The 69,823-nt window shown below is 40.6% G+C and overlaps 1 protein-coding gene across 1 annotated transcript; it reads left to right on the forward strand.

Moving 5' to 3' along the window:
* The first annotated feature begins 7,197 nt into the window (after window positions 1–7,197).
* Window positions 7,198–37,804, forward strand: LOC117450939 (adhesion G protein-coupled receptor F5-like). The gene is given in 25 exon segments (XM_071203915.1): window positions 7,198–7,298; window positions 13,620–13,794; window positions 13,985–14,073; window positions 15,160–15,263; window positions 15,364–15,415; window positions 15,863–16,015; window positions 18,587–18,751; window positions 20,131–20,274; window positions 20,363–20,533; window positions 22,076–22,348; window positions 24,499–24,538; window positions 24,873–25,061; window positions 26,787–26,929; window positions 27,013–27,102; window positions 27,196–27,222; window positions 27,714–27,863; window positions 27,965–28,140; window positions 30,251–30,418; window positions 33,868–33,988; window positions 33,991–34,260; window positions 34,263–35,272; window positions 35,400–35,441; window positions 36,945–37,004; window positions 37,114–37,177; window positions 37,262–37,804. Coding segments are annotated over 22 exon segments (3,681 nt in total). The 5' UTR covers window positions 7,198–7,298; window positions 13,620–13,794; window positions 13,985–14,073; window positions 15,160–15,161; the 3' UTR covers window positions 37,333–37,804.
* Window positions 37,805–69,823: the final 32,019 nt, after the last annotated feature.

Raw genomic sequence — 69,823 nt, forward strand, 5'->3', positions numbered from 1 at the left:
TTAGTATTATTTCTCTGTGAGTCTATATTGTCAAGTCCGTGTCTGCCATTTCCTGTTTTACTTTGTCATTTCTCATTTCAGGTAGTTCGATTCCTACCTTGCCTGTTTGTCCACGGACCTGATTACCTGCCCTGCCCTTATTGTTTGCACCTGTGGAGTCCCTTGCTTATGTATATATTCTGTGTGTTCCCTGTGCCAAGTGCCAGATCGTTTTGAACCTTGTGAATGGATTACCTTGTTTCATCATCACAGTAAAACCTTTTTTTGAATCATCTTTTGTCTAGAGTCGTGCATTTGGGTCCTATCAGTTTTTGTGTGCTCCAGTCGTAACAGAAGTGTATATTGTACTCTTATAATCTATGTCCAGTGGATGTGTAGGTTCTACAGTTTGATAGATATACGAAGATGATTTGAGGTCTCGCCAGGAGAACGTGTACTGTATATGGGGCAGTTTCCATGTAAAGTTAGCATGGGTGAAAACAGTATTTTCGGTCTCGAAGTTTTCATAATAAAACCGGAAGTATTCCCCACACTGTCAAATGATTACACAGTGATATCTGCATTACTCATCCACTAAAAAACATCAGTTTATCCTTGTTAATTACACAATATTGATTGGTTTAAATTGTGTGCAATGCTTTTGTGTTTTTAACCTTCGATTCGGAGAAACAAATAGTTTTTTCGGAGTTTAGACACTACAGAGTTTCCGAAGACACTACACAACCCAGAATCCCCAGCTATCGTTTGGGAATACATCATCTGCCTTGCTTTACAAACCCCGTGATTAGCCCTCAAGCTCTGTGATTGGATGTTGGAGTGGCAGTGCGACAAGGTTACGCCGAGTGTCAAACAGCTCTTTGAAATGGAATGGAACCACGCCAGACCATCCAAAACTGGACTTGGACAGGTCCAGCCCTGCCCCCCCCTCAGAATTACACATGCTGGCTATTGTGTGTTCGCAACATGTTCTATGGCACGTCTCTACTGGGAATTGTAGTTTTAAAAGACGTTTTCGTATTTCCCACAATTAGAAGTTGCCAGTATTAAACTGTATACATCCCTGGAGGTTTAGGGGATACGAAACACATTGCTTTATTTAACAGCTGGTCTTATGTCTGTGACCCATCCTGTTGTTCATTGATAAGCCTGAACCCACTTAGCAAACCGTTACTGTATTCAATACTACTCAACCGGGTCAGTCATGTCAACATGTCCATTGGAAACTGTGTGGAAAATAACATTGGACAAACACACATTATATAGAGGACGACCAACTTCAAAGGTTGATTTAAACGAATGCCTCCTTCCGCGCGCTGTTCTTGTTAGTACTTAGCTAGCCAACAATAGCCTTCTCTGCTAAGCATGCACGATGCTAACGTGAAACACAACTTGAATGTACCCATTCATACTAACAATGCTCACTTATATACCTTGAGTACAATTTAAATGATTTGCTCGGATAATATATACTTACCTCCAAAATCCTTTTTTACAGTGTACCATCCTATGTACCTACAGGATATTTTAATCCCCTATTGCCCCTCGAGGGCACTAAGATCCCAGAGTGCAGGTCTGTTGGTGGTTCCCAGAGTCCATAAAATAAGATCAGGTGCTAGAGCTTTCAACTTCCAGTGCTGATTAGGGAGGCAGACAGTGTCCACACATTTAAGAGCAGGCTGAAGACTTTCCTCTTTAGTACAGCGTACAGTTAGGACTGTTTTAAACTGCCTTTTAAACATCCTCATGGACCCTTCGTTTTATGGAACTGTAATTATTGTATTCTAACTGTATTTGTGTCATTGTGTTTTTTACCCATTCATTTGGTATGTAACACTCAGACAATAGACCAATACCTGTTCATTGAAGAATCACTTCCTTAGGTGAAACACATTTTGAGTTTGAAGGTACTGGTGTCTCTTAATGTTGTTCACACTTGTTATAAGCAAATCCATTTACCATAGAAGGCCAACCGGTAGATATTTGGCCGAATGAACAAACACTGAAATGACGTTATATACTTTTAAGTTTGATACTCTTCCCTACTCGCTTGGACCACACCCATGTTCTACATACTTGGTGCATACTTGGCCTTCAATTGGACTCAACTAAACCCATGTAAAGTCTTACGACTGCATCTTCCCATTGACGACCTAGCACTGATTTTATCTGACATGAGAAGAATATTTATTTCCCGTAAAGTCTCAGGTTCTAACCTGCAGAGCAGCTTTGATACTTTGTGTCCCTTTCTCACGTGTAATTACCACTGGCACCATCGTAGCTAAAGAGATTGTTGCTGAGATTGACCAAACACATCATTATATCAGGTAGGGATTGCGTGACTTGCCTATGGGTATGTTTACAGTCACCAGGCAGATGGAGGGATTTGCATAAACAACTACAGAACAGGAAACCATTTTCTATCTTGCTCAACTATTTCCTTCAAATTCTGTCAAATGCTGCTTGCGTCAAATAAACTGTCTTTAAAAAGAATCACAATTAGTAAGAAGGAAGTGTCAGATTTAGGAGTAACCCTAACCCTAAGAATAATAAAGAAATATTACTGCAAAGTTATACCTATAACTTGTATTGTTATTCTATTATCGTATGAACAGTTTCTTCTTAAACATCTGACATACCTTTTAAACTATATCGGCTAACAGTAAAACAAAAAAAAAGTCAGAATTCAATGAAAATGAAAAATTATTATTACAGTTGATGAAGGGGGAGGGGCTGGGGTCTCTAAAGTCAAAGATGAATCTTGATTGTGCCAAATTTGACCTCGAGTCACCCAAAACAATTCTGCTGGGTCTCCCCAGACCCGAACACCAAATGATATATATTTTTTTCAGAGACCTTCAGACTTGGCAAAATGTGTCAAAATCAGTTTAGTAGTGTTTATAGAGCTGTTGTGGTCCCTCTCATAAATGTCATGGAGTTTTTAATTTACAGTTTAACTTTAAACAATTCTAGACACTGTACATCTCACCCAGTATCCGGAAAGCCCTTTCTGTTCGTTGGATCTCTTGAAGTCAATCGGTTTCACCTCGGCGCTGGTCCTCTCGTCCCGTACGGTTTTCTGCCGAGGTAGAGGAGAATCCGAGGATCCTGGAGCGACCACCAGCGTCCGTAGGTGTCCCCAATCGAGCTTGAAGAGATCCTGCCGACAACGCCAACTTTTTATGGAAATCTTTGAACAAATACTGCGGAGATACACAAATCAGAAGTATCAAACAATAAATGGTGAAACAGACAGAGTCGTCTTGGATCTGGTTATTTATTTGAGGCCTCAAAGACACAGGTCTCAACAGAACACAAAGTATCCTGAGAGAGTGCGCAACGAGTGAAAGATGCATACAGGTTATATAGCAGTTTGTCAGTTCAACAACATGTCATCATACATGGGGAGGGGCCCTGGCAGGAGAGATAAGCCTTCCAAAGGAACTGAAACTGTCAATCACTAATGGATCGAACCGGGGCCTCACTCACCAAAAAGGGGAAGTGAGGAAACTTGTCCGCAACACATGGAGGTCAAGAATTGGGGAACTTGATTATAAAAGGAAGGAGGCTAAACAGGAACTTGTCCATTGCCCTGTACTTGGCACCTAGCCCCCCTTCCTCTCACGGCACTCAGCTTCCTTCTCCCAATACCTCAGACATTTCCTATGAGTGTCCAGCTCTACCAGATCTTTCATTGTAATTGTGTTTTTACTCTTCATTCCCTCCTCATGTATTTGTAATTTATCCCTTAGGTCCTTGATTTTTATTTTACTGAAAGAACCTCCCTTTGGAAATCCGAACATTTCCGTCCAGATACTCATTTTAGACAGACTGTCTTCACCATGTTTTGCTCGCATGACATCTATAATTGGACCCTCTGGAGGGTGTACCAGCCCCCCACTCTGCTTTGCCCTCATGTCAAAGTTGTTAAGTGTTTACTCTAAACACCCCGTGTTATAAAACACTATCTCTCACCCGTCGGTGATGTGATATTTGTTCCTCAGTACAAATCACACAAAAACTGGTCGTAAACCCAGGCTACGACTGATATTATCAAATATCCTATCTTCGAGTGGTCCCTCTCATAAATGTCATGGAGTTTTTAATTTACAGTTTAACTTTAAACAATTCTAGACACTGTACATCTCACCCAGTATCCGGAAAGCCCTTTCTGTTCGTTGGATCTCTTGAAGTCAATCGGTTTCACCTCGGCGCTGGTCCTCTCGTCGCGTACGGTTTTCTGCCGAGGTAGAGGAGAATCCGAGGATCCTGGAGCGACCACCAGCGTCCGTAGGTGTCCCCAATCGAGCTTGAAGAGATCCTGCCGACAACGCCAACTTTTATGGAAATCTTTGAACAAATACTGCGGAGATACAAAAAGCAGAAGTATCAAACAATAAATGGTGAAACAGACAGAGTCGTCGTGGATCTGTTATTTATTTGAGGCCTCAAAGACACAGGTCTCAACAGAACACAAAGTATCCTGAGAGAGTGCGCAACGAGTGAAAGATGCATACAGGTTATATAGCAGTTTGTCAGTTCAACAACATTTCATCATACATGGGGAGGGGCCCTGGCAGGAGAGATAAGCCTTCCAAAGGAACTGAAACTGTCAATCACTAATGGATCGAACCGGGGCCTCACTCAACAAAAAGGGGAAGTGGGGAAACTTGTCCGCAACACATGGAGGACAAGAATTGGGGAACTTGATTATAAAAGGAAGGAGGCTAAACAGGAACTTCATACAGCAGGCAGAGGACATGACCTGACCCATATCACCCAGACCTTACTTCAGAATTTTTAAGGTCATGGATGTTGAAACATCATTATGGAAACAATGGAAGATGCTGATAGACAAGTTTCTAAGCTAAAATACATTATTATAGGAACTACTGTAAGTGCACACAGAGGTTACAAGCAAAACACATCATTCTGGGAACTGTTGCAATTTATGTGCCCATATAAGGTCAAATATAAAGTTTGCACTAATAAGACAATGTTAAACTATCCTAATAGTAAGTTTACCATTACACTAATCTTTTACCTGTATTGCTGAGGACACCACAGACTGTGGAGGCTTTCAAAAAAGGTCTAAAAACGCATCTTTCTAGAATAGCCTTTAACTAGATTTTTAAATCCCCCACATTATGCCATGCCGGCATGAATGTCACAGCTTTTATTATGTTGTTTTAATTGTTTTTAAATTGTTTTTTATTGTTTTTATTGTTTTGTTTCACCCTTTTGAATTTTTGTCGCACTTTGAGTTTAGTTTACGCAAATGAAAAGTGCGCTTATAAATAAAATATATTATTATTATTATTATTATTGCTGATAAGGCCACCTCCAGAGAATGCCCGCCAAGGCACACATTACAAAGTACCTTTCTATTTGATTATGATAAATCTACCTATTGTTCTCTCTGTGAAAATATATGCTTTGTTCCCCATGATGAACATTAAACATTAAAGGCACAATGACTGCTAACATCAGACAAGGAAGCTGAGGGAATAAACCAGTTGAGCCACTCCCAGCAGTCCCTTACTATATTACAGGAAGTTTTTTGTGCAGCGTGTTTATCATCGCTCCACTTGCTGGTTGACAGTCTTCACACTCTGCAGGCTCCTGTGAACACCAGTGAGTCCAAAACATTAAAGTGGATAAACAGCAAGAAGAGAAAGAGCATGGTAAGAAGCTAACCATGCATATTTGTTGACTTTATTGAATACGTTTTTTTAGTGTTTCACAGGACTGATCTGAGCTAGCATTTCATAGCTTTGTAAATGTGTGTGTTAGTGTGAAAGGATTTCGGTTGCGGTGAAATCATGTCCCCTGAGTTCTGTTTGGTTTGGCTGATCTGCATCTGTGTTTGCTCAGGCTGATCTGCATCTGTGTTTTCTGTGACATGATGTTCTCTTAATAACTGAAAAGACAATACTAATCAGATACAATTATTCCTTCACATTAAGTCTGTCAACATATATCACATTTATCCATCTTTAGGGATCAAGATTTGTTTTATATGAACATATTAATATGTAATCTTTATCATTTGCATATACAAAAAAGGTGCCATTTTCGTAGTATTAACATCGGTATTTTAAAAACTTGATGGCTCTTTTCAAATCAAATCAAGTTTGATTTATAAAGCACATTTAAAAGCGATTTTTGGTGGAGCCAAAGTGCTGTACATGTAAAAAAAACACATTACTAAAATCACAATAACAATTACTTTATCTTCTGCAAAATTGTTATTCATGAATAAAACAATGTATACATTTATTTGAATAATCAACAGAAGTTGAAAATATTTTTTTAATTCCAAACCACCAACATTAACATTGACTAATGAAAAGAGCTGTAGGCACTAAAAAGGAAACATAGAGCCAAAGAGAAAGGCATACCTTCTGTATTCTTAGCAACTTGTCTTATTTAACTCTTTATTATGAAGATGTTTTATTGTGATATCGGAAAGCAATTGTGCTATGGGAATAAGTTATAGTTTTTACTTACCTATAAGTACCTGTTTCATACCATTAAGCTTCAAGATCTATTTCCTTCGAACAAAAATGGAACAAAAATGGAACAACAATTGAACAAAATGACACCTTTTCTCATTCCTGTCAGGCCGAGCTATTATCAGGCTGTTAAGCTTTGCGAGCGTACGTTTTCCCGCACTTCTTTTTTCTTTTGTATTTTTTCAAAGCAATATTTCATATTTTCCTCACCGAATATCCCGTTTTTCTAATGCTCATTATGATGGAGGTCTCCTTATATGGCTATGGCTTGGTGCAGTGTGTGTGTGCAATTTAGAGACTGTTGTTGTGTCTTAAATCCCACTTTATCAGTGCTCTACCCTTATTGTCCTTTGTTTATTAAAATGTTCCAACATAAGGCATGATACGGTGGCCCTGAAGTGCAAGACACCACAGCATTTCAGAAAACACCACAGCATTTCACAAAACACTACAGCATTTCACAAAACACCACAGCATTTCAGAAAACGCCACAGCATTTCACAAAACACCACAGCATTTCACAAAACACTACAGCATTACAGAAAACGCCACAGCATTTCACAAAACACCACAGCATTTCACAAAACACCACAGCATTTCAGAAAACACCACAGCATTTCACATTGGACGGAAAGGGTATTCCTTTAGGGAGAACACTTCTTGGGAGAAGCGTGTTTATCATCGCTCCACTTGCTGGTTGACAGTCTTCACACTCTGCAGGCTCCTGTGAACACCAGTGAGTCCAAAACATTAAAGTGGATAAACAGCAAGAAGAGAAAGAGCATGGTAAGAAGCTAACCATGCATATTTGTTGGGACTTTATTGAATACGTTTTTTTAGTGTTTGACAGGACTGATCTGAGCTAGCATTTCATAGCTTTGTAAATGTGTGTGTTAGTGTGAAAGGATTTCGGTTGCGGTGAAATCATGTCCCCTGAGTTCTGTTTGGTTTGGCTGATCTGCATCTGTGTTTGCTCAGGCTGATCTGCATCTGTGTTTTCTGTGACATGATGTTCTCTTAATAACTGAAAAGACAATACTAATCAGATACAATTATTCCTTCACATTAAGTCAACATATATCACATTTATCCATCTTTAGGGATCAAGATTTGTTTTATATGAACATATTAATATGTAATCTTTAGCATTTGCATATACAAAAAAGGTGCCATTTTCGTAGTATTAACATCTGTATTTTAAAAACTTGATGGCTCTTTTCAAATCAAATCAAGTTTGATTTATAAAGCACATTTAAAAGCGATTTTTGGTGGAGCCAAAGTGCTGTACATGTAAAAAAAACACATTACTAAAATAACAATTACTTTATCTTCTGCAAAATTGTTATTCATGAATAAAACAATGTATACATTTATTTGAATAATCAACAGAAGTTGAAAATATGTTTTTAATTCCAAACCACCAACATTAACATTGACTAATGAAAAGAGCTGTAGGCACTAAAAAGGAAACATAGAGCCAAAGAGAAAGGCATACCTTCTGTATTCTTAGCAACTTGTCTTATTTAACTATTTATTATGTTTTATTGTGATATTGGAAAGCAATTGTGCTATGGGAATAAGTTATAGTTTTTACTTACCTATAAGTACCTGTTTCATACCATTAAGCTTCAAGATCTATTTGACAAAAATGGAACAAAAATGGAACAACAATGGAACAAAAGGACACCTTTTCTCATTCCTGTCAGGCCGAGCTATTATCAGGCTGTTAAGCTTTGCGAGCATACGTTTTCCCGCACTTCTTTTTTCTTTTGTATTTTTTCAAAGCAATATTTCGTATTTTCCTCACCGAATATCCCGTTTTTCAAATGCTCATTATGATGGAGGTCTCCTTATATGGCTATGGCTTGGTGCAGTGCATGTGTGTGCAATTTAGAGACTGTTGTTGTGTCTTAAATCCCACTTTATCAGTGCTCTACCCTTATTGTCCTTTGTTTATTAAAATGTTCCAACATAAGGCATGATACGGTGGCCCTGAAGTGCAAGACACCACAGCATTTCAGAAAACACCACAGCATTTCACAAAACACTACAGCATTTCACAAAACACCACAGCATTTCAGAAAACGCCACAGCATTTCACAAAACACCACAGCATTTCACAAAACACTACAGCATTACAGAAAACGCCACAGCATTTCACAAAACACCACAGCATTTCACAAAACACCACAGCATTTCAGAAAACACCACAGCATTTCACATTGGACGGAAAGGGTATTCCTTTAGGGAGAACACTTCTTGTTTGTGATTGGACAGAGCCAGCCAGAGAAGCACTGCTGTGATTGGTTGTTTTTGCTGCCAGTCAAGAAATGACGCTTGTGATTAGCCCAACACATCAGCCGTTAGCTCAGCTGTTAGCACACACTCAGAGCTCACAGCTCCTCATATCTGTTCAGAAACTGGACAAAAGTTAAACATGTAGCTACAAACCACAGACTGTCTATGTCATGGTGAATACAGTCGCTGCTTTATTTATGTCTGTATGACGTTGTTGTGAGCGTGGATGGAGCAGCTACAGGTTAGTTTAGCCTGATGGATCCGATTCCGATAGGATTTACATGGAGATACGGCCCGCCCCCTCTCCAGCGTCTTGTTTGAATGACAGGAGTAAATACAGAATTAATGCTTTATTAACTCATGGTTTTTAAGGGGCTTATCTCCATGTAAATACTATGGTAGACCACCCAATATTCGCATCGCTCTAATCGCTCGAGTTTCACCGCGGCTGTCAGCTGTGTTTGCTCCTGTCAATGCTGTCATTCAAACAAGAGGCGCTGGAGAGAGGACGGGGCGTATCTCCATGTAAATCCTACAACAAAATGAACACATTTGACCGTGATTTAATTGTAATACACGTTTCAAAGTGATGCCGAAGTAACTACATACTGATAGCAGTTAGTAAAAACCATGAATTAACGCTTTGACAAGTCTGCAGACAAGACGGCAGGCGAAAAGCTTTTAAAATGCGTGTTTTCTGAATCGGATTCATCAGGCTAAACTAACCTGTAGCTGCTCCGTCCACACAACAACATCATACAGACATAAATAAAGCAGCGACTGTATTCGCCATGACATAGACAGTCTGTGGTTTGTACATGTTTAACTTTTGTCCAGTTTCTGAACAGATATGAGGAGCTGTGAGATCTGAGTGTGTGCTAACGGCTGATGTGTTGGGACCATACATTGTGGGATCATGGTTGGGACATATTTCGCTGTCGGGTGTTGACCAATCACGAAGCGTCATTTCTTGACTGGCAGCAAAAACAACCAATCACAGCAGTGCTTCTCTGGCTGGCTCTGTCCAATCACAAACAAGAAGTGTTCTCCCTAAAGGAATACCCTTTCCGTCCAATGTGAAATGCTGTGGTGTTTTCTGAAATGCTGCGGCGTTTTCTGAAATGCTGTGGTGTTTTGTGAAATGCTGTAGTGTTTTGTAAAATGCTGTGGTGTTTTCTGAAATGCTGTGGTGTCTTGCACTTCAGGGCCACCGTACATGAACATTAATTAGTTTCTGTTGTGGAGTGGTTTTTCCTGTTCGCCATTAAAGGCAAAGGTGCCACCCCTAAAACCAGTATTTATATCTGAAGAGGGTAAAAACCTGAAAACATAAGCAGAATGAAGATACAGACAGAATGTTAAGGAAGTTCAGATTACTTAAGTCGGGTACAAGCAGTGTCAGGATATCCGCCAATCACGCAAACAAATAGGGGTCCAAACCCCGGGGTCAGAAATGGGAAGATCAGATAACTGAGAAAATACAAACAGATCTCGGAGACCTTGGCCGTACACACCAGACTTTTTTACTTTTCTCTGTCAGGTGTTTTCCCAGAAAAGGATGACAGTCAGCAGGTGTAGCTGCCTTATATACTGTGTGCCTGCGCGCGCATTCAGGTAGGCTCGCCCTGATTGGCCGGCTATGTTTATACAACTTCAGTGTGTGAACACTCACGTATCATTGATGAGAGTAGTTCCCATAGAGTCCAGTAGAGGGCGGAGCCTGTGTGAGATAGAACAGTCAGTCTGTTCTTTAACACAAACCTGGTACTATTACATCACACAGTTTTGATGCAGCTTCACCTTTGTCTTTGCCATGTCCATAGGCATGTTTTGGACATTAAAGGGAAATGGAAACACTTTTCAAACTGCTTTCCATGCGACAATATTACCATTAGGAAATGTATTTATCTAGTCTATTTCCAATGTCAACGATCGAGATACGCGAATTTACTTTTTGAAATACGTGCCTAATGACCATGGGCGCTTCCATTGCTCCGGGACTTTTCCAGTGACGTCACTGACTGGGTACGGCTTCCTGGGCCAAAGCTCAATAACAAACAACATGGCGTGCAATGCACCAGTAGTTTACATTACAAGAAAACGGTCGTCGTCAGGAGTTTATTGTATTGCCCCAGGCTGCACAAATGGATTTTATACAAAGAAGGAAGAAGTACATTTCCATAGGCTGCCACTAAAGGATGAGAAGCTGCTCAAAGTCCAGTCTGGATGCCTGGTTCAATACAAAACATTGTATTTGAAGCCAGGATCTGTTCCCACAATATTCGATTTCTCAACGTATGCAGTCGGGAACACCGACCGTCCCAGCACGTCGGCCGCGCAAGACAATGACAGTGTCAACAAACGTGAAGTTTGAGCCACCAAACGAGTTGCTTCAGCTGCCGAGAGAGAGGTAAATATTGCAGCACTACCAGATTACTAGCTCACACATGTATTTACTGACACAGTGTGACCTTATTAATTAACGCAATCGCGTCCAAACTAAATGGTAGCTATTATTATGACGCACAATAGAGAATTGGGGGTGTTCTATAGCTCAACTAATTAAACTGGCATACACACGCTCATCTGTCGAAAACAGCCCTAAAAAGGCTAGTATTGCTATTGATGGATGGTATTGCAGGACCCAGAGCGCACGGAGCACAGAGCGGACAGCAGATAACGGAATTGCAGTTTTATTGCTTATAGATTATCAGAACATTTCAAAGGGGACACAGCCCCATTGGATATTAACCTATGGATTAACTACATCATCGTTTTTATCGTTGTAATGCCATTGAAGACCAGACAATGAGGAAGGTAAGCCGTTAGCCTGGCGTATGTTAGTACCTAGCGCCACTTGTTTTGATGTACGTTTTTGTGGATAACCTCGCGAGTTTGTATCTTTCAGTGTTGAGGTGGGCACCGTTAGATTCTGTGTCTCCTTGCGATCATAAACGATGTGTTGGATGTGCGGCTAGGATAAGTAATAAGGGAGCTAGGAGTGATTTTCGGTGCAGTAATAGGTTAGCGTTTTCGCTCGGGGCTAATTCAGAGGCTCACTGTTAGCATTGTGTTTTTTTAATTTTTTTATTCCGGATCGTATGCCACTCTATTCGACCGAATCGGTTCATAAGCATAGGCCATGGGATGCCTGGTAACTGTAGATGCTTCCACATCAATGTCATCTCCCGACGAATAGTCAAATTCATCGTTCAAAACGTCGATCTCATTGCAAAATTCCTCCATCGCTGCCATATCTGCTACGTTGTGTTGACTTCCGGTGGAGCGAAAACACAGCCAGTGACGTCACCATTTGGGACTCCCCTAATGGCGGCGGCCTGGTCCTGGAATTCCCCACCCGGCCGGCGGATAATTAATTATCTTTTGGCGAGTAATATCATATACAATAAATATTACGATCAATATCCATTGTAAAATTAATAAACTACCGGAATATTATAACTGTAATTGGTGTTTCCTTTCCCCTTTAACGTGAGAGAAATCCGCTGGAAAATCTCGGTACAAGTGAAACAAGAGTGGGCTGAGAATAGACCCTTGTGGGACACCAGAAGAAGATACAGGCGTATAGTTATAGTTGCTATCCCATATCCACCCTTGCCTTGAGACATCTTAAGTTAGTCGATGATTTGAATTACTTTGACTTATGAAATAGTTGGTTGTTGCAAGGTGGTTGTTGTAAAAGTTAAGTGATTAAACGCCAAATAGTCGATAAAGTAGTTATCCAAAGCTCTTTATTACTATTTACCATATAGGTTCAGTTAATACAAAAATAATCTCAAGGAGACCCTTGCACACTCCACCCACATCCTACCCCTCTAGCTGTTCCAAAAATATTAAAGATAAGGTTTGTTTGCTATCTTATGAATCTGACTTTTAACTGACATATAACTTGCCATTTTACTATTTACACATTTTGAACATCAAAGGTTGCCTTTGTATACTGTACAGGTTAAAAATGAGTCTACTCCTTATCATCTTGACACATTGCAAGGTGTGCATATATCTACAAATACATCTTACGAGATATAATCAGTTCAGTAACTCTTAAAAAAACTATTGTTTGTTTGTTTGCTTTTAGCAGATGTGATTGACAGTTCTGAGATGAATATTATATTAGAAATATTTCCATTGAATAATAAAGAAAGCATGAGGGGTTTCCTTCATGTGAAAGGATTTTTTGGCTGCAGTTTAATCATGTCAGGTCATGGCTGTTGGTTACATCAGAAAGTTAACGTACTACTCGTGTTTGCAACTGTGGGAATTGTATCGCTTTTTTCCCATTAGTATACACATGACATTTAATTTAACTGACTCTTTTATCCAAAGCAACTTACAATAAGTGTAGTAAACCATAAAGATACAAACTCAGAACGACAATACAAGTTGCTTCAAATAAGCCAGCCATACAGGTGCATTAGTTTCAAATTGGCTCTTCAATTGCTTTTTTTTATTATAATTGAATGGCCAGGTTAAAAGTGCAACAGGTAGCTTTTTCAGTTTGTGAGAGAAGATATGAAGACTCTCTGCTGTCCTGATATCAATTGGGAGTCGTTCCACTATGTTGGAGCCAGGATAGCAAACAGGCTGTTTTTGTTTAGGGGTTCCTGGTTCCAACTTGCAGTGAAGGGAGAGCAAGCCAATTGACTATATGTTTATTTCCCAATTAGGGTTACAGTAGGTCCAGTTCTAGGTTATTTTACCATGTGATTTTGAATATGTGTGAATATCAGTTTGGTACTGCTTTTTGCCTAACGAATAATAATGTTTTCCTTCCATCCTTGTCTGTAGTTCAGGAACCATTGTGAGAAGTCTTGCTCCCGCAGTTAAAAAAAGTTCAACGAAAAAGAAGAGGATTTGTTGAAATAAAAAGTTTAATTCACTTTTGGAAACAACAAGCAATCCAGCGATCTGAGGCTGCTGCGTGGCTTCTAGGAACCAGAAAACTGCAAGAGACCAGAACCAGGTTAACAGGCTTTATTATCTAACTGATAACCTGATCCTGATCAGATGTCCAGTGTCAAGGCCGCCGTAGCCACATCCTACTGTCAAGCTGACATGTCCAGTGCCTTCAATATATTTCACACTCTTCACATTCTGAACTAGTCTCTTAATCTTCTTACAATTGATAAATCTTCTGTTGTTGTGCCATCCAGCAACACTGGATCTTGTTGACTGCCAGCCAACACTATGTGGGAGTGTCTCTGTCCAATGCAGTTAACTTGAAGAGGACAAGTATTTAAAGGTATGTTTACTTGAAAACAACGTGAGGTTGTGTCAAATTGTCTGTAAATAAAAACTACACTATCTATTTAACTTTTGACATGACATAGTACGGCAGGTAGATACAAAAATTAACTCCCCCAGACAAATACATTTTGGAAATTCATTGCATAGAAATTAATCAAATATAATTTATATAATTGATCAAAGAACAAGTATATAAATGTGTTGGTTACCCAGCTAAACTTTATTTGGATAAGTAAATATAGTTCTTCTAAAATATAGCTTGTACACATTTCTTAAAATGGTGGCCAAACCAAAAGTCATGATTGGAAATGCATCTTTATAGGCCTATTATTCTGCCCTTGCGTATGCATCGCACTGCATAGCTTAACAGATAGCTAACAAAGACTCAGAAGACAGTTGTTGAGGTGACCATTTACTGAGGCTTGAAATTGTAAAACTGCAAGAATAAACAGAAGAATACAACACAAGTTACACAATTGAAATAATACATGTGCAACATAATGCAAATAGAGTGCAGTATAATCAACAGCCTATGCTAAGAATGAGCTATGTCCGTTAGCTTAGCAGCTAGTTAGCTTAACAGCTAGTTAGCTTAGCTTAACTTAAACATTGAAACCACACAATCAATTAAACCACATTTTTGAAACACATAACTTGGCACACAGGTCAGTTTGTACTTACAGACAGATCTGCTCCAAGGATTAAAACTAAATGATCTGTGGTATAGAACTGAGCTACGATGTGCTCTGCATGGCATTGCTGTGTAAACTAAAACACAAGAAGGATAGTCGCGCTATTTGGTGCCTTAAAGCTACAGTACCGACTTTTGCCACTAGGGGGTGCCAATACCCTATGGTGTCAGAACACCTATACAGATGAATCCAATGACGTAATAAGATAATTTTTAGGTTAAGAAACCCTCAACAATTTGCTTGACCTTTATTTGTTCTGTGGTATAAGAACAAGGTATAATTATGACAGTGTTCAATATCTATGTAATTATCTAACAATACAAACAATGTAAAGCTGGGTGGTATGATTAAATAATGTTTTTTTCTTTTCTGTCCCACTTTCTTAAAAGGAATGGCAATATTTAAGACATGCTTGTCCATCTGTGCCCTTCTCCTGACACTAACCATTTTGAAAACAGGGAACTTAATTGAATCTTCAAGTCAGGTTTTACCGGTAGGTCAACGGTGTTTACAATACTCTACAGAAAATATGTGATCACAGCCTTCAATACACAAAGCAATTATTTGAACCTGAACCCTATCTGTTGTCTCAGGAACACAATGAAGAAGAATCATGTATACCTCACACCAGGGGAAAAAGGAGTGGTAAGTCTCATTATTAAATATTAAAGAATATTGAATAAAGTATGGAAGTCAGCTTATGTCCTACCTTTACTAAAAGGAGGGTAGGTCACCTCATTAAATAATTATAGACCAATCTCTAAATTGCCAGTTCTGGCCAAGGTTCTTGAACGCCTAGTGAGTGAGCAGGTAAAGGTGATTTTATGGGGGGGGACACCATTTACATGCACAAAAACCTTTTAACCCAAGAAAGCCTACATTTTCTTTTTGAACGGTCGCAGTGGCTACATTTTTTAAATAAGAGACATTACATTTTGTACATTTAGAGGGATCATTAATAGACCATTAGCTCTAAGATAAAACACATAAAGTATTACTTTAAATGACTACTGCTTAATTTGAGTGATTTCTCTACATTGATATGTCCTTTAACCAAAAGAGACCCTAAATCATGTTGTTTTTTTACTACAGCGCTTCTGGCTCAGGTTGAGTACGATGTGGATGTTGACCTGAATTTGACTGATATTGGGGCCGTGGACGCCCTTAGAAGCATCCTGGATGCAGGTGGCTTTTCCCTAGCCTTGGGTCCAACTGTGAAAGTCACACACATTAACATCACCACAGGTAAGCATGGTGGTAAAAGCATGGGGGAAAAATGTTGTTAGACAAGACAAAGGGCGTCTGGGTATTGAAGTGTACTGTGTCCTTTTCCCGACATTTGACCATGTGATACATTCAATTCAATTCAATTATCTTTCAAGTCTTTACAGAGTAATGGCTCACTTATTAACTGTGGACAAAGTGCAATGCGAGAATATGCTCTCGTGACCTTCACATCACTAAACAATTTTTGTTTAAACACACTTTATTTTATATTATACAGTCGTCCTCTAAAATTGGGACGTTCCCTTCTCATTGAGGTGAAGCAAGTTTGGAAAGTTCAAGAATGTCCACATACTTTTGAATGTAAAAAAAAACAACCTCCAAGGCTTCTCAGACAGGGCACTAGCAAGGCGTGTGCACAAGTTAAACAATAAGATTCTTTACAATTATTAATCTTATACAAGTTTCATTTTTTAGAATTCCAAGTCTGAAATACATACTGTACAGTATGTCCAGAGTAAGGAATGTTTGAACCAAGCGGCAAAAAAATATCTAATTCTCTTGCAGATTGTCTCGTTTGATTATGAATGTAACGTTTATATAGTGGAACTACACTGTTTTATCAAAACCAAAGTGCCCCGCAGTAACTTGGTATGCATGTATTTCATGTTAGCTTAGCTTCTTAGCCTGAGCTAGCTCTGTTACTTCCAGCTCGGAGGCAGCAGGTCCCGCCTCGGCTCCGCCACTTTGCCCTTATTTGGATCAGCCTGGAGCAGGCGGGAGTTAGACTCTGACGTCACTGTCGAGCCGTTACGGCCCGTCCACACTACAGCTTCGACAGCTTCAAAAACGGTTTCCAACGCGTCTGGTGAAAAGTGACGTCACTTTTCGCTGAACTGCATTGTGGGAAGCAGAGCGGAGCTTTCCTGGCGTTTCAGGCTGCAAAAGTTGAGCAATGTTCAACTTTTGAAGCTTCTGAAGCTTTCGGTGGAAGCGTCAGCCAATCAAATCATATGCCAGTACAAGCTCTAGCCAATCAAACCGCTGCTTGTGTGTCAGGGGCGGGAGATTCATGTATTTGGTTGTTGGTCAAGCTTCAGACACGCCCAGCTCCAAGCTTTTTTTGAAGCTGTAGTGTGGACGGGCCGTTAGTGGCCGACTCCGCCTAGTAAGGGCTTCTCGGCAACTCTGCATAATCCTATGGGTGACGTCACGGACACTACGTCCATTTATATATACAGTCTATGGTTTGAACAGACCATTACTCCTCAACACAATATCATCTAAAATATGTCCCATTGGACCTAAAGCCTATTCGTCCAGCACCTAGAAACCAAACACCTAGTCTCAGTCCAAGGAACAGAAGTACATGGCTAATTATTAGGCAGAGTGGTGTCATCAGATTGGGCCTGCCAAGAGTTTTTTATGTTGGCAAGTTTACTTTGGCAAAGGGTGGAGTAGAGCAGGTCATGCCTTTCCCAACAGGAACAATATCATGAAGGTCCATCAGTCTGCATAACAATAATCTATTTGCTTCTGTTTGTTGCGCAGGGAGGGTTTATCTTCGGAGCGAAGGGGCCTTCAAACAATAGGTGGTTGGTTTTTGGGGGTAATCTGCTGTTGGAATATTGGTCATGGACATCTTTCTGACCGCTGCTTTCACATGATACACGTCGAAACTGCTCTGCGCTCACGTGGTGTATTTTTTGGAGAGAGCAGTGCTGCCCGACTAGGTGGAAGCGCATCACTCAAATTTGTCGCCAAACACGGCACTCAAAGGTCAAATAATTTAAACATCGACCTTGTTTAACGCTGACCTTCGCAACCAATCAAATGCCAGCTGTGCTATGCTAGCAGATAAATCTGCTCTTTTCTCACCACGTGGTTGGGCGCAGAGCCTTGCAGTGAAAACAGCCAGTATGGTTACCTCCCGTGCTAGCTTATGCCGCTACATACAGCTGTCATCTGATTGGTTGTGAGTCCAAAGGTCAATCAGATGACAAACCAGGTAAAATTCTAAATAATTTCAACTTGGCAACAATTTGGAGCCATGCACAATACAGAAGGCAGTTCTTCCGCCTATTCAGGTAGCATCGCTCTCTCCATAGAAACACAATGTCAGTGCAGAGTCGTTTTCCCGTGTATCATGAGAATGCAGCGTTCTGGAATGACTGGCCTTCAATACAATAAGCACTACGCTATAAATTAATTAGTCTGTGGATGTAAAAAACTGCTGCATATCATTTACGTGGTTGGCTGTGGCTCAGGATGTAAAGTTGGTCGTCAACTAATCCGAAGATCAATGGTCCTGCTCCTTCTGTCTGCAGTGGGCAAAGAAACCATGGCAAAGTATCTCCCAAGGCACAGCCCTCCAAATGCCTGTGCACGTCCCTGCCCAAGGCACAGCAACATGTGGAAATAAGCATTAGATAGATCCTCTTGAGTCCAGTTTGTCAACTTGTTAATCCTGCTATCAGTTTATAAATGTGTGTGAATGGATACATCTTGACATGTAAGGCAGAGGAACGTTGAGTAGTGGTAAGACTATAACTGATTATAATGTCTGTTTAATTGTTTTTCTTTTTAATGTAGTTTGTTACCCAAATGGTACACACTTCCAGTGCAGATGTGAGGAACAGTATGTGTGGTCATTAAGCAACTGTGATACATACGGAGCCTGTGATGACATCATTGACAACACGTGTGGGTGTATCAACAATATTCCTACCACTGGACAGTACTGCGTGCCACAGACAGGTGATACACTTTTACATTTAAAGTAACATCACACATATGGATATAATATTTACTGGTATTTTTTTCGGCACTGTAATTTAAAAAAAGTATTTGTGTCCTTTCAATTCTCTCTCACTCAAGGTGACCTTGTATTTAATAGGCCTACTTAGTGCTGCGTACCGGCAAGCCGAACCGGTACTGGACTTGTAAAAAGTTTCGGTTCAAGTCCGGTTAAAACCAGAACGTCGGGAACCGGTACTTGGACTCGCAAACAAACTAGCACTGACGTATATTCTGGTGTCTGTGGTTATTTAAACATTCCCTGATAAACGTTATTCAGCGTCAATAAATGAGTGCTAATCCCAGTGTGCTCAGTGTACAACATCACATGTCATTTCACCTTCGATTCACGGTTTGAAAACGTAGCATTTCGCCACATGCTAATTCTAACCGGAAGTGAAGAATTTTCAGAATAAAAGTATTAATTTAATAGTGTGAACTTCCGGTTTTTTCAGAATAAAACTGATTTAAATTAAATAGTGTATTTAATTCAAAATTACGCCATATCAACATTGATTTTAATTTCTAACAGTATGTATGTACATCACTATGTATGTAGTATGTACTGTATAATGTCACATGTAGAGTTGTAGAAAATACATGGTGTACAGACAGTACAGTACACTCTGACTGTACAGCCACTACAGTGTATACTGTATAGTAGGTGTGTAACAGTGTAATGCGTATATTCTACTCTACACTCTACCTTTCAGCAACGTTTTAGGGATTTAGGCTCAGTCAGCTCAGGGACTGTTTGGTTACTTTAGTTTGGTAAATGAAATAAATGTTTGAACTTTGTAGTAGTTCACTGTAGTTGCTGTCATAAGTCATTTGTAGACTAAGTGGCAAAAAGTGTTTTTTTTACATTTGTACTTTGTAGAGAAATGTGGACACAAGTTAGATGGGAGCACAATAAACCTGATGAGTTTGAATTTGAGTTGATTATTGTTAATTTTCAATTGATAATTAGCTCACAATAAGTTCACTTTAGTTACTCACACAACTTGACACAAGACGTGGGTTCAGGTCCGGACTTATAAGTCCAGACCTGAACCTGAACCTCTGGACTTGAGTCCGGACCTGAACCTGAATGTGAGTCCAGGTACGCAGCACTAGGCCTACTATAGGATTACAAACATGAGCAAATCGAAATGAGCAAACAGAAAATATCAAACAATATGACAAGATGAAAAGAAAACAGAGAGAAACATGAATACCTATTCATGACCATAATTGCATTTCATCACTCAGCAATTTTTCCCAGATGTCATGACATGACCGAAATTTGGAACAAATTACTTATAAATAATTGTCTCTAATTGGACTGTCTTTTTCTACAGTACCTTTAGTATTTCATGAATACCAGATTATTATCGAGGTGAATACCAGCGATGTGGATCAGCTGAGAAACGTCCTGAACAGTTTAACTTTTCCTGTCCAGATCAGCTCCTCAGTTAACATATTAGATGCCAATATCACCACAGGTAAGAACAAATGCATTATATCCTTTTTTAATATCTATTTCCAACTTCTGCCTTTTTCACACGAGAAAATATGTTATTCTCTTTAAAGTTTGCAGCCAAGATACCACTGGGTTTCAGTGCCACTGTGAAAATGACTATCTTTGGCCGTGTGATAAGTGTGACACCTATGGGAAATGTGATGGTAATACAAGCAACACATGTGGATGCATCAATGCCATTCCTCCTGATGGACAATACTGCCAGCCTGCTGATCAAAACGGTAAGTTGGTTTGCAGGTTTGTTTACTTTTAGGATTGTATTTCTATGTTCTGCCTCTACTGTAACATGTCTCCATGCTTTAATGTAGAAAAGTGTGTGGGAGAGAAACTCCCTCTGGAGGGAACACAGGAATTGTAGCCTTCGCAGACCATTAACATGCACAAACACCTATATAACACAATACAGGAAAGGGAAAACCCCAAACCACAATAGTGAGATGTAAAAATGTAAGGTGACTCTTTTAAATATAATACTCAGAAATATATAATAAGTTTTGTTCAAACTAGCGATGTCACGACATATAAGTAAGTACAGTAGGCTATGTATATCATGTTAATAAACCACGTTATAATATGATATAAATAATTCAGCGTTCTTTTTTTTTTTTATTGCGAAAGTTGTGACAGCCCTAATTTAAGCTTTTAAAATGTGCGTGTGACAATACAGTTGAAACTATCTTATTAGTCTCACCCTTTATAGTTGTTTCTACTACAGTTCTCTATCAGATAGACGGTTTGGCCACACAAGGCCGACATGGAAACGCAGAAAACGATAACGGGTCCCAAGGTTGATCTGCGGACTAAACGCTCTGGGGGGGGCAAACGGCTCCTTGATTACGCCATATAACGATCATTTCCTGCTAACGATGACGCAATAGCCCCAGTGTTTCGAGCCAGGTCCCGGTATCTCGCAGGACAGTGCACCCAGCAGGAGCTTCCAGCTAGATTTGATCGATATGGACATAAACGCGAGTGAAGTCTAATCGGACAGGAGAGGAGACACGCAGCTCTGCATGATAACCTGCAGCACCGCCCGCTGTGATGGAGCGATGAAAGGAACAAAACACACACTTCAAGAAGTTAGATAATCACCCTTAGCTATTTTAATTACCCCAACCATGCATGCGCGAGAAGTCTTCTTCGCTGCTTTTGGTGTATTTTGTGGAAGAAGTACAGCGCCACTTACAGGCCCAGCATATGTACTACAGCGTCTCCAGCGGTTGGAGCTGTCTCGTGTGAACGGATACGTTTCTGGTGCATATTGCGTGTGGACTTCTTTGATAACGATTTTGGTGCATTTCCGTTATCGTCCTTGTGTGGCTGCAGCCTAAGATGACTCGACTGTTTTAAATTGTTATATCCAGAACATGAAGTGAGTGATATTCAAACTTTCTGGTTATATAATAAATACAAATGATAATATCATGTAAGCAATCCATCATTTTTCTTTTTCACTTTGGTTATGGGAACAGACTTTTCTTTATCTTTCTTGTACATCTATTTTTATTAGCAGTAAAATAGATACAAAGCACAATAATCAAATGTAAAGATAGATTCCACTAAAGCGCAATATTGTTATATTTCTTTTTTTAAATGTCTATAGGTATCATGATATTATTATCACTAATTCATTTGGTCACATCTATTGAACACTATAACATATTTTTATATTCTGATAGCCCTTTTTCAAGCTCTTAAAATATGCATCATACAACAAAGAGAAGCAATTATCTAAGAACTCCTCTCTCTTTCACTTATTATAGATTTTACAGCTTGTCCTATTATAACAACTCCATCACCAACAATCCCAACAACCACAACACCAACAACTATTCCTTCAACAACTCCATCACCAACAACTACTCCATCACCAACAACTCCTTCAACACTCCATCCAACAACTCCATCACCAACAACTATTCCTTCAACAACTCCATCACCAACAACTATTCCTTCAACAACTCCATCAGCAACAACTCCTCCTATAACAACTCCACCACCAACCACTCTTACTTCAACAACTCCATCACCAACAAGTAAGACTTAAAAGACAGTATTTCATTTATTTATTTTGAGCAGTTTGGATAATGTATCTTTAAGTTACAACACCTTCTTGTTTAATAGCGATTGTCTCAAAATGGCGCTGTGGTAATGGAATTCCATGTTATTGTAATAGTATGTAATCCCCAATTAAATAGGAATTCTCTGCTGAGTGCAATGATTCTTTCCACAACAGTCTATGACAAATGGTTCATGATATGTTAGGGGGCGTGGCAAAAGTGTGGGGGCGGGGCACATCGTTACTAATGCCACAGGAACTCACTGTCTACGACAATGGGTTGATGATTCATTTGTTATGAAAGGGGTTGGGGAAAATAACGATAGGTATCTGACTGCACCATGTTGGCAGATATCTTCTTAGGTGTCTTGTCAGATTCATTCTTCAGCTTAACAAAAATGGATATTGTTCTGTCAGACCGAACAACCATTGCTTCAATTGGTATAAACTCCACACAAGCTTATTTAAATTCAGCTGAGTTGAGTGTGTCCATGATGAGGATTGTTGAGATTATTAAGAATGTATATGCTTGAGATGAACAGTGATTGAGGACCTGTAGGGTTTGATCAGAATAACTCGAATAGTGTTCTAAGGAAATGCTTGAATTGCTGTTGACTTTTTCTCAATGCATTAGGCCAGTATTCCTGTTTCGGTAAGAAAAATGGGTTTTGAGGTTATATAAACAATGAGAGACATGTAGCCTGAGCTTAGAGAACAGATGCAAAGGCTGAAAAGGTCAGAAGTGAGTGGTAGTTGTGTAACGTTAAGAGCAGGTGCCTGTTTTTGTAAGCTTTTGGTCAACAGCGAAACATGGGAATGGGAAGTAAAAAGACAGTGTTGGCCAGTGACTAGTTTAATGGTAGGACTGGTATGGGATGGAGATCCAATTCTGGGGCTCGTCTGATATTCTGGAAAGAGAAACAATACAATGACTCAGCAATGATGTGGTGGTAACCAGAAATGTGGGATGCCCAAAGAATCAATCAATCAATCAATCAATCAATCAATCAATCAATCAATCAATCAATCAATCAATCAATCAATCAATCAATGTTTATTTATATAGCCCAATATCACAAATGTTACATTTGTCTCAGTGGTCTTCACAGTGTGTACAGAATATCAGTATGACAATACGACACCCTCTGTCCTTAGACCCTCACATCGTACAAGGAAAAACTTCCAAAGAAAACCCAGTTTAAAGGGAAAAATGGGAGAAACCTCAGGGAGAGCAACAGAGGAGGGATCCCTCTCCCAGGACGGACAGACGTGCAATAGATGCCGTGTGTAAATTGAAAAGATAATACATTTGCAACATAGGTAGTCCAAATGTTTGGAAATGCATGTGTGTATAATAGGAAGATGAATCCACGAGGATATCCATCCAGGACCTATGATCCAGGACCACAGCCACGACTCAAGATCCAGCGCTCGCGATCCAGGACACAGGACCGCAGGATCATCCATGACTCCGGATCCCAGCGTATATAGACACCAAAAAGAAAGACATTTGGGGAAGCTGGGTTAATCGGAACATGAGTGTACACGGGTATAGACAGAGAGAAGGAAGAAGTAAGATGTCCCCCGACAAACTAAGCCTATATCAGCAAAACTAGGGGCTGAATCTAATCAGCCCTAACTATAAGCTTTGGTGAACTGGTGTTGAGCTGAGTATGGATTTCCTAGACCACCAAAGAACAACAGCTATAAGAATGGCTTCTAGCACATATCCTCAGGTTTGGTGATAAAGAGCTCGTAGAAGAAGGAGATGCAATTGCAAGACAACAAATCTTGCCAAAGACACATGTAACCAAGTTTGTGCACATATGGAAGGCTGACAGGCAGGTAGGCCATCCAGTTATTTTAGCCGGGCCGGCTCAGATGATTGGTCATGCTTTTTACAGCGCTACGGCTTCCAGAGATGACGTTTTTTTATGGATTTTTTGTCAAAGCACTTCAGATATTCATTGCTATCGGGATGTTAAGAGCATTCCATGGAATATAAAAAGTGTATCTCGAGCCGGTTTCTCAAACTTACCTACCCCACCTTTAAGCATACGAAATTGAAGAAATTAAAATATGTTTACAATACTCATAACTCAACCAACTACTGCTGCTGCTACCAAGGCTACACCGGCAGTAACAACTACGACTGCTCCTGGGAAAGGTCTTTTTTAGGAATTGCAAATGGCATAATTGATGTAACCAAGGAGGGCAATACGCTTGCCTTTGCTGCACCTGTCAGCCAGCAGATAGTTTGACAGAATCAAAGTCTGAGGTAAGGATAGCGAAATGACACAAATACTGTGATAATGCTTGAGGGCATGATTCAAGTCTGTCGTCGAGTAGTTCAAGATGGTGCTCAGATGTGTTGGTAGGGTTCACAGGTGATCATTGCGGTTTTTAAGGCTCGTCCCTGCTCTTGAACCTAAATGTACGAATGATCTACTTGACTTGTTAAGGTGTGTATTCCCAACTAAATTATGAAATGGTCTTTTCAGACTCAACAATGGCTGCTATAAAAGTTGTGACCACTCCAACAACCACAACGTCTCCAACAACCACAAAGTCTCCAACAACCACAACGTCTCCAACAACCACAAAGTCTCCAACAACCACAACGTCTCCAACAACCACAACGTCTCCAATAACCACAACGTCTCCAACAACCACAACGTCTCCAACAACAGGTAAGAGAAATATACTAATTGTTACATAAGATACATATTCAGGATTTATTATTATCATTATTAAGCTGTTATTTAAACAATTCAGTCAGTCTTTAAGTTTCAGTGATGTTAAATGCTTGTCCAGTATTTATGTATTCAAAATGTTGTATTGACAAAAACCTTCTGGAAACATATTGTGTGAAACTATTAAGTCATCTCTCCTAATGGGAGAGCTGAACGTACAAGTTGTATTTATCTTTTTTCAGATCCAAAAAAAGTGTTAAAATGTTTAACAAGTTTAATCAGAATATTTGGAATCCTGGTTAGAGAATCAGAATCAAATAAAATTGAATTGATTAATTGACCCAACATCTATTGCCAAAACACATCTTAACACTGATCTCACCTAATCCAGGAATATTTCCAATGAACTTCTTGCTTATAACAATGTAGTCACACCATGGTATATTGTATTTGAGATACACTTTCGGTGCAGTTTAAATGTCTTAAAGCAAGTAATGAAGGCTATAATAACTTGACTCATACTGTCAACAGTAACACACTTTTATAAAATAGTCTTTCAAACGCCAACATCTCTTTCAACCACCATCATTACCTGTTTTTAGCAATAAGCGTTTTGATAACTCGTCCCTGGTTGTTATTTGTAGACATTTTTCTGTAATTCACTTTCACGTAAGGTATTTCCCTCTACAGATGATCATACTTATTACAGTTAAGCATACGAAATTGAAGAAATTAAATATTTTTACAATACTAATAACTAAACCAACTACTGCTGCTGCTACCAAGGATACACCTGCAGTAACAACTACGACTGCTCCATTACCTTTTTTTGGTAAATACATATAGATTTGTATCTTTTCCCCTTGGTCACCAAGACTTGAAAGAAACTATTTTCTGATGTCAACAGTCTTTTAAACTACTTTTCACTGTGGGTTTTGAATATATTTCTGAATGATAACATTCATGTGACATCCCTGCAGCCTACATATGCTGACAGCTAAGCTTGTCTAAAATTATGATATTACTTTAATATGCAGCACAGGGTTCATTTTTTAAAAGGCTTTGACCTCAGGGTGTAAATGGACGTATATGTCATTCATTCAAAAATTAATTGATGAATTATAAATTGCAGTTCTGCTTGAATATAGGTCAGGCTATTTAATTGCTACCTTCCACATGACATCTCAACACTGTTTCTGAAAAGGATATTTGCATTGTATAGAGACATGGGTTTTATACCCTTGATCTGCAAGTCATGCAAACCAAATTAAAATATGATTCACAATTGTTTCCTCTCTTCTCGTGTCTAGCTAGTATATTCTTTAAATCACAACAAACTGAATTGTTTGATCTTGTTTTTATTGTCTTTTCAAATAAACAGGGTTCAATTTGGAAATGACAGTGCAATTAAACGAGACGTTCACAGAAGCATTGAACGATCCAACAAGTGCTGAATACAACAATCTTAAAGACAACATGGAAGCAGTGGTAAGTGCATTGATAAATACCATATCAAATTGTAACTTGTATTTTCAGTTGAATTGGTAATGTTATGAACCGTATCTCTCCCACAGTTAAACACGGAGTATGGAGGAATCACAGGGTTTATTGGTGTTTCTGTGACAGGATTCAGGTATGGCAATTCTGGCATTTAAGACATATGGAGGCAGGACATCCGTACACATTTGACACCACCATTTTGTTTTGTGTTTGTTCTTACAGAGAAGGAAGCATATTTACAGGGTTTGTTGTTGAGACTACAGAGGTTACAACTGCAGAATTGGCTGAAGCAAATAAAGCATTTTCAAAAGCAGTAACCTCTACTATTGCCCCTGTCATTGGCTCTGTCACTGCATTGTACAACAGTAAGTCCAACATAGCTAGTAGGTATTTACATTTGGTTTAACTTGTATAAATACAAAACTGATGTGTTCTTCTTTCTCCAAAGGTGAAGATGAATTAAGGAGTAACGCCACAATTTATAATGGAAATCGCATGAGACTGGTGTGCGAACCCAGCATTAATGTGGGACAAATAAGTAGTGTCGAGTGGACATTTCGTGAAAGGGTAATTGAGGGGACTGGAAAGAGAAAAATAACAAATTCTAACACAACGTCTGTTCTAACAATAGAGAAAGCTGATGTTGTGGTGGATATTGGTAAGCAAAAGCTAGTAAAAATAAGTAAAATAACAGCTTTTTTTATTGATGCCAATAGACAAATTAATTTGCTGCGTGGACTGGAATGTTCACTATTTAATATACTAATGGTATCATTCTTTTAACTTTTTCTTTTACAGCATACCAATGTAATCATTGTTTTTATTATCTTAATCACAGGACTTTACCAATGCACTCTGATGGGCGACGTATTGCAGTTCAAACAAAAAAGGAACGTGATTGGAGATGATATCAAACCACCTCCCATCATAGTATCAAAGTCTCACATACCCGTTAGATGTCTGGGGACGGAGGGACAAACAGTACCACTTGAGTGTTGTGTGCAGTCCCTTTTAAGGTGAAGTGGTTTAAAGACTCACTTGCTCTCGGTAAGTTTAAAAATGTTTCAGAAAACTTCTCAATCCGACCATACTGAAAACACACATCCAATAGCAGTTTATTTTATTAACAACACTGTTAAATGTTCGCAGATGCTGTTGTTACTGAAAATGGAACCTCATTCTGTCGCACATATGCATACCCGCTAGTAGCCTGCGGTGAACCAACGTCACTAACATTTACTTGTAAGGTCGATGATCTCGATTATAGACGGGTAACAACATTGAGCATTTCCGAAGAATGTAAGTACAATGTTTCAAAAGTGACTATGCTTTTCCTTTGCAGTCTTCTTCCCCAATATGTTGTGTAAGTAATACTAATTGATTATTATTTATCTCCTAAGCTTTTACATGTGAAGATGATGAGTATGGGGATGGAAGAGAAGGCGAACAATCTAGTACAGAATGTCCTCCAGGTCAAGTGGGGGAAAATATTGCGAAGTGTGAAAATGGAAAGTGGATATTGGTAGAGGACACTTGCGTTATCAAAGTAATCAAGGAGTTGCTTGATTCTTCAGAGGTAAGTGATCAGCTGGGGATAACAATTCATCTCCATTTTAAATCTATAAAACACACAGTATACCATAAAGTCATTCAAAAAACGGTCCTATGTTCACTAGTTCTACGTAACCAGATATTCCATGTTGTGCAACAATTGTATCCAGGAACTATTTTCTTTCTAACAAACTACACCTGTCAACTCTGAGACACCATCTGTTCAACAAATCATGAAGGAAATCTAAACGTCAGGTTTCTTATAAATCAACTCAACAGCAGAAATCAATACCAGTTGCTCAAGATAATCCACTGAACTTGTGAGAAGTTTCATTTAGTATCTATTTTATTTCATCTGAAGTACATTCGCGTGAGAAAATATGTACCAAGCTAATTTGTTATAATATTTTGTATTGTTGTAAAAGACCCACATTTTCGACCAACATCAGCACATTCCATCACGGCTTCTGCTGTCCAGTAACTTATTGTAACTAACTGTTTTTATATAAAGTGTGGCTCTGCAGCAACACTTCTTTAATCTTTAAAGGAGCCCTATTATGCTTTTTGAGGGTTTCCCTTTAATGTGTTATCTAGTTTTGGTGCATGTAAATGGTCTGCAAAGGCTAAATCCTAAAGTTCTCTTCAGTTCTCTCCAATATACTCTTTTTGGTGTGAACGCAAAATTCCAGGCACTAACGGAACTAAACGGGAAAAGTACGGGTAAAAGTACTCCGGTGTGAAAGCGCCTATTGTACGTGATAGGCTAAAGGGCGGGACATCTCTAAGCGATTGACCAATCACAACAGAGCCAGCCAGCAGAGCAAACTGGGCTGCAAAGAGGTGCTGCAGCACAGGCAGTATGAGAAAAAAATAAGAGCTTTTTGAACATTAGAGCATGGAGACATGTCACAGTAGAAACACTACATACTGATATACACCTGAAAATGGGCATTTATAGGGTCCCTTTAACACAGGGGTGTCAAACTCAAGGCCCGGGGGCCAAATCCGGCCCTCGACTTCATTTTATGCGGCCCCGCAAGAGCATGCAAAGAATATAATACGTTTATTATACGGTTACATGCCACTTTACAGAAGCAGGTTGCCCATAAACTACATTTCCCACAATGCATCTCGTTTTGTGACATGCGCACGGAAGAGACTTGCACTTATTTGCCCTGGACTTCTGCTTTCAAACGTTTATTTTCCCTACCAAAAACCAATTAGGGAAAATAAAAATTTTTTTTTCAGATCCTTTTTTTGACAGATTCTAGGAGCAAACTCCTGGATTCATGAAGAAGTGCTTATTGTGGCTTACATTTTAAATAATGACGTGGATCATTGTTCATCACTATATCTCTTGTTTACTTGAGTCTTGTCATAGAGCAGGTTATTTTGTGTGTATGCATCATGCATTATGTGTATGCTTTGGCTAAAATGACTGTTACAGATGCAGACCAGATGTGTTGTGAAATGATTATTTTTACTGGCTCCTCCTGCAGCACACAATCATAGGTCGTATCAGCAGAGGGGGAAGAAGTACTCATATCTTGTACTTAAGTACAATTAGAAATACCACAGTGTAGGAATACTATGTTACAAGTAAAAGTCCTGCATTGCAAATTATACTCAAATAAAAGTACAAGTACAAAGTAGCATCAAATGTAAAGAATAGTATCTCAAAATGGTAATTAAGTACAGTAATTCGTACTTGAGTATGTACTTATTAACTTTACACCACTGCATATCAGCTGTAACTGTTTAAAAGTAACACGCCTCCCCTCTAGTAAATCATCAATTTCAGGATTCACATAAATATCAATACTTTTTCAACAAAGATGGACAAACTTGTCAGAACTGTGGTGGCTCAGATTAAGTAGACTAAAGATTCAAAGGCTTTATTGTAATGTGCAAAGTAGCTACAGTGTAGTTTTGGCAATTAACATCTTAAGTCCCAGATTCCTCCAACTATGCATAATAAATATATGAGACAAAAACCAATAAAATATTAGGAAGCCTCTTCTGTACTTTTGTGGCTTAAAATGTGCAGCTGTTGCCAGAAAATAAACATCTCTGTATTTGTCATGGTTTACAATCTCTTATTATATAAATGTATGTGTTTTTAATATTTACTTTAGGGGTTGCAGGAGGAGGATGTCCCAAGTTTTGTGGAGAAGCTAAGTGAAGAGATCAAAGTGATTAAGAATGATGTAACACAGTCACCTAATACCATATCAACTATCGTGGAAATCCTGGGCAACATTGCACTTATTGATACTCTGGTAGTCAATCAACCTGTCATAGAGGTAGGTTAATCCGTCCCATCAGCATTATCTTAGTTTAGATATGTATTTTATGTCAACAAATGTGAACTGCTCTATTGAAACCAGTCCGATGTCCCAACGGCGCATTGCAATTGGGGTTTTGGTTGATTGTAAAAAAAAATGTTTTGGCTTCCAGAATATCAATCTTTTATATCATTACATTACATTACATTGCATTTAGCTGACGCTTTTATCCAAAGCGACTTACAATAAGTACATTCGACCAGGAAGACACCACCTTGAAGAAAACAGAATCATATAGGTACATCAGGTTTCATAGAGCCAAGTATTTCAAGTGCTACTCAACTGGCTTTAGATAAGCCAGTCCTTTATTAGTATATAAGTGCTCTGTTAGCAGTTCTTTGTTAGTAATTCTATCTCTCGAGGTGGAGTCGAAAGAGATGAGTTTTCAGTCTGCGCCGGAAGGTGTGTAAGCTTTCTGCTGTCCTGATGTCAATGGGGAGCTCATTCCACCATTTTGGAGCCAGGATAGCAAACCCACGTGTTTTTGCTGATGGGAACTTGAGTCCCCCTCGCAGCGAGGGTGCAGCGAGTCGTTTGGCTGATGCAGAGCGGAGTGCACGTGCTGGGGTGTACAGTTTAACCATGTCCTGGATGTAGGAAGGGCCAGATCCATTCGCAGCATGGTACGCAAGTACCAGTGTTTTGAAGTGAATTCTAGCAGTTACCGGAAGCCAGTGAAGGGAGCGGAGGAGCGGAGTGGTGTGGGAACATGGGTTGTAGCAGCGATGTTTGCATTGAAGGACAGGTTGTTATCTAGGGTCACACCCAGATTCCTTGCAGTCTGGGTCGGGGAAACAACAGAGGTGTCGATGTTGATAGTCAGGTCAAGAGTGGGACAATCTTTTCCCGGAAGGAAAAGCAGTTCAGTCTTGTCAAGGTTGAGCTTGAGGTGATGAGTGGACATCCACTGAGAGATGTCAGCTAGACAAGCAGAGATGCGTGCGACGACCTGGGTCTCTGAGCGGGGAAAGGACAGGATTAATTGGGTGTCGTCAGCGTAGCAGTGGTATGAAAAACCATGCGGGCTAATGACTGATCCGAGCAAGTTTGTGTACAGGGAGAAGAGGAGGGGACAAGAACAGAGCCCTGAGGGACCCCTGTAGTTAATTGACAAGGGTCGGACTCGGACCCTCTCCAAGTTACCCTGTAGGTACGGTCTTTGAGGTATGAGGTGAGGAGGGAAAGTGCAGAGCCTGAAACTCCAAGTTCTTGGAGAGTGCGAAGGAGGATCTGATGGTTCACCGTGTCGAATGCAGCAGACAGGTCCAATAGGATGATGACAGAGGAGAGGGATGCTGCTTTAGCAGTGTGCAGTTCCTCAGTGACAGCAATGAGGGCAGTTTCTGTGGAGTGACCTGCCTTGAAACCAGACTGATGCAGATCCAGAAGGTTGTTCTGATGGAGATAGCAGGAGAGTTGTTTAAAGACAGCGCGTTCAAGTGTTTTAGACAGGAACGGGAGTAGAGAGACAGGCCTGTAGTTTATAACATCAGACGGGTTGAGAGTGGGTTTCTTTAGGAGAGGGTTTACTCTGCCTCCTTGAGACTGTTTGGAAAGTGACCAGAAGTTAGAGAAGTGTTGATTAAATGGGAGGGAAACGGTAGAATATCAGGAGCGATAGTCTGAAGGAGGTTTGAAGGGATCGGGTCTAGAGGACAGGTGGTAGGGCGGGCAGAGGTAATGAGGGTAAGAACCTCACTTGGCGAGAGAGGGGAAAAGGAGGTTGGTGTGTGGGTGGAAGGAGGGTCAGGTGACCCAGCGGTGAGTAAAGGTGAGTCAGAAAAAGAAGGGGGAATATCATCAACCTTTTTTTCAAAGTGGTTAACAAAGTCGCTTGACAGAAGGGAGGAGGGGGAAGGAGCTTTGGAGGGGTCCAAGAGGGTGAAGAAGATGGAAAATAGTTTTTTGGGATTGGAATAGGAAGATTGGATCTTATCTTGAAAGAAAGTGCTTTTTGCCTGAGAGATCGAAGCAGAGAAAGAGGAGAGGAGAGCCTGATAGGTTAGGAGGTCGTCACGGTGTTTGGATTTCCACCGTTTCCGCTCTGCTGCCCGAAGGACGGTTCTATTAGCACGCAGTGCGTCATTTAGCCAGGGAGCAGGAGGGGACTGACGAGCCTGCCGAGATGTGAGAGGACAGAGCGAATCCAGAGAGGATGAGAGAGTAGAGAGGAAAGTTTCTGCAGCAGAGTTTGGAGGCAGGAGTTGGAACGAGTCAGAGGAAGGGAGGGCTGAGAGCACCGATGAGGCAAAGGTAGAGGGGGAGAGGGAACGGAGGTTACGGCGGACAGGTGCAGGATGAGAAGAGATTAGTTTGTTATGTTTGGAAAGGGTTAGAGAGAATGAAATGAAGAAGTGATCGGATGTGTGGAGCGGGTTTACAGAGAGGTTCGAAGTAGAGCAGTTCCTTCAGAATATGAGATCAAGGACATTGCCAGCTTTATGAGTTGGTGGGGACGGAGACAGTGAGAAGGCAAAGGCGGTTAACAGAGATGTTAGTTCGTCTATATTCCCTGTCTGGAGGTTGAAGTGTCCGAGAAGTACAGCGGGAGGGCCAGTTTCAGGGATGTGTGAGAGGAGATGATCTAAGTCCTCCAAGAAGTCCCCCAAGGCGCCTGGTGGACGGTAGAGAACAACAATGGTTAATTGTATAGGATGGGTTACTGTGACGGCATGGAATTCAAAGGTGGAAGGAGTGAAGTTAGGTAGCTTGAAGAGGGAAAAGCTCCATTTGGGAGAGAGCAGGAGACCAGTGCCCCCTCCTCTGCCAGTGGGTCTGGGTGTATGGGAGAAGGAATATGCTGTGGAGAGAGCTGCTGGGGTGGATGTGTTGGATGGAGTAATCCAGGTCTCAGTGAGAGCAAGGAAATCCAGAGACTGCAGGGAGGCGTAGCCAGAGATGAAGTCAGCCTTAGGAACAGCTGACTGGCAGTTCCACAGGCCGCCTGAAACTAGATGTTGGATGTCAGTGGAGCATGTGGGATAGACGAGAGCAGGTTGGTTATAGCGATTAGGAGATGTACGGGGCCAGTGATAATTGCGAGAAGACACATGAACAGGAATGTAGAAAATACACATAATTATAGCCTGAGGTGCTAGAAAAGTATATATCACATTTATACAATAAATACATTACCCCCCTCGGAAAATTCACACACACACAAACACAATTATTTTCAGCAAACTTTGAAGGCCATTTAAAAAAAATAGTATCCTGATATTTCGCTGAATATTTGCAAAACTAAAACAATAAGTATATCTTCGGAAAGCTAAGAATCTCCTCTTTCTAGTTATGTACATAACTCAAAATGTGTATCGGAGTCGATGTGACTGATTTTTATAGAGCAGTTCACGTATATTTTTTTGATGCGGATGTAACCTCACAATGAAATCTGTCTTCATCTGCAGAATGTCCTTCAAACAGTTGATGTCATTATTGGTGAGGATTCAAGAGAGTCCTGGACAGCTCTGAATGCAAACGAAAGCAACAACGCAAGCTCTGATTTACTGGGTTCGATGGAACTCCTCTCGGTCAAATAAATGGGACATTTACCTTTGCGACTGATGCAATCCTCTTCGACAGAAGCACCTTTGACCCTGACCTTATCTCGTTCTCCGCAAATCTGAACACCAGCGTTGTCCTGGACATTCCTAACACCGGCTTTAGCAATGCCTCAATCACCACTATTACTTTCTTCACCCTAAATAATGTTATGCCAGTACGGAGTTCCAGCTTTAACACCAGCCTCTTCAACACCAATAACACTGACCCAGTTAATGCCATCAACGCAGCTGTGGTGCTAATAAAGTAAATGAAACGATTCCGAACGTTACTTTAAGCTACACCAAGTTAAACACGACTCTGACGCAAGATCCTCAGTGTGTCTTCTGGAACTTTAAACTGTTTGACAACAGGGGTGGTTGGGATAGTGAGGGGTGTCAGTTTATTTCCGATATAAATGACACAGTAACCTGCAGATGCGACCATCTCACCTCATTTTCAATTCTGATGTCAACTGGTATCCCTAAAGAATTAGCAGAACTCTTGGATATAATCACCTACGTTGGAGTTGGGATCTCTTTGGCAAGTTTAGTTATATGTTTAATTATCGAAGGATACGTTTGGAAAGCCATAACTAAAAATAGCACTGCCTTCATGCGTCATGTTTCCATCATTAACACTGCCCTCTCTCTGTTGATCGCTGACATCTGTTTTATCATTGGTGCCTCCATTGCCGACAACCCAGCTGAAAACCCGGAGAAGAATAACTATAATGTTCCAGTTGAGTCTTGCAGCACAGCAACATTTTTTATGCACTTGTTTTACCTTGCGGTGTTCTTTTGGATGCTAGTTTCAGGCCTTCTGCTATTTTACCGGACAGTCATGGTCTTCTCCCACATGTCCAAGGCAGTCATGCTGGCTATTGGCTTCTCATTAGGCTACGGCTGCCCTCTGATCATAGCTGTTGTTACTGTTGCCGCCACAGCACCAGGAGAAGGATACATCAGGAACAAAGAGGCTTGTTGGCTTAACTGGGAGCAAACAAGGGCCCTGTTGGCGTTTGTGATACCTGCCTTAACTATAGTTTGTATCAACATCATTATCGTAATCGTGGTCCTGTTCAAAATGCTAAGAAGAGGCGTGGGAGACGCCAGGCAAAGAGAGGAAAGGCACACGCTGGTGGTCATTCTAAGGTGTGTGGCCATTTTGACTCCTTTATTTGGACTGACCTGGTCTTTAGGAGTGGGGACCATGCTAGATTCGACAAATAGAGGACTCCACATTGTGTTTGCACTCTTCAATTCACTACAGGTATTTGCAACCATTAAAAATAACAAAATAACAACTTGTTCATACATAGCAGTATTTTTATATAATACCTATCTTTGTCAATTTCTTTGATGTTAAAGAAAAATGCGTGTTATTTCATTTTCCTCAGGGTTTCTTCATTTTAGTGTTTGGGACACTATTCGATTCAAAGGTATGTTGTCTTTAAACTAACAATTGTGGATAGATGATTGATTCCTCTTTTGATAGTAGTAGTAGAAGTATTCAAATCCTTTAACCTGCCAGAAGGTTCAAATACCAGATTATAACTTAATATCATGTAATGAAAAAGGATTAGTCATATCAGTTTTAGCATTATTGTTATCATATTTTATATTCCATAATGAGGTTATCATGAAGCATTGAAACAAAATGATAGAGATTTCTGTACCTTTTGTGATTTAGTGCCCCAAGTTAAAGATTTGAATTGAAATTTACTCCATAACGTTGAGTGTGCATTTGGTATGTTAGCATTACTTAAGATAAAAACTAGCAGGTTGACAACTTTGTTAACAAAGCCAAACATCAAGAATCATAAGTCCTTAACTTTCCAACGGCAGGAACATTTACAATGTTACAGCAAGCCCAGTGCCAAAGCAAGAGTACACAACACAATAAATAGAAGGCCGGCTAATCAGCTAATCTGGCTATTGACCCCGCCCACCTGGTTTATGTCCTGTACCTCAGGCTGTGTTGACGCCGTTACTTTTTATGGAAAAACAATTATCCAAAGTGAAGAGAACAAGAAAAACAAATCCTGCCAATTTTAACAGAATTACTGGAAGAATGTTTTCGCCCACCATTTCGTAGTGAAGAGCTTTGGATCTTGGAAATACTGGCTGCCTAGTTTTAAGCCCTTGATATACACATGTGTGAAATGAACTTGCTCACTCCATATAACTGGCTGCAATCTAATTACGAGAATGCACTCAAAGTATAGATATATATATAACAAATAAAAAACGTACAGGTAATGCCGTCTCAAGGGCTATGAATGAAGGATTGCACAGGATTAGCGTGCATCAGCTTCACTGGAGCACACACGCCATTTTAGAATCACTAAAACTATCTTCCTGTCACTTAAGAGCTAGAATTCAAAGCTTAAAAATACACCAAATGGTTGGTGAAGCCATAACAGAGGGTCTCTATCTTCCTTGACAATGATGACATGCTGTATTCCAGCCAATCGTGACTTGCAAAAAGTATTCTGATGAGGTGACGCCGTAGATGTTGCCAATGTGAAACATTCATTGATGCTACCCAGAGAACCTCAGAGAACTCAATGTTATTACAGTTGTTGTTCGGCATAGGTGGAGCTTGTTTTTACTGCTTCAAGCTTTGTTTTTCAATCCATTGTTTTAAGGTAAACTGGTAATTGTTACATGTGTATAGAGGATGTTTGTTAAATACTTCTCTCTGTAATGGATTGGTTGGAAAGAGTTCAGATAACAAAGTGTAACCCAGGGCAGTGCTGGAGACAATGTAGCCTACTGTGCGAATATGCTTAGCAGCCCCTCTAAAGCTCACTAGAGTGTTAATGCTAATTATAAAGCAAGTAAGCTTATTTTCTCTAAAATGTTGTTTACAAATGTTAATCTTCCTGAATGCTTTCCAAATCGCACATAAGTTGATGGAGATGAATTTGATTTTCCTGTAGATCCGTTCTATCCTCGCAAGAAAATCACCTACAACAAGCACAGGCTCCAATACAACCAGAGTAAGTCATTTTAAAGTGTATGCAGTTTTTCTTGTTCATAATGTTTCTACCCATTACATACCAAAGATATCACCTATTTATACCATATAACATTTGTTTTCTACTTTAGAGTACAAGTGGTGGCATTTCCTCCACTGGACTGAACTTGTTCCATCGACTGCGTGGAAGAAGATGCAAGTTTTTATTTTAAATTGAGCAGTTCTTTTCATTTACTGAGATATATTTTCCCTACTAACAATTTGTTATTTGTCTTTCAGACGTCTACCATACGTCAGAAGCTGCAAACTCGGCCAGTGCTGGTGCGCCAGAGTCATTCTCCAATATCTAAATCAATGCATGGAACCGTACACTTTATTTCTTCAGGGCTATTTATTCAAAAGATCTGACAATTATTATAGGATTTTCAGCACATAATCAGAAACGATGCAGTTTACTGGGATGATATTGTAAGAGATGGTGCAACAGACATGGTGAGTTTTGAAATCAGAATAGTTTAGGTCCTACAGGCAGCATTAAAAGAAGTTTGCATTGTAAAGGTACTGTTCCGTTATTCAAAGCCCTAGGAAAGCAAGAGTGACACAACATTGTGAATGAAACTTTGAAATTACATTTTATTTTGAAGTGTGAAATGTAGTGGTGCTCTGAATCAATGACGTGCAATGATCAATTATTATCTTAATGTACAGTCGCAGTGAATCATACCTACTAGCTTCTAGGTGTTTCATGATAACATTGATAATACCATGACTATGTTCCTGGGAAAAAGAGCATAATACTTCCTTCAATAAAAGCAAAACCTATTGGTTCTTTGACAGTCAATATTGTGTTATAATGTTTAAGGCGACCTATTATGCGAAATGCACTTTTTGATGTATATTATAAATAAATATTTGTCCCCGGTGTGTAAGGAGACTTACAACGTGTCAGAAAATAAAACCCTCTCTCTTTTCCTTCGTACCCACATCTCTAAATACGGGTGTACCATGGAGCTGATCCAGATTCAACCCGGTATCACGGCAAGACGTGAACATTTGACGATTTACCATGCTGGTAGACGTGAAGATGTCACGATTTCGTCCCTTCAAACGTGACAGTTACACAGTATTGTTAACATGGCCCAACCAGTGGAGATATACCCGGAAATGCCAAGCAAATGCTACCCCGACGGTCGGTTGTTATTGTCAATATTAATATAATAATGATTTATTTTGTAATAGTCACACTCGATTTTGCCGATTTTCTTGTTGCCCCAGCTGGTCGACACCTCTTTTAGCAGAAACAAAGGCTACATTAATGTATTAAATCAATGTTAATCCATGTGTGTGGATGTGGAATTAACGGACGTGACGTTGTGCGATTGTGTTGCCAGGCAACAGCTTTGGTTCATGTTCAAACTCTTCAACTAGAACCGTAGTTATATTTAAAAACATTTTAGAAGGCCTCATGAAATACTTTAATGTAAATTTAAATTTAAATGTGAAGGAATGTGTATATATTAATTGGAGTCTTTGCTCTAGGTGTAGTGTATTCTCTGACAGCAATACGCCGGCCATAATATACCTGTACACGCATAGCAATATGATACTGTAACTAAATACATCCGTAATTAACAATACCGGAAACAGACGTATGCAAGATCCTCAGCTCGGTGATTCGATGGTTTAGCCGCAATGCATGTTGGGAAATGGTGTTCATGCGATGTGAAATCATAAATATATCAGCAATTAAGCAACATCTTCAATATCTCTTCACACAATACGTCTCCTTGCAGTATCAATACTAATTTGGCTGACTTTCATTGGTAGATAGGTTATATTTACACCATAATGGTGCACAGCTGATATAAAAGGACTTGTAGTTTTTAAAGATATTACTGATTTTCTTTTAATATAAGAATGTAAATACTGAGTTGAGAGAATAGCCAGGGGTTTTGGGTGATGGGAGACACATCTATGGATTCAGAATTTCAATAGCTTACTGTTAAATGACGGATATACCTTTCTGTCTGTGACGTTTTACAAATCAGATATTAGAAGTAAAACATGTGAAATAATATAGCAATATTCTGTACAATTATGTGAAAACATGAATAAAACTACACATCTTCAGATGTTATACATACACACGTGTCCTACACTAATAATACAAAGTTATTATAGCTGTGTGTACCTTGTGTGCACCGTCTAGTGGTTTAAACACGTTAAACAAATTAGTTGTGTATATGATATGTCAATAAACCTTAGAAAATCTTGAAATCTTGAAAGGGATCTGCAAAATAGCCATTATATACGGTCTTTAATTAACTATTAGTAGAGAATAACGAGTAATGAAAATACTTTATAGGGATCTGCAGATAAATGTTTAGTCTTCTCAAGCACCAACTATCACATTCTCGCCTCATTGTTGGCATTTGACAATCACCTTCCCTGAATTTTACTCAGGTGTAACTAAAGCCTGATTTAAGGGTTGTTTATATTTCACATCATTAATCAGAATCTGCAAAGTAACTAAAATAAATGTAGTGGAGTAAAAATACCAGATTAACCTCTGAATTGTAGTGGAGTAAAATTGCTGTTTTATTTATTAATGGATATTGAATATGGAATAAAGATTTTGACAAGACCTGGTGTAACAATAATCAAAAAGGACATTAAAAGAGCGCCAGATGTTAATTATCCAAACAAAACAGCACACCTGAAATGTATATTTAAATACTTTATTAAGGGCAGTGAATTAACTTTTTCTGTATGTTTTTCAAATCAGTGTTATAAGTGATAACACTGATTTGCTAGATTGCTATTATTATCCATAAAATATATGTAAAACAAAACCACTTTTGATCTTTTTATTTGAGTGATTTACTAATGACAGTTAATTCTGTTTTTGCTATTGATGGCTTCATTTTTGTAAAAATAATAAAATAATACAATTCAATAACGTGCTTTAACCACTAGGTGTCCTTTTCTATCAGCTGTGCACCGTTATGGTGTGAATACAGCCTATCTACCAATTGGATCAAATATAAAAGTCAGCCGAATTAGTGTTGATACTGCAAGGAGACGTATTGTGTGAAAAGAAATGTAAGATGTTGTTTTATTGCTGATATATTTATGATCCACGTCACGTTTTCAGTTTTAGTGGCAGCTCTTCCTGTTTGTCTAGAAGTCTTCTCATCAGGGCTTTATAAATAGAGAACTACGGCAGATATGTAATATTTAATGCAGCCGAACCGTGTATTACAATGCCGTTATGTGATGACTTTCAAAGAGAAAAGCAAGCACACTCGGAATAAAGTATTATTCTATTTTTATAAAATGTTTTTGGATTTCACATCGCATAAACACCATTTCCCAACGCGCATTGCGGCTAAACCATCAAATCACCGAGCTGAGGACCTTGCCTACGTCTGTTTCCGGTATTTTTTTAATGACGGATGTATTTTGTTATACACACATTCCTTCACATTTAAATGTACATTAAAGTATTTTGTGAGGCCTTCTAAAATGTTTTTAAATATAAATATAAATATACAGGGTAACTTTGAGAGGGTCCGAGTCCGACCCTTGTCAATTAACAACAGGGGTCCCTCAGGGCTCTGTTCTTGGTCCCCTCCTCTTCTTCTTGTACACAAACTCGCTCGGAACAGTCATTAGCCCGCATGATTTTTTATACCACTGCTACGCTGATGACACCCAACTAATTCTGTCCTTTCCCCGCTCAGAGACCCAGGTCGTCGTACGCATCTCTGCTTGTCTAGCTGACATATCTCAGTGGATGTCTGCTCATCACCTCAAGCTCAACCTTGACAAGACTGAACTGCTTTTCCTTCCGGGAAAAGATTGTCTCACTCTTGACCTAACAATCAACATCGGCACCTCTGTTGTTTCCCCGACTCAGACTGCAAGGAATCTGGGTGTGATCCTAGATAACAAACTGTCCTTCACTGCAAACATCGCTGCTACAATCCGCTGCTGCAGATACACACTTTACAACATCAGGAGGATACGTCCCCAGCTGTCCCAGAAAGCAACGCAGGTTCTGGCCCAGGCTCTCGTCATCTCCCGCCTAGACTACTGCAATTCCCTCCTAGCTTGTCTACCTGCATGTGCCATCCGACCTCTGCAGCTCATCTAGAATGCAGCGGCTCGTCTGGTCTTCAACCTTCCAACATTTTCCCACACCACTCCGCTCCTCCGCTCACTTCACTGGCTTCCAGTAATTGCAAGAATCCACTTCAAAACAATGGTACTTGCGTACCATGCTGCGAATGGATCTGGCCCTTCCTACATCCAGGACATGGTTAAACTCTACACTCCAGCACGTGCACTTCGCTCTGCATCAGCCAAACGACTCGCTGCACCCTCGCTGCGAGGGGGACCCAAGTTCCCATCAGCAAAAACACGTGGGTTTGCTATCCTGGCTCCCAAATGGTGAAATGACCTCCCCATTGAAATCAGTACAGCAGATAGCTTGCACACCTTCCGGCGCAGACTGAAAACTCATCTCTTTCGCCTCCACTTTGAGTGATAGAATTACTAACAAAGAACTGCTAACAGAGCATTTATATACTAATAAAGGACTGGCTTATCTAAAGCCAGTTGAGTAGCACTTGAAATGTTTGGCTCTATGTAACCTGATGTACTTATATGATTCTGTTTTCTTCAAGGTTGTATCTTCCTGGTCGAATGTACTTATTGTAAGTCGCTTTGGATAAAAGCATCAGCTAAATGCAATGTAATAACTACGGTTCTAGTTGAAGAGTTTGTAAATTAACATGAACCACAACGTCACGTCCGTTAATTCCACATCCACACACATGGATTAACATTGATTTAATACATTAATGTAGCCTTTGTTTCTGCTAAAAGAGGTGTCGATCAGCTGGGGCAACAAGAAAATTGGTGAAATGGAGTGTGACTATTACAAAATAAATCATTATTATATTAATATTGACAATAAGAACCGACCGTCGGGGTAGTATTTGCTTGGCATTTCCGGGTATATCTCCACGGGTTGGGCCGTGTTAACAATATCGTGTAACTGTCATGTTTGAAGGGACGAAATCGTGACATCTTTACGTCTCCCAGCATGAGAAATCGTCACATATTCACGTCTTGCCATGATACCGGGTTGTACAGATTTCCTGAGAACTTGACGTCATTACTAAATTATGGGCTGGCTTTACATTGAAGTCCTGGCAGCGTTCCCTATCGGAAACGTCTCTCTATCAGAAACAATGTGCGACGTGTTTTGGAAATAATATGGTTTTTGTTTACATTAGCGAGCATCGCTAATACTCAGAGCTAACACTGTACTGGAGAGAGTATGTGGCAGGATATAAAAACTCACCTTGTGGTAAACCCTGCGAGAGAGAAAGCATTTGAGTTCCATACTATTTCAGAAATAATCATTGATGTGGTTTGGAACATGATGGCGTTTAATCACAGCAGAATTTAACCCTTGTGTGGTGTTCATATTTTGGACCTGCTGCCTTGTTGTGCTTCAATTCAACACAATCAAACTATTTTATGTTAAAATACTCAAAAGATGTTTACTTTTGTTAGATCACATTAATGAATGAATGAATTAAAGTGCTACTTGTTTTTTGGCCCGCTGACCACCTGGTCCTGTGGCTCATCTTTTTTTTGTAACAAGCTGATGCTCAATCTCATCCTCTTCTTCAAAGCCACTGTCAGACTCACAATTATCAGAAATGTTATCCTCACATTCTGAAACCTCTTCCTCTACATCATCATCAAATGGTTCTCTCTCTCTTCCAAAATCATTTGCAAGGCCCTCTGAGCAGAGAATCTGTTGGCCATCTTGATCAGTTGTGCAAAGGACCCAAACTGGCGAAGCTTCTTTTATTGTCTTGCCCCAAATTTGCAGCTCGGATAGAGTGTAAATAAAGATTAGTTCCCGCACAACATAATGCGGGAATGTGAGAGCAGACAGGTGTCAGTGCTTGAATTGATCAACAATGTTGCATCCTTGTGCGGGAATGGCAGGGGCAGAAATACAAAAGTCTCACACACACACACACACACACACACACACACACACACACACACACACACACACACACACACACACACACACACACACACACACGGCCCAGAAAGGTGCACAGGACCTACAATTTACTCACTATTGTTGGCCCCGGGTCCAGTGAACCCGAACATCCTGTATGTAATGTAAATGTGTAGGGGGGGTGTACAGTGGGTGGTCATTGAAAATGTGTTCTGATATGTGACCTGCTCTATCGAAATCATGCATTGACCCGAAGACACATTTTGAGTAGACTGTTGGAAAGAGGAGATTTATAGCTTTCCAATGATATCAGGATTGTTTTGTAATCCAAATATTAAGCAAAATATGTCACAATGACTGTCACCGAGTCATCATTTTGAGAAAAATGCCTTCAAAGTTTCCTCTTCTCTGGAATCCATCGATCTGATTGATTATAAGCAGCTAATAAATGACCAATATTTTCGTTTGTATTACTCGTCTGGGTGAAGCTCACGAGTGTGTGTGTGTGTGTATGATGTGTTTGTTTGTGTATTTTTGCATTTGTGTGTATTGTGTTTGTTTTCCGGGGAAAACACTCACGAGAAACACCGGCTGTTGTTATGCCTGCTTTGACGTCAAGTTACTCCGTTCTCCGCTTGTAATTATGCCGTTACAAGCTTCAAAGTTGTATTTATCATCTGAATTTGCAAGCTTAATATTCTGAAATACTTTGTTTATTTGAAATCAGATGAAAACAAACTGTCACGGAACCTGCCGTGTTATCTATGATTACTATATGCCTTACATTCATAATTTCAGCCGGAGGGAGGGGGGGCAGCGCTGCAGAAGAGCAGAGTGTGAGTGAGAGGTGCCGGCCATCTTCCCTTTCCAAGCTTCAAAAATGTATTTATCGTGTGATTTTGGAAATAAAAGTTGCATATTCTGAAAGCCAATACTTTGTTTAGTTATAATCAAACAAAACAAAACCCAGAAACTATTTTACGCAAATCCACGTTTATTTTGAAATGAGCCGTTGCGACTTCCGACTGATTTCGATAGAGTGGGTCGCATATAATTAACCCATGTATGGTGTTCGGGTCTGTGGGGCCCGTTTTAATTATTTAGCTAAAGAAAAATGATATGATAAATAATTTTTCAAACTCACACTCAATGGCCTTGGCTTATTTTCTGTGAAGAACATACAGTATATCAGAACACATTTTCAATGACCACCCACTGTACACCCCCCCTACACATTTATATTACATATAGGCAGTGGCGTTTCTATATGTACAAAAGTGGTGGGGCACAAAAAACTCAGATGTCTATATATAAGCTTCTGCAGAGAGGTTCATGGCTGGTGAGGCACTGGCTCTGACTCTTCAGGTTTACAAATATATTAAATCAAAATATAATATTATTTTCAAAAGCTTTTTTTGTCTGATGCTTCAATTACTTTTAAACAGACAGTTCAACAGAAGGATACCCAAAAAAATGTAATTTTATCATTTAAATATTGAATTGTTCTCTCTTAGTAAGATCCCATGTTCAATAAAATTGCAGTCTTACCTTGACTTGAAGATGAAGTCCATTTGCCTATCCTTCTGGACACAAATCTCTATTACTTTTTTGTAAAAGTCCTCCTTATCTTATTGTAGTTTAAAAAGTCTATCATAAATCTAATCTAATCAATAGATTTTTGATTCGAAAATGATAAAAGTAGGGTAGACATGTGGATATTATCCGGCTGAACAAAACGTACATTTATCTAACAGCTACGTTTCCCACAGATCTTATTTTGAGCTATTTTCTAAAATCCTATGGAGAAATCTCGTTGCTTTTTTGTGGAGGGAAGCCATGCGCAGCTTACTTCCTGGTTTTAGGACGCCTCACTGCAGCTCTCTCTCCTCCTCTTCACACACCACACTTTTCGCGGCACACGTACTTACAGCCAATCAGCTCTGAATTATGTGAGATGACGTATGGTGGGGATGGCAGCACTTTGCCCCTATGGTCATTATTTTTTGCCACACACATTAAATAGGAAAATACTCTGAGCATGCGCAGTGTAGTTTTTGCAGTCACCATTCACTTAGACAGTCAGAGGGAGGGGCAGGATCAGGTTTTGTCCCACATGGCTCTAAACAGCTCAATAGGCACACACTGTAGACACTAATTAGAAGAACACATACTAAAACAGCAATGTACAGACGAATCAGATGATTAGACATGATCTTAAAATATATTTTATATATTTTTTAATTTATTTTTTGCATTTTATTGTAATCATTATTTTAATACTTTCTGCTGACACTAGGTGGGGCTGTGCCCCACCTGCCCCTAATGACCAGTCGCCACTGCATATAGGATGTTTGGGTCTGGACCCAGGGCTAACAAAAGTGTGGAAATTGTAGGTCCTCTGCACCTGTCTGGGCCTTCTGTGTGTGTGTGTTAGTATACTCATGTTTATTACTTTGTGAGGCCAGTTCACCAGGAGAACACCACCGGTGTGGGGCCCAGATGCATTGTGGGGCCCAAAATGATGGGCCCCAAAAATATTAATGCTATAAATCAGCTCTATGCCTCTTGCTTTTTTTTCACTTGGCTCACAAAGTTACTAAGTATGGTTAAGTGTGTGAAAAGTGTGTAACTGTTTTTTACCCCTGGAGGCTGTAGTGGACATTTTTTATTATATCATTCTTATTATATCTCTCGTCACCTCACGCCTAGACTACTGCAACTCCCTCCTGGCTGGTCTACCTGCATGTGCCATCCGACCTCTGCAGCTCATCCAGAATGCAGCGGCTCGTCTGGTCTTCAACCTTCCAACATTTTCCCACACCACGCCGCTCCTCCGCTCCCTCCACTGGCTTCCGGTAACTGCTAGAATCCACTTCAAGACACTGGTACTTGCGTACCATGCTGCGAATGGATCTGGCCCTTCCTACATCCAGGACATGGTTAAACCGTACACCCCAGCACGTGCTCTACGTTCTGCATCAGCCAAACGGCTCGCTGCACCCTCGCTGCGAGGGGGACCCAAGTTCCCATCAGCAAAAACACGTGGGTTTGCTATCCTGGCTCCAAAATGGTGGAATGAGCTCCCCATTGAAATCAGGACCGCAGAAAGCTTACACACCTTCCGGCGCAGACTGAAAACTCATCTCTTTCGACTCCACTTCGAGCGATAGAATGACTAACAAAGAACTGCTAACAGAGCACTTATATACTAATAAAGGACTGGCTTAGCCAGTTGAGCAGCACTTGAAACGATTGGCTCTTTGAAACCTGATGTTCTTATATGATTCTGTTTTCCTCAAGGTTGTGTCTTCCTGGTCGAATGTACTTATTGTATGTCGCTTTGGATAAAAGCGTCAGCTAAATGCAATGTAATGTAATGTAATGTAATGTAATATCCTTCATATGCTTAAACCAAATGCTTCTTATTTCCTGATGTGCTTTCTACTATTATTATTATTATATTCTCTTATGGGTTATTCCCAGGCTCTGCAAGGCCACAGCTGTTTTAGCTGACTGGGAGTCACACAAGAACCGTTATGCTATCTGCTCAAGGCCAGAAGGTGTCTCATAAACAATCTCGCCGTGTGAACACAAGAGTTATAACATTCCCACTCTTTTCTTATATAATCTCTGCTTTTTCATTGTTCTGCTCACTCTCGCGCAGACTATCTTATACTCTGTTCGACTTGTGACATAATTATATTATTGTATCGTGTATTTGAAGCTTCAAATAAATAACCAAAAGACAGCTTTTCTCGATTCACCATTTATTTGTTTTGATCACTTTGACTTGTACTCTCCAGCCGTGTTTGGGTTCTAGATTTCCATAACAAATGGCGTTGTCGGCAGGATCTCTGTATGTTCGATTGGGAACACCTCTGGACGCTGGTGGCTGCTAGCTCCGGGATCTTTGGATCCTCCTCTACCCCGACAGAAACCGTACGGGACGAGGGGACCAGCGCGAGGGGTGGAACCGATTGACTTCACGAGATCCAACGAACTAAAAGGGGCTTTCAATACTGGGTGAGATGTACAAAGTCTAAATTGTTTAAAGTTAAACGTAATTAAACTCGACATGACATTTATGAGAGGGACTGCTCGAAAGTAGGATATTTGGAATATCTGGCATCGACGGATGAAAAATAGTGTTTTGGTAACACGGAGTGTTTTGGTAACACTTTAAAGACTTTGTTATGGGAGCAAAGCAGGGTAGGGGATTTGTACATTCTCCTGAGGGTCCGATTGTAGATGTCATGCGAGCAAAATATGGTGAAGAAAGTCTGTCTAAATTAAATATATGGACGGAAATGTTCGGATTTCCTAAGGGAGGTTCTTTGAGTAAATTAAAAATCAAAAACCTGGGAGATAAATTACAAGAGTATGGAGATGGGATGAAAAAGAAGAGTACAATTAAAGTAAAAGACTTGGAAAAACTGGACACTCATAGAAAGTGTTTAAAATACTGGGAGGATGAAGCAGAGTGCCGTGAAAGAAGGCAATTGGCCACGGCAATAAAAAAGATACAGGCTGAGGATAAGACTGAAAAGGAATAAAAAAAGGTGTTTTGTGTTTCCTCCACAATATAAACCACATGCTTCCCTTTATCCTCTGTTTTCAGGCGTGCGGGACCCTCTCCCTCACCTAAGTTCCCCATTCCCCCCTTCCTCCCCCCGTCTGCTACCTGCTGAGGAGGCTGCTGGAGGGGCTGCTGCTGCTGGACCAGAGGTCAACATACCAGCCGCCGCTGGAGCAGCTGCACAGCAAGACACACAGAGAGGGAGCAGAGACGAAGAGAGACAGAGAAAAGAAAATGAAGAAGAAGAAGAAGCAGGACTGAAAAAGATCCATGACAAGAGAGAGAAAAAGAAAAAAGACGCGAAGAAAGCTGAACTCTACAGAAAAGAACACCTCCAAAAAGGAATAACTACATGCTCCCCTTTCCCCGGCCAGCTCACCATGGTCCAGGCTATTACAACCACCTGGACCCAAAGTGATGGCCAGGGCAGAGGGAACCGAGGAGGTTCCCGAGGCCGGGGAGGAAAAGGCAGAGGACGGGGAAGAGACCGCAATAACCACAATCGCTGTTTTAACTGCGGACAGACGGGTCATCGGATCGCTGAATGCCCACACGAGAAGCAGAAAAATAACTTTTGATCGGATAAATCGGACCACAACAAAGACAATTCTTCAAACTGACAGTCGAGGGAGGGAGTGGAGGAGGAGGGAATTCGGTCCGAGGAGACGGACCCCATGCCAGCAGCTTCTAACCAGGGAAGTGACACACACACACATGCATCATACATGCTATTGAGAAATTAGAAGAATTAGAGAACATGTCTGTGGTTAAAAAGGAAAGGGCAGATTTGCCTGAATGCAAATTTAGTGATATATTTATTCATGTGCTGAGTAACTGTAAAGGAGAAGTTTCTGTACCACTTTTTTTTTTATCATCTGCCTGCCCAACACATTTACTGGGCAGAGATCTGATTCTCCGGTTCGGCTTGGACCTCATTTTTCCACAAATGAGGGTCTTAAAGTCCGACAGCCATCTCCTACGATGGTTCAAAAAAGTGTCATTTGATGATAAATAACTGGTGAATGTGTATCAATGGGCTGCTGACATATCCTGATTCTCAGGAGTTGTTGCGTTTGACTCATCAACGTGTTTTTCCACCTGCTGTGTTCATGGAAACTTCTCATTTGCATTGTAGGCTACTGCTAACGTTGTTGATAATGATGCATTGTAGATACTATGATGAGAGTTTTTTGCAATGTTTGAATGATGAGCTCATGTTTAAAAATGTATTGGAATTCGCTGGGTAGCGCTATCTCTGTTAGACTCACACACACACACACACACACACACACACACACACACACACACACACACACACACACACACACACACACACACACACACACACACACACAAGACACAACCAGCTGTATCAAATCCCAGGGGCGGTCCACACATTTCACTAGCCAGGGGGCCCCACTGATAGATGGAGGGATTTGGGTCCAATCGTTAAAGATTGGGAGTCAGTCACTGATTGGGCACCTACACACACAGAATATGTCATGTACTCTATGTCACGTGACGTGTATCAAATGAAAATGTGCACGAACGTAGCCGTTCTGCGCACATTGCTGTTGGTTGAGGATAAGGTAATTCTCATGTCTCTGAGCTTCCTGCCGCACTTTCAGATGTGCCATACTCACTCTGGGCAGCTCACAGATATGACGTAGGGTTAATGTTCACGTTCCGTCCCGTACCCATTGAAACGTGAAGCTGTTGATGGCATTCGGCCAGTGTTTACCTCTCTGCTTAAACAAGGGGTCATTATTCCGTGTAACGATTCCAGTGTTTCCTGTCAAAAAGATCAGAGACAAACCTCCTGACGAGTGGAGATTTGTCCAGGATTTACGATGTAAATGCAGCTGTGCATGCACGCTCGTCCGGAATCCTTATCTGATTATTTCCCAAGTTCCAGCCTCTGCAACATATTTACTGCCATAGATGTCTCAAATGCATTTTTCAGTGTTCCGGTACACAAAGACAGTACATTTGTGTTCACATTTGAATATAATGGTAAACCTTACACATTCACACGTTTGTGTTAAGGCTGAATGGTAAAAAAGTCCAATATGTACAAAGAACAGTTACATTTTTGGGTCATGTCATTTCAGGACAGGGGAAAGCGTTTTCAGATAAGCGTATTGCTTATCATCTGTCACTAAGCGACAGATGATGTCATTCTTGCGTATGTGTTCATAACACACAGCTGTTGTTATGCTTGCTGTGATGTTACATTAGTCCGTTCTCTGCTTGTAATTATGCCGTTACAAGCTTCAAAGTTGTATTTTATCATCTGAATTTGCCGAAACAAGTTTAATATTCTGAAAGCCAATACTTTGAAGATGTATAAGTGAGGTGTCTTGAGTAGTCAAAATTACCTACAAATCATTGTACACACGTGTACATATTATTCTATTTTTATGCAGCTCTGTGTGATTTTGTAGCTACAATTCAGACTAATACACTACCAGAAGTGGAATAAGTACTCAGATATTGTAGTGAAATTAGAAGTACTCAGATATTGTACTTGAGTAAAGGAATAAGTACTCAGATCTTGTAGTGAAATTATAAGTACTCAGATCTTGTACTTGAGTAAAAGTAGAAGTACCAGAGTGTTACAGTAACAGTCCTGCATTCAAAATTTTCCTCAAGTAAAAGTAGAAAAGTATTATCAGAATATAGTGAAAGTAAAGACAGTAAAAGTAGTCGTTGTGCAGATTGGTCCATTTCAGAATAATATATATGATATGTTTTATAATGATTGATCATGAAAGTGTTCTCAAAGCTGGTGAAGGTGCAGCTAGTCTGAATGACTTTGTAGACTGCAGGGTAGCTGGTGGATTTACTCCAGGTGGAACTAAAGTCTGATTTAACACTTGATTATATTTCACATCATTCATCCACATCTGTGAAGTAACTAAAGGTATTACATACACTCTAAAAAACAAATGCCTTGGCTTAACAAAGAAAATCAAGGCAATAGGTTGCATCGATGGTTATTGAGTTAAGACACCTTCTATTGAAATGTTGTTAAAGCAACAAAGTTATTTGAGTTAGGGGAGAAGGCTTTTCCTCTACAATCAGAGGTGTTTTCAATTACCACTTACTTAATAATTGGTAGCATAAACACAAGTTTTTAAGTTGATTACTCCAAAAGTTCCAACTTGTTTTACCGTATGATTTAAATATAATCTTAAATTGTATGTACTTAATTACCACATGTTGAACATGAACACATGTTTTTAAGTTGACAACCATTTATAAATTAAGTTGCTCCAAATAATATTGTATTCAATAGGGTTTTTCTCTTAGCTTTTTCATGTTTTTGCCTTTAAAGAAAGAAATTAATTGATTCCACAACCAAAATATTAGGCAATTCATTTTTTTATTTTTGAACTGCAGGTGTTTATTTCAACACATGATGTTTCAAAAGGAGAGACTTCATTTAGTTTGAACATTGCCTGAAGACGGTTGACGTACTTTCCATGGTGTGCACACCTAGACTGGACTTAAAAGACAGACAGGTTTTTATTGTTTGGACTTAAAAGACGTTCCTCTGACCAACGCTGACCTCATTTTGTATGTTGATGGGTCTGCCTCTCGCGACCAAGGGGGCACTAATCGGGTGGGTTTTTCTGTTGTTTCAGATTCTGCTGTACTCCATTCTGGACCGCTTCCATGTCACCTCTCAGCACAAGCAGCAGAGCTCATCGCACTAACTGAAGCCTGCACGTTTGCAGAAGGCAAAACCGTGACTATTTACACTGACTCACGATATGCTTTCGGGGTAGTACACGATTTTGGGGCTATTTGGAAGTGTAGACAATTTCTGAAATCTGATGGCAAACCAGTGCTTAACCATGTACTGGTTGCAGGCTTACTAGATGCCATTTTGCTCCCATCTGAGGTTGCAGTCTGTAAATGTGCCGCACACGCAAGCAGTACAGACCCAGTTTCCCTAGGAAATGCGTCTGCTGACTCAGCCGCAAAGGCAGCTGCTCTGACTCCTCTCGTACCTCACGCACACTCATTTGTTAAAATCCCTGTCTCCTCCTTCACTGACAAAATGTCATCACTGACTTCCATGCAGCAGCTAGCTACGCCAGTTGAGAAGGCTCAATGGAAGGCTGCTGGGGCTGTTTTTGACCCAAAATCCAGCATCTGGGTTGGCCCAAATTCCAATCCATGTCTTCCCAGACATTTTTTCCCTCATTTCGCTAAGTTGACACATGGGTGGGATCATGTGTCAAAAGGGGGGATGTTAGAGTCTATCAATCAGGAGTGGTTCACAAGGGGATTCACAGTAACAGCTCAAAAGCACTGTGAAGCATGCCTAATCTGCAGATAGGAGAATACATGGGCATGGACATCAGAAAGCATTGTGCTTATCATCCACAGAGTGGGGGTGGGGTGGAAAGAGAGAACGGCACAATCAAAAACAAACTAGCAAAATGCTGTGCAGACACAGGTCTGTCATGGACACAAGCTCTGCCCATTGTGCTGATGTACATGAGGATGCGGAAAAGAACACGGAGTCAACTCAGCCCATTTGAAATCCTTTTTGGGGCTCCTCCACAGATTGGACTCAAGGCTCCAGGATGTCCTCTTCCCTCCACAACTTTGTGTGAGGATGCTATGTTGTCATATTGTGTTAACCTATCATCCACTTTAGCGACTGCCACTGGTCCGCTTCACCGCCTTCAACCCGGCGACTTCGTGCTGATCAAGGATTTCCGGAGAAAGAGCTGGAAATCCAATCGTTGGCAAGGTCCCTACCAGGTGCTTCTCGTCACCCAGTCAGCGGTCAAGGTCGCCGAGAGAGCTACATGGGTCCACGCCAGCCACTGCAAGGTCGTAGTCACAGGAAAGGAGAAACGGTAGAAGGAGACGACAACAAGTGACGGGTCCAAGTCACCAACAGAGATGACAACAAGTGACATGTCCGAGTCACCAACAGATGACAACAAGAGACATGTCCAAGTCACCAACAGAAACAGATGACAACAAGTGACGTGTCCGAGTCACAAACAGATGACAACAAGTGACGTGTCCGAGTCACCAACAGATGACAACAAGTGACATGTCCAAGTCACCAACAGAAACAGATGACAACAAGTGACGTGTCCGAGTCACCAACAGATGACAACAAGTGACGTGTCCTAGTCACCACCAGCACCACACTTGCACTACATACACCAAAACACACTACACACAAGGTGTCACGAGCGAGTGCCAGCTGAGCGGTTTCATATGCTCTCTGGTTCCTCGTTTGTGTTATCGGTGTGTGGAGTCTGACTGTCCGTGTCACGAAATCGACCGAGAGAATACACTCACACACACCATGGAACATTTCCCCCTCGTGATGAGGGCTCGCCTGGAGAGACGACAACGCAACCGTGAGCAATGTGAATACTACTGGAGAGCCTGGACAATCATAGAATGGTTCCTCTGCATACTTGCCATGATAGTTGTGTTAGGACTAGTCCTATATTTTATGTATCCAGGGTCAGCATACAGCATGTCAGCCAAAATCGAGGTATCTAAGAGGTACATGGGGAAAGCAGGGCGAACCACATTTATTTTATTTTGTTGTCTGTATGTATGTATCCGGCGCCGACCCGTGTGGCACATTTTACATAGACATCGCACCCAAAACTCAGACCCCGGAAAAGCGTAAGCAACCTTTGACGCCACTGTTGACATCCATAGGTACATCTACATGTAATCTATACATAGGCGATAACGACCATAGCAACATTGATGTGGGTCAGACCAGTAATGGGATCACCGGTAACGTCTGGTGGCACACTCTGAGATCATTCTTGCAGGCCGCAGGACAAAATGGGTCATGTTATGCATGCACCCTTTTCCCCCAGGACTCATCAGTGTCCGTGCCAGTTCGTCCGCGCTCTCTGACCCAGGTTGAACACCTCTGCGCGTTTATGGCTCTGACAAGGCCCATCAAGGGTGAAGACAGCGTAACCGAGTGGCGTTATGCTAGGCAGTAATCGGTCTAATTCCTCTTTGCGTGCATCCACGCTTGACACCACATACGCAAAGTACCAACCCGTCAGCCATGTGCACCCCAGTCATTTGAGAGGGATGAAACACAGCCTATGCATCCAGAGAGTTTACCACAAAACGTCTCTTACACCACCTTATTTTTTCCTAGGCACTACTACTGGTTGTACTCGCATCCTACGGAACACATGCGGTGACGGTGCTTACAAAATCTCGTATTGTCACATATCCGGTGCTCCTGAAAGAATCCTTTCTAACGTAGCATTCCCTGATGTTAAACATATTTCCCTCCAACTGGCGTGGCCCAGTGATGCTGGGTTTAGCACGCCAGAAGATTACGTTTGGTTGTGCGGCGACAAGCTCTATCAAGTTCTGGCTCCCCTCTGGATAGGTACATGCACTCTAGTGGATTTGAATCCAGCAGTCACTGTACTCACGTCCTTAATGCACACGACACATCATTACCCAGAGTTCCAACACCCGACCACCACAAGGTAAAAAGAGATATGACGTCCGCTGGAGCTAAATTCATGGGTGGCCTGTTCCCATGGTGGGGTACAGTAAACAATGCCCATAAAATAGATACCTTACACGTCCGTCTAGAGAACCTGACTTACGAGACGACGCAAGGCTTCCAGGCATTGCCCCCATTCATAATAGCCTCTAGGAACATGCTCATGCAGCACCAATTTGCTCTTGACCTTTTGTTCGCCTCAAAGGGTGGCCTGTGTCATGTGATCGGTGACTCCTGTTGCACTTACATTCCCGACGCCACCAAGAACATCACTGACACCGTGCTGCATCTTAACAACCTGTTAGCTGACATGAAAGCTGATGACATATCCAATGCAGGTGGCTGGGACTGGTGGGCCTGGCTTACATCAGGCGGGTGGGAAGCATGGCTGGCTAGGATAGTTACACCCCTGGCGATCATTTTTGGCCTATTAATCAGTTGTACCTGTTTGATTATCCCAATACTGAAGAAATGCGTTTCCAGCATGGTATCCTCAGCTTTCGTTCAGTATACTACTATTCCATTACACGACAATCCTTTGCGCCACAGTGAGATAGACCAGCTAGAATCAGAAGAGTCTGATTCCGATTTATCAATATAATCATGTGTGTATCTCCTCTCTTATGCTTACATTATATTGGAGTCTGTCCTCCACAAAAACAGCCAGTTTTCTATGATATATTTGTGATGTGTTTACTTAAACCAGCGATGGAGTGTATTAATTGATGTGTTATATCAGTCTATCCTATCATTTGTTTTTTTTATTGATCAAGTATGATCAAAAGGGGAGAATGTAGTGGACATTTTTTATTATATCATTCTTATTATATCCTTCATATGCTTAAACCAAATGCTTCTTATTTCCTGATGTGCTTTCTACTATTATTATTATTATTATATTCTCTTATGGGTTATTCCCAGGCTCTGCAAGGCCACAGCTGTTTTAGCCGACTGGGAGTCACACAAGAACCGTTATGCTATCTGCTCAAGGCCAGAAGGTGTCTCATAAACAATCTCGCCGTGTGAACACAAGAGTTATAACATTCCCACTCTTTTCTTATATAATCTCTGCTTTTTCATTGTTCTGCTCACTCTCGCGCAGACTATCTTATACTCTGTTCGACTTGTGACATAATTATATTATTGTATCGTGTATTTGAAGCTTCAAATAAATAACCAAAAGACAGCTTTTCTCGATTCACCATTTATTTGTTTTGATCACTTTGACTTGTACTCTCCAGCCGTGTTTGGGTCCTAGATTTCCATAACAAGGCCATTCAGTGTAACTATAGATATACACACTTTAAGGTAGTGTGTAACATTTAAGCCAATCAGATGCCGGCAACAAAATCACGTGTGATGTGCATAATCCCGCGAGATATTGCGAGATCACATGCAGCCATTTCCCATGCATTGAATTACTTACATGAATGCCAACACATGGACTTTGCTCTGAGCAATAGGTAAGTTAATTTAATATTTGTTGGTTTAATATTTGGTTTATTACAAAGTTTCCTGCCACATGTATTGCAGTTGTTTCTTGGTATATTTCTAATTGAGAATAAGTAAGTAATATGTGTAACTGCTCAGTAGGCTTTAGCTACCTAAGTAGCTGCTAATATTATCAGCTACTTAGCAGTGCTAAGCGTAGCAGCTAAGTGATAACCAAATCAGCTAATTGCTAAGCATTTGCAATCGGGGTGCTACAGTGTAGACATTTAAGAGAACATATTTACCATAATCAGGCTTTTGGTCAGAGGTGGGAGAAGTCAGAGGTGCTAATATTAGCAGCTACTTAGCAGCAATTGCTAAGCAAAGCCGCTAAGGGTTAACCAAAGCAGCTTATTACTGCAATTGGGGTGCTACAGTGTAGTGAATTCTGATCTTGCACTTGAGTAAAAGTAGAAGTACTCAGATCTTGTACTTGAGTAAAAGTAGAAGTACTCAGATCTTGTACTCGAGTAAAAGTAGAAGCACTCAGATCTTGTAGTAAATGTAGAAGTACTCAGATATTGTACTTGAGTACATTTAAAGATAGCATCAGGATTCAGGGAGTTAACAATGGGAGAAATGGCAATATTCCTGTGGCTCGTTTCACCGTGCAAAGCTTGCATCTGCAAAGCTGCAGAGTGTGCACCTGATGGTAGTGATGTTACGTATTGCACCGAGGCTTCGGAGCGTGTGTCGAGTAATCGCCGAAGCTTTTTGTGAAGCCTGAATCGAGGCTTGTATCGTTTTGGGCCAGTGACGTCATCGATGACAAACGAAGCCTCGCTGCCTGTCGATACCACGTGACTGCTTCAGGAAGCGATTCAGATCGGTTGAACCGTTGAACCACAACGCTCATACCCATGGATCTATAATAAGAACCATATTACCCCTCCTGCACCCAGGCCCGGTGACACGAAGGAATCAAGAGAGCTCAGACCCTCACTTATATAGAGGTCGGAACATGTCACAAGTATAAATAGATACATGCATAAATACATGTAGGAATAAAAACATGAATAAATAAATGAATAAATACTGGAATAAATATGTTGCTGTGTTTTCAGGGAGCTTTAGTGTGTGTGCTGTGGCTCAGCTGGAAAGCAGTTGACTCACGATCGCAGGGTCCCTGGTTCAACGACTGAACAATACGTACTTTTTGTTGTTTATAAAAGCTACAGCTAAATCAGATAATGTAGTTAATAAATGTATTCTTTGATATGGTTTTGCCTTTCTCAGGCTACAACATGGTTAAGTTTACGAATATTATTAAGGAATACAAATCCCTCTTTGCAATGTTTACCAGCCTCCTTAGGCTTTTCAATCACAATCATTAAACTGGAATAAATACAATATTGTTAACATGAACATATGATCTAATGTTCGTTATTTAGAGGTATTCTAAGGCTTTACTCAATGGGAACTCTGTATGAGATAGAGCACACTGTTGAGATGTCCAATCTTCCTGTTTTACACACTTTGACCAACAGGGGGGTTTGTGTTCAAATGAAGCCCATGATGAAGCCTCATGAGATGAACCCTTTTGCGAACCAATTGGCTGGAAAGCTTCAAAGCTTCATAAGGCTTCATCTCACCATCACTACCTGATGGCCCTCCCCTCCCCCACTCTGACCAAGCTGTGACCTATGCAACAAGAGAGACGGAACATAGCAGTATGAAGCTTATAGAGTGGTGCAGTGTCAGGATTTGAGTTTTGTGTGTTAAGTTTTGGTTTTATTTAGCTGTTCTGTGTTCCCTGTCACATGTTTTCCTCCTTGTGTCTTGTTTGATCCTTCTTCCTGTGTTTTCCTTCCTGTTGTTAGTTTCCCTGATGTGTCTGATTGTCTCATTGTGTTCACCTGTTGCCCTTGTGTTTCTCCCTCCTTTACCCAGCTGTTTCTTGTCCCGTGATTACCCCTCTATGTATTTAGTCTTGTATTTCCCTGTGTTCCCCTGTCGGTTAATTGTTTGTTTTTTCCTGTCTCCCTTCATGTTGGTCACGATCGTTTTTTGGTATGTTATCTTCCTCGTGTTACCTATGTACTATCTTTCCATGTTTTTTGCTGATCGGCTTTTTTAAATAAAGCTCGCTTTTAGTTTATAGACCTTTTACCTTTTCCACTCGATCATAACATGCAGTGACGCGTCCTAAAACCCGGAAGTAAGCTGCGCATGGGTTCCCTCGACAAAAAAGCAATGGGATTTCTCCATAGGATTTTAGAAAATAGCTCAAAATAAGGTCTGTGGAAAACGAACCTGTTAGATAAATGCACGTTTTGTTTAGCCGGATAATATCCACATGTCTACCCTACTTTTATAATTTTCTAATCATAAATCGAATCGATAGATTTATGATTCGAAAAGCTTACTTCTGGGTTTTAGGACGCGATACTGCACCACTCTATTCAGCTTTACTCTATGATATAGACAGGGGAGGATCTACCGGGGTGGCATGGGGTGGCAACTGCCACCCTAAACAATAGCCTTGCCACCCCAGCTGCCACCCCAGTTGGCATCTTTGTTTTGAAAGAAAAGTTGTGGCTCATCGGACATTTATGAGAGAAAGTCTCTAATGTCCGAGTGCAAGTGAATGCACCACAAGATGCACGTCATGTAACCCCTCCCCCGGTCCTGGCGCGAGAGTGGAAATATGATTGGTGGCGAATTCACTTGAACGGGGGGACGGCGCAAAACGAGAAGCCTTTCGTTCGGACCCAAGCACTGAAGGAATGAGGTAGTTGCGGTCTACAATGACAGAGAAGAGAATGTCAAGTTTGGCTGTACTCAGCATTGAATCAAAACGCACTACAGCTGTTGATCTTAATAAGTTTGTGAGGCGTTTTGCTGAACAAAATTGCTGTAGTTTGAATCTCACATAAGAATAATCAATAATAATACTGACCTTGTCTGCCAAAAAAAATTCTGCATTATTTTCTTTTAAATGTTACTTTCAACACTATATCCAATACAATGTAGGGAGTCATGGGGGGGGGGGCAAGGGGGTGTCCACAGATCAATATGGCATCCCACTTCCCATGTAGAGGTGTCCACAGGTCAATATGGCATCCCACTTCCCATGTAGAGGTGTCCAGGGGTCAATATGGGATCCCACTTCCCATGTAGGGAGTCATGGGGGGGGCAAGGGGGTTGTCCACAGATCAATATGGCATCCCACTTCCCATGTAGGGGTGTCCACAGGTCAATATGGGATCCCACTTCCCGTGTAGGGGGGGTGTCCACACATCAATATGGCATCCCACTTCCCATGTAGGGGTGTCCACAGGTCAATATGGGATCCCACTTCCCGTGTAGGGGGGGTGTCCATACATCAATATGGCATCCCACTTCCCATGTAGAGGTGTCCACAGATCAATATGGCATCCCACTTCCCATATAGGGGTGTCCACAGGTCAATATGGAATTCCACTTCCCGTGGGGGGGGTGTCCATACATCAATATGGCATCCCACTTCCCATGTAGGGGTGTCCACAGATCAATATGGCATCCACTTCCTGTGCGGGGGTGTCCATACATCAATATGGCATCCCACTTCCCATGTAGGGGTGTCCACAGATCAATATGGCATCCCACTTCCCATGTAGGGGTGTCCATACATCAATATGGTGTCCCACTTCCCATGTAGGGAAATGTTTATTCAATTAAATGTCAAACTTTCTCACAAAATCCTCCCATAAGCTAAGGGTCTGACAGGCGGAGGGGGGGGGGGGTAGAAAATTAATTTTTTTTAAAGAATGTTGTTGGCGCTCCGAAACCTTGAGAGTGTGTTGGTTAACGTGTGTGGAACCCGCTTGCAAAATTTGGGGACCCTGCGACCTTCGACAAGGTCAAAACCGAGGTCAGAGGTCACGTTTTCATGCTGTACGGTGCCCTTTACGGCACAAAGGAAGTTCCGACCACCTTGAGCTTGCTCTCATTAGAACCGGCTCGAAAAGTACATGCAGATTGATAACTCTGCTGCTCCTAATGTCAAAGGTTACGGCTTGAAATGTAACAAAGCTCCAAAGGTCAAAGGTCACGCTTTCATGCCGTACGGTGCCTTTTATAGCACAAAGGAAGGTCCGACCGCTTTGAGCTTGATGTCATTTTAACCGTCTCGGAGAACAGATGCAGATGGATGCCTCTGTTGCGACTAAATGTCAAAGGTTACGGCTTAAAATGTAACAAAACCTTCCGTTAAGGCCTTTTGAGAAGCTGCAGTGCTCCGTGAGTGTTTAAAGTACTTTGAAAAGGGATCAGGAATCTGAAGTATGTAAACTGTAACCCACCCAGAACCTTTTTTCAATAAAATGTCAAACTTTCTCACAAAATGCTGTCTGGAGCTTAGCATCTGACAGAAAATTGAAAAAATTGAAAATGTGTGTGTGTGTGTGTGTGTGTGTGGGGGGGTGGGTGTGGTGGGGGGGGGGGGGGGGGGGGGGGGGGGTGTGGTGGTGTGTGTGTGTGTGTGTGTGTGTTGCTGCATGTAGCAGCTGTGTGTGTGTGTAACACTGCCCCTCGCAAGCAGGCTGGGGAGAGAGAGAGAGACAGAGAGAGCCAGACAGACAGACAGACAGACAGACAGACAGACAGACAGGAGAGACACAGACACACACACAGACTGACTTTGATTGCAGATATAGCAATATTTGAATTAAAAAAAAAGTGCACCACAATATATATATAGTATAATATATTATAATATCTATAATATATATATTATTGTTGAATAATACATGTTATATTATATAATAATTATTCTATTTTGAATACCAGTTTCGGGTGGGTTTCGAACCCAGACCTACATCAAAGACCAGTGCTTATCTCAATGCCCCACAAGTGGGGCTGAGAGCTTATGGAGAATAAGTGTCCTTTATAGATTCGTCAATAGAGTAACGAGACATTTAGCTTTGTTTTCCACCAGTAAAATGTACAAACGACACATCAATTCACATCTACAGATGAAAACGAAGCGAATGGACGTACTGCCAGACTCATAGTGTGTATAAATCGAGACGTGAGATCTCTCTCCCCTGCTCTCTCCGTTTCTCAACAGTGACGTCACTTTCAGCTTCACTTTAACAATTTCAATGAGCAAAATACATTTCCCTTTGTTTTCCACCATCAAAATGGACAAACGATGCCTCAAATGACATCTACAGATCAAGACGAAGCGAATGGAAGTACTCCATAGACTCCTAGCATGTCTAGTTTTTCTGTTTGAGCACTATTTACATTTCTAGTTAGCCCAGAAATGTGAGAGATCTCATGTCTCAATTTACACACACTAGGAGTCTGCGAGTAATTCCATTCGCTTCGTCTTCATCTGTAGATGTGATTTGATGTGTCGTTTGTACATCTTGATGGTGGAAAACACAGGTAAATGTGCCGTTCAGAATGTTTATAATAGACTATACAGCTATAAGCTTGAGTGGTGAGAGCGCCGCCCTTGGCATCACATCTTGAGTTCCTTGAATTCATTATTATATGTGACCCAAGTCAATATGGGTGCATATTTAATAGTTATAAAAACTATTATTATTATTTTGGAATTATTAATAATATTGAGAAGTGGGCTTCCATATTGAGATGTGGGAGTCCTGAAGTGGGAACCCCCCAGGCAAGTGGGCTTCCATATTGAGATGTGGGATCTACAAGTTATAAAAACTATTATTATTATTTTGGAATTATTAATAATATTGAGAAGTGGGCTTCCATATATATTGACTGTACAGCAGGACCATATGCAAGCCCACTTACTCCATATATCAAAGCCAGTTCATGCTAAGTTATTGAGTGTACAGCAGGACCATATGCAAGCCCACTTACTCCATATATCGGACACCCCCCCCCCCACAGATTCCTGTCCATTTCATGTACATTTCAAATGTGGATGAAATGGACAGATTCTAGCTTTTCAATGTCATAACATTGATATAAACTCAAGCATATGAGTGACGCAATTGATATTCACAGCAAATATTCCCTGCTATATGTAGTACATTGGTGTAGAATTTCAGGGATCCAGCTACTACCGTTCGCTCCTATAAAATATTTATAATTAAAAAACGTGAAATCCCATTTTCCGAATCTGACGCTCTGCCCTAGCTCAGCCCCCTGAGGTCCTAGAGACTCAGGGAGGGTACCATTGGATGTGGAATAATTAAAGGTGGGGAATAGCCATTGAGCCCGAACCGATCAGACGTTGTTATCAAAAGATACGAATTAGTAGCACAATCGGACAAACCACGTTTCAGTGTCATAACATTGATATAAACTCAAGCATATGAGTGACGCAATTGATATTCACAGCAAATATTCCCTGCTATATGTAGTACATTGGTGTAGAATTTCAGGGATCCAGCTGCTACCGTTCGCTCCTATAAAATATTTATAATTAAAAAACGTGAAATCCCATTTTCCGAATCTGACGCTCTGTCCTAGCTCAGCCCCCTGAGGTCCTAGAGACTCAGGGAGGGTACCATTGGATGTGGAATAATTAAAGGTGGGGAATAGCCATTGAGCCCGAACCGATCAGACGTTGTTATCAAAAGATACGAATTAGTACCACAATCGGACAAATACATTTATACAAAAACATTTAAGAAACATTATAAGAACAATCATTGGGAACATTTAAAAACATTATACACATTAATTTCATCATATTAATCATATTAATCATATATCACACAATGGTGTGATGTGAAAAGCCATTGCTACGTTTTAAAACTTGTAAACACGCTATGAGTCTGAAAGTGGTTTCATTAGCTTCGTATTGATTTGTAGATGTGATTTGATGTGTTTTTTTGTCAATTTTGATCACCAAAACGATAGAGAAATGTTTTTTTACTTTATAGTGGAGTCTATATATGATACTTTTGTTCAATAAGCTTTTAGCGCCACTTGTGGGGCAATGGAATGAGACTCGCTCCTTGGTGTGGTGAGAGCACCGCCTATTGCGGCAGTAATCTTAAACCAAGTGCCGCGAGGGACTAAACAAGAGAAAAAACACTGTGGACGCGCAAAAACTCAGTCTTTCCAACACAATATGCGTTTGACCTTTTATTTGCTTTCCAAAAATGCAATATTCCATATGAATGTACGTATCTCCTTGTATGTGCCTGCGTGAGTTCGTGCGTGCGTGCGGTCAACAAAAATGTTCCTTCTCTAGCTCACCCCATCTATTGCCAGCTGCACAGGTAAAAGCAACCGGATATAAGCACACGTCACCACCCCAACGCAATGACACGCCCACCACCTATAGTGACTCAAAAAACATGTATCTTAACAAACACAGAAATGGCTTCATATGTGGCTCCTACACCGCCCTTGGCATCAAATCTTGAGTTCCTTGAATTCATTGTTATATGTGACCCAAGTCAATATGGGTGCATATTTAATAGTTATACAAACTATTATTATTTTGGAATTATTAATAATATTGAGAAGTGGGCTTTCATATTGAGATGTGGGACATCGCCCCAATCCCCATAGGTATATCTGCAAGTGGGCTTCCATATTGAGATGTGGGATCTTCAAGTGGGCTTCCATATTGATCTGTGGACACCCCCTTGCCCCCCCCATGACTCCCTACACGGGAAGTGGGATCCCATATTGACCTGTGGACACCCCTACATGGGGAGTGGGATGCCATATTGATCTGTGGACACCCCTACATGGGGAGTGGGATGCCATTTTGATCTATGGACACCCCCTTGCCCCCCCCCATGACTCCCTACATGGGAAGTGGGATGCCATATTGACCTGTGGACACCCCTACATGGGAAGTGGGATGCCATATTGATCTGTGGACACCCCCTTGCCCCTCCCCCTGACTCCCTACACGGGAAGTGGGATCCCATATTGACCTGTGGACACCCCTACATGGGAAGTGGGATGCCATATTGATCTGTGGACACCCCCTTGCCCCCCCATGACTCCCTACATGGGAAGTGGGATGCCATATGATCTGTGGACAATACATGGGAAGTGGGATGCCATTGATCTGACCCCTTGCCCCCCCATGACTCCCACGGGCCATATTGACCTGTGGACACCCCTACATGGGAAGTGGGATGCCATATTGATCTGTGGACACCCCCTTGCCCCCCCCATGACTCCCTACACGGGGAGTGGGATGCCATATTGATCTGTGGACACCCCTACATGGGGAGTGGGATGCTATCATACTCTGTGCTAAATAAGAGACATGTAATCATTTACAAAACATCACCATGTTGTTATTTAACAAAATAATGTTGTTTAGTCGGAAAAAAAACGAACGGGAGGAAATGCAGCCCGGCTCTCGATTTTTAATCCTAATTTAGTCATCATCTTCACCACGATCATTTATGTTTATGTTCGCCAAATTGACATGAAATCACTGACACATATGAATATACTGTATGTGTCACACAAATTGACCCGATTGGCGGTTCTAGTGTTAAATAAACTCACTAATGAATGAAACCAGTTCAATACGCATTATTCTTATTCTTATCATTCTTTATGAGCGCAGAAATAGTCTTCAAATCAGACCTGTTTTTTAAATGAAATCTGACGGCAGGCAGTTAGCTCTGATCACCTATGATAAATGCGCCACACCTAATCGCTGGCCATTCAGCCACAGAGCTCCCTCTATACCAGTGCTTCTCAAAGTGTGGTCCGTGAGCGCCCCCTAGTGGTCCGTGTGTATATTGGCAACATTTCACATTTTAAATCAATAAATAAATTTAACTTTTTCACACTCTCGCGGGAATATCTCCGCAATGGAGCGAGCTTAAGTTTCACTTTCGATTGCATGATATAGCCCAGATAAACACCTTCATCACACATGTTGCCACTTGTTTGTACCATTTGCAGGCGATTTCTAAAGAACTATGTGTTTTTGGATATTTGTGGAGTTAGGTGGTCCTCGAGTGTTTTTCTATTGGTTAAGTGGTCCTTGGTATGAAAAAGTTTGAGAAACACTGCTCGATACAAATCAAACTGTAGACGGTGTGAAAGCACCTATTATTTTAAATAATGGTCGGAATGTGACATGTGAGCCTTCTGAATTACCGTGGGGCAGCACATTCTAAACTAAAATGTTCAATCAATAAAGTAACATCTTATCTTATCTTAATAATATCTTCATATTAATAATAATAATATATCATACAGTATGTGTCCGAAAGGGAGCAGGAGGAAGCAAACCCAAAAATATACAAAAAATATACTGCACATTAAAGCAAACGATTGTAAAGGTAAAAGTATGAACATAACAAATAAAGAAGTGTAATGTAAACATTTACATTATTATTATGATTATTTAATATATAAAGACTATATATTATTGCATTACAAGATTAGATATACTTTAGTTGATCTAAAATATTGATGTGTTCAAATGCTCTTCAAAACACAACTGCAAGTCCATGAAACTTGTCTTTCTGTATTTCTGAAGCGCCATCTCTTGGTTAAAGCCTGAAATTGAAAATCTGGCAACGCCCTCTTGGAAAATAGTGGGAGGGCTTAACATTCCTCGATACTGGTCTTAGGCAGGAAGCTGTAAGCTGGAGTCTGAAATGAGGTGCTACATCTGTATGTACCAAGATAAGACCTTTTACATTTTACAATGTTTAAATGTATTATTATGTACATTTAAGTAAGTATTCTGTCTGTAATAAATTAAGTGTATTCATTTACTCTGCAACATAGCAGGAAACATAACAGATTTAATTAGACATTTTCAAGTATTTGGCTTGGATGTAACAAACTACACTGGGGCAGTAATGTAAATGAGCCACACGGACATCTTCTGGAATAACATTTTGCAACTTTGATACAGTCTTTAAATTATGCCAGGTGCTAATAATAATAATAATTTCAATTTATATAGTGCCTTTCACGAAACCCAAGGACACTTTACAATGGGAAATAACAAAAAATACAAAAAATAAATAAATTAATAATAATCATACAGATACATAGGCTGAAGAAAACAAAACAGGAACAGGTTGCTGGGTACTGCATATTAGTTGAGGCCAAAGGCCTGAGTGAACAGATGGTGTTTGAGGTGTTTTTTGAAGACGCTAGTTTGTATCTGGTCAATTTATCTGTAAGCTTCCATTCATTGTGCAATCACTTTGTTGATAATCAAACTCTTAGTACCAAACAAAATGGCGTGTCTGATTGTGATGGAATAAAGTGATCAGAAGGTGTCGCACCATTAACATTCTTTCAGATCTGCAATATGGGTACTTTTTACATTTTTTATAACATTCTTAACTGTATGATAACTTGCTCTTAAACTTCTTAAACCTATGACATGTTATTATTTGTCCACCTAGGGAAACAAACGTTTGTGAAACGCATCTGGACGTCGGAGGAAAGTTCTGCTGTGGAACAACACTTGGGATACGAAATGGATAATCGAGAACCAGGTTCCAGGGAAAGATGCATGTGAGGATTCTATCTCTGCCGAACCTCAAGCCCTAACAAATAGGGACTGGGGAGCTGTTAAGTATTACATGAACAATTCAATTTCTGCTCTCCGAATGAAAATGAAATAAAAGTGAACCAAGGAAAAATACGTGTATAGTACGACTACCAAAAGTAGGGGCTTTACCTAAACCAAACCAAATTCTCGTCTTTGAATCGTCAACTAATATAAATGAAAGGGTAATCAATTTCATTCCGATTATGCTGCAAGAAAGAATCATCCATGTTTTTTTTTAGGGTTTTCCCTCTCCTGTAGTCTAGAAAATATCTTTTTGTGCACGTAAATTGTTTGCAAAGTCTAAAATTCCTCATTGAAGCATGGAAACATTTCAAAGGAGAGAAACGTTATACAAATTTGAACCTCAAAATGACCAGAATATGTCCTAATAAATATAACTCAAAAGGAGGTAAAAGTCTACTGATGTGTTAGGCCTGTTTGTTTAGTTTTTTGGGTCATGGGATTGGTCAAGTTGTACATTTTGTTTTAATGATATAGAAACACCCCAATAATATACAAATAAATGTTTATCGCATTAAAAGAATGTTGTAGAGAGTTTATATTAGTTATAATAATAATAATGACATCCTCGTGGATTCATCTTCTTATTACAGACACATGCATTTCCTAACATTCGGTCTATATGCTGTAAAATGTATTATCTCTTCAATTTACACACGGCATCTATTGCACGTCTGTCCGTCCTGGGAGAGGGATCCCTCCTCTGTTGCTCTCCCTGAGGTTTCTCCCATGTTCCCCCTTAAACTGTGGGTTTTCTCTGGAAGTTTTTCCTTGTACGATGTGAGGGTCTAAGGATAGAGGGTGTCGTTTTTCTCATACTGATATTCTGAACAATCTTTGCTGTTGTTGCTGTAAAGTGTCTCTACTGTAGGCTATTTTTATTATATGTACAGCACTTTGGCTCGACCAAAAATCGTTTATAAATGTGCTATATAAATAAAACTTGATTTGATTTGATACATTTGTCTCAAGAATTACTAATAGTTTCCTCTAAGAAAAAACAATGTTGAACGAAAATGATCTTTAGGGGATTATTGAGTTGGTCTCCATGGTGTTTCCATGTCACTTCCATGTCTACTGTCTAGTTATCTTTTATGTTAAGATGAGGCTAATCACCAAAGTAATGACTTATCTTACAAGCAATGTGAATTTGTGGGTGTAAAAAATATCAAAGTAGAATGTAAATGTTCATGATGCTGTTCTGCAGTTTATTTGGTAACAAGGAAAGTCCATTCAACTCAATAATGTCTCTAGTAACTCTGATCCCTTCCAAGATTTGAAAACTAGGAATATGTGTGTGTCTGATCCCTTCCAAGATATGAAAACTAGAAATGTGTGTGTGTGTGTGTGTGTGTGTGTGTGTGTGTGTGTGTGTGTGTGTGTGTGTGTGTGTGTGTGTGTGTGTGTGTGTGTGTGTGTGTGTGTGTGTGTGTGTGTGTGTGTGTGTGTGTGTGTGTGTGGTGTGTTGGTGTTGTGTGTGTGTGTGTGTGTGTGTGTGTGTGTGTGTGTGTGTGTGTGTGTGTGTGTGTGTGTTTAATGGACCTCATAAGTGTTGACTGCTAGAAACTGGGCCCCACTAAGTGGGTACAAAACTAGCATAATGACAAAAGCTTGGAATTATGTTTATTTCAAGTGATTTTTGTGATTCTAATTTGTTTTCTATATTGCCTGATTTTCTACGGAGGTCTAGTACAGTTGGAAAGGGTGGACCCCACAATTGGGTAAAATAAGTGTGGGCCCCACAATTGAGTTGCACAAGACTGTGTGCATATGTGTGTGTGGCCTAGCATTACAATCCTTGTGGGGACCTACATCTGTTTACACAGTCACGTGTGGGGACTCGCCTCCCTTATGGGGAAATAATGGAGGTCCCAACGAGGGTGAGGGAAAGCTCCGGTTTTGGGACAAAATTAACATGGGATCACTCCGGTCATTGTGTCGTACTTTATCTCACTGAAATATTAACGGTCAGATTGAAATACAACATCGACCCAATCTCTCCGGTCAATGACGGGAGAGTTTTGAAAGTGACAAAACACTGTTTCACACATTTAAAAACACTTGAACAATTAAACAATGTTTACCCAGGATTCAGACACTTTCCCTGGCTTGTAAAATGCGGTGATGCGCCCTGGAGGTATCAGACTATTTAAAACATGTATACCCAGGATTCAATCACTTTTCCTGGCTTGTAAAGTGCTGTGAAGCAGCCTGTTCTCTGGGTGCAGTCTGGGTGCAAGAGCCATACGCTGCAAGGAGCTCTGTGGGTGCGCTCTGTGGGTATCACAGCCCGCTTCTCTCTGGCTGCTCTCTCCCTCTATTCACAGCACTTTTCCCCAGCTTTCAAATACTTATTGCTGGGTGGAAGAGCCATGTGCATCACCCTGGGTCTCTGTCTGTGTGCCTGTGAGTCTGAGACCCTGCTTCTGGTGCTGGAGAGTCATTTTCAGGCTCCTCTCCACAGTTGTCCCCCTAAAACTGATTTGTAATCATTATTTTTGCATTTAAATGATTTATTTTAACATTAATATGGTTCCTCAACACAATGCACATAGTCTGGAGCTCTCTGGGGTCCTGTATATGCTTTAATCAGGCGTTTTAACACTGTTTTCCATGAACATGATTTATATTCATTATCATGGGGCTATATAAATCAAATTCCGGGTAATTCGGAGCACAATTGTACTTTTTACTATTTAAATGTATTTGTATTATATATTTTTGGGCTATAAAAGTGACATTTCTGGGTGACTTTGTCAGTGTATGGAGCTTAGCCCACAATTCCTGGAGGTTCCAGGCCAAATTTGGGAGCTCATAGGCGGCCTGCCATGCGCCCCCACCCGTGGAAAGAAGAAAAAAGTAAATAAAACGGTCAATTATATCTTAAAATAATCAAAAATGAAGTTTAAAAAAATTCTCGAAAAAACGACTAAGTGCCAACGGAGGAGGGGCTCAAAAAAGCTCAACCCTTCGGCACTTCGGGCCGAAGCCCCGGACACTTTTCCACTCCCCCGTTACATTTTACAACGGAGGGCGGAATCGAGGCCTCCCCTCCTCCGTCAAAAAAATGCATTCATCATTTTCAAGCTACCATCTGCACGATATCGGAAACCCGGTTTTTGAGAGCACTTAGAAAAAAAACGGCTGTCTCACTTCATGGAGGAATGCATCCGCTCCATGTGTGCTCTGGCTCAGATACAATTGTTGCATGGAGACCCCCCAGCATGGTTCTTACCAAGTTTTTTAACTGGTCTCTGGAGGAATGCAAGGGGAGTTGTCAGGGGACTCTATCCGTCTCATGAGACACTATTTTCGGATACATTTCATCACTTTTAGCCCTTTTTTATGGTTCTCCTAAAAATGAACTTAGACTTTTTCTGAGTCTGGAGGAATGTAAGGGGAGTTGTGAGGGGACTCTACCCGCCTTATGAGACACTATTTTCGAATACGTTTTTCCATTTTCACCCCTTTTCTATGGTTCTCCAAAAAGTTAACTCAGACTTTTTCTGACTCTGGAGGAATGTGAGGAGAGTTGTGAGGGGACTCTACCCGCCTTATGGGGCACTATTTTCCGATACCTTTTTACATTTTCTGCACAGCCTGCTCTCTGGGTTCACAGGTTCACTTTGCCTCTATTTACACCACTTTTCGCAACGTTTCAAACACTTTTCCTGGGTAAGATTAGGTCT

The sequence above is a fragment of the Pseudochaenichthys georgianus genome, chromosome 8 (genome assembly GCF_902827115.2).
Source record: "Pseudochaenichthys georgianus chromosome 8, fPseGeo1.2, whole genome shotgun sequence".
NCBI classification, from domain to species: Eukaryota; Metazoa; Chordata; class Actinopteri; order Perciformes; family Channichthyidae; genus Pseudochaenichthys; species Pseudochaenichthys georgianus.